This window comes from Apodemus sylvaticus, chromosome 2 (genome assembly GCF_947179515.1).
Source record: "Apodemus sylvaticus chromosome 2, mApoSyl1.1, whole genome shotgun sequence".
Lineage (NCBI taxonomy): Eukaryota > Metazoa > Chordata > Mammalia > Rodentia > Muridae > Apodemus > Apodemus sylvaticus.
In genome coordinates, this window is record NC_067473.1 from 160,108,409 (window position 1) to 160,169,356 (window position 60,948).

Sequence of the window (60,948 nt, forward strand, 5' to 3'; positions counted from 1 at the left end):
AATGGTTTGGCACATGCCCGGTTTATTATAATTGGGTTTATTCTCCTAGCAGTAAGGCTACCCAGTGGGCAAGGTTCCTACTTGTAACTACAATCCAACGTGAACTGTTTCTGTAGCAAATCTCTGGAGGGCTCTATGCTGAAATGTGGGCCTTGCTCTTTGAACTAAAACACAAGGTTGACCTAGACTCCTGATTGGCAGCACACGCAGATCCTGTTTGGTGGGCCAGCTAATGTCCAAGCTGAGCTAAGCCAGCAAAGATGAGAACTGGGGAAGCTGGAGCGGCCCTGCAAAGACTGCAGGGCAGCATAAAACACCTCTGGTCCCCTGGCCATGAAGAAAGCATGCAATCTCAAGAGGACAACGTTCTACTTTGCCTCTGTGGGAGGGAGCACTTCACTGCCTCTGTGGGAGGGAGAATTTCACTGCCTCTGTGGGAGAGAGCACGTCACTGCCTCTGTGGGAGGGAGCACTTCACTACCTCTGCAGGAAGGAGCACTTCACTGCCTCTGTGGGAGAGAGCACTTCACTGCCTCTGTGGGAGGGAGCACTTCACTGCCTCTGTGGGAGGGAGCACTTCACTGCCTCTGTGGGAGGGAGCACTTCACTACCTCTGCAGGAAGGAGCACTTCACTGCCTCTGTGGGAGAGAGCACTTCACTGCCTCTGTGGGAGGGAGCACTTCACTGCCTCTGTGGGAGGGAGCACTTCACTGACTCTGCAGGAAGGAACACTTCACTGTCTCTGTGGGAGGGAACACTTCACTGCTTCTTAGACAAAAAATACTGAGAATTCAGCAAAAACGCACAGAAGTATTGCTTGGGAGATACTCCAGACATACCCAAGAGCTGTGAGAATTGATACAGAAAGAATATGCAGACACTGATTCAACCATTCTGGACTGGAGAATTTGCCATGCTGTCTATAAGAAGTTATATCTATGCCTACATGATAGGCAACCCCTAATGACTTCTCCCAGGGAGTTCAGAGCAAGACTGACCTTACAGTGTATGATCCCATTGACCACACCACACACACAAAAATGGCCACCTTGTTTCCTTCCTCTCCCACTGATGGACAGGTTGGGATAGAATATATGTGGAGATATAAATAGAGACATTTGTGCTTACTCATTGTCATTGTCTTTCCTTTATTCTACACCTAGAAAAGTGCTGGGGTCCTGACTTGACAAACAGGTACTCAGGTGGGACACAGCATGGGACAGAGGACAAAGAAAGGGGCTGATGCCCTCTGGCCTGTAACTCTTTCTTGCTGTTCTGGGGCCAAAAGCTGATGGCTTATGGTAATTGATTCCTGATGCAGCAGGGGAGTTACTTGGGCTCTTTACTCTTTGATTTAGGGGTCTCTTCCTGAGCCAGAAAGAAAGGAAAAGACAGACAGACAGACACATGCACACACACACACACACACTGGATGAAGCAGAAAAGGGCTATACTGACCTTTACTTTTGCTTTCAGCTTTTTTATAGCTTTTTAGACAAAAGTCTTGTAGGTAAGGAAAAAATTACCTCATAGATAAAATGTTACACAAAAGAAGAGTTACAGGATGTCAATAGATAGCTCAAAGCAGTGTCTCATTCTATAAGTTCAATTTATAACTCTCATTATAAGTTCAAGGCAACAGTTTCACATGGCCTCGCTTTATCATAGTGCACACCTGACCTACAGTGAATGTTTTTCCTTGATCACAAATCTGTCCCAAGCCTCTTTCTATTCTTAGTGCAATTTATGAAAGCTCATTGTATTCCTTATTGTGCAGCTTTTGCTTACTATACTATTCTAAGTGGAAGGGGCACATTCTATTCTTGATTCTAATTTTATTACATCTTTCTGGTAAAACAACTAGAACCATCTCCTTAAACTTTCTTCCTAAAATTATTTGAATGAAATAAGGAATTCTATAGTCATTAATTCATCTAAACAGCATTAATTCATAAAAGCTCATCTTCATGTTGATCTGCAGGAAATTTGCCCAATATGGTGCGCTGATGCCCAGGAATCATTAGGCCATGTAATAGTGGCAGGAAAGGCATATCAGCTGCAAGAATCAATCCTAGGATGAAGTCTCTGAGGACCTCACATCTCAGAGGGCACCCATCACAGCCATACAAAGTGGTGGGTCATCTTCAGAGAACTCGCTTGCATGCCATAGGCTTTCCTAGATGATGTCTGTCAGAAAAGCACTTTATTTCTTCAGACAAGTAATTCCAAGATGGTAGAGACAGCAACTGTGGAAATGTAATCATTTGTGGCTATTTTCCAACATAATGTCATGAGCATCTCTAAGGCAATGTGCCGAGAAGCCTCCCCTACCTTCATCATGGCTATGACATTTGAACAGAAGTATTCTACACCTCTGTAGACTAGCCTAGCGTTAGACTGTGATCCATTTCAAACATTGTTCTTGCCCACCAAAGGAGAAGATCCAATCTTCTCTTTTGGCCAGAGGAAGTAAGAACACATAACACAAATTGTTTTTCCAACAAAACTCCACATGCTTTTACTGCATTTTTTAAAACATCACCTAAGGCTGGACAGATGTCATCCAGTGGTAGAGCAATTACATAGTATGTATGAGACCCTGAGCTTAACTATCAGGACCACTGTGCTGGAGAAGTGTGAGACAGGCTTCACTAAGAGCTAAAGGTTCATATTTATTATCCTGATGATAACATTTGATATGCTGTGCCCCAGTCACTCAACCATTAAAAGGCTTAATTATGCTTAGAAGTAAAATGAAATCTAATGATCCCCCACCAACAACAACATTTAAAAATTAGGAGCTTGAAAACATTCTGCTTCCAACCAGCTCCTGATTATATCCCTATTCCAAGAATGTATCTGAGGTTTTTATATTTTGGGTGTTCTTTACTTAGTGCTTTCCCCAGAAAGTTACCATACCTAAATGTGCCGCCTGTCGCCATATTCCAGAGTCACTGAGAGAAAGGCCAAAATTATGGGAGAAACAATGTTGCAGTCATCATAGAACACTCCTAAGCTATTCAACCCTCTTCACTGTGAGGTTGCGAGAACATCAGCTCTGATGCTGGACCTGCCATCTTTCCCACATAAGAGATGGATGTACACACAAGTCAAGGAGCTACTTTGCCCATTCTATATAATCAGCCTGTACTGCAGTCATTAGATGACCACAAAGATTTCTCAATTACAGACACTAGTGAGAAGGACACAAATGGTCATTTTGGGATAGTTTATGCAAAATGAGGACACCATGCATCGTCAACACAGCTGGTCACCACTGTAGTGTCCTCTGAGGCTCGAGTCTGGACCATAGTGCAGATGGTTTCAGTACAGCCACACTGATCCCTTCATTGATACCCGAGGGTCTCTGAGCTCACAAACCAGACTTCCAGCCTCCTCTTCCTCATTCAGGAGTCTCTCCATCAGTTCTTCCCCTGGGCAATATGAAAAACAAAGAGAAAAAGAAAGTTTAGGGTCTCATTATAATTATGACCCAAAGTGTGAGTATTGGATAAGGCTCTGAGCCTTATCCAGAAACTAGACCCTGAAATGTTTTCTTCCAGCAGAGAGGACTTGAGGTCCTCTGGGCGTCATAGAAATGTCTTGATATCTTCAGAACATGGATGAGCCTCTGAAGGATGCTATGTGCAGATACTGTGCACACACCAAGGATCTCCCTCACATGATACAGGAGAGAAACACACTGAAGAAACCTCTGACTCCAGTTCTTTCTCCTCCCTGTTTCGTGGCCATCACAGCCATCCTCACTTGTAACAGCATGGAGACAATAGTCACATGTGGCCATAACTAAAACAAAGGCTGAACGGGAAAAATCACATCCTAAAATGCCTTAACATAGATTCTCCCTGGGCGCTCTCATCTGCTCTCTGACCATCAGATCTCCGGACATGCCTTCTAGTCCTACCCCAGTCCTAGCTTCTTTTACAACTTCAGAAAATATTCTTTTGCCATGATACCATGTTTCTTGACAGTAATCTAAATTACTAGTAATCGAATCTACTGAGTTCGAAAATTTGGAGAACAAAAATTGTTGTCCAGAAAATTTGGGGAAGGCCGGGCGCAGATGCCGTCTCCCATGGCAACCGTTCTTCCTGCCCACTGCCGTCAGCTCTCTGAATCGCAGGATCCTGCTGTTCTCTACCTTGGAACACTCTCCTCTTTCTGCACTGATGAATCACCAGGATAATGAGAAAAAGGAAAATGCAGTGTCCTGTGATGAAACCGAGGACACTGGCCACAAAAAAGATCCCCGGACTGGGATTTGAGTGGACCCCTGAAAAGAACATGTGGTGAGTATGAGAAGGGTGCGGGCTACCTTGCCCTCTGCTGGGTGCTGGTGGGTAACTGCTTCAAGCACAATGGGAGATTGTGAGAGCCAGGCAGGAACTAATTAGCCTCGGCCCTAGGTGACCTCAGTCCATCCCATGCTAGCCCAGAGGTCAATCCAGAGAGTGTTCAGTGTGTTGTTTTCCTTGCTGTGAGAAAACACTATGGCACTTTGGCTTATCGTCCATCTGCACTGACAGGAGAGGCATGGCAGCACAGAGACCGTGAGGCTTTAAGCGCCCCCTCCACCAGTAATTTGCCTCGGTTTACCTCTGACGATAAGCGAGGGATTGCCCGGTATCGTGCCTTTAAAAGGCAACTGTGTACTGTCTTCTTTGACTGAAGAAAGACAGCTCTTTTCATTTCCCAGTGGGAGCTACACGTAACAAAATGTTGATGATTGAGGGTCTCGAATTGAAAAAGCAACTACCCCACTGAGGCCCTTCCGCCAACCAGCCTGCCCTGGGCAGGAGGGGCAACGGGAGCACATGGCGAGCACACACACGGTTCTGCCACTCCACCACCCCCCACCCTCCCCACCCCACCACCACCACCCCATCCCCCGCAGAACCGCCATTGCATCCGGTTTCTCCGTGCTCCTCTTCTCCTCTTTGTATATCTGCTGGAGTCTGTAGTACTCTGTATCCGGTTACCTACTGTTTTTTCCTCTTGCATTTAAATTTATGCGCATTTTTCCATCTTGTCTGCTAATCCATGTCCATGCATCTGTTGTTCTCTGAACTCTGGCTGTTCAGTTCCTTTTATACACTGTGAGTTGAGCTATTTATAATTTCCCATTAAAAATTAAGTTTAGGGTCTGGAAAGACGACCTTGTAGTTGGGAGCACTCGTTGCTCTTGCAAAAAAAGCTGGGTTCACATTCCAGTACCCACATGGTGGCTCACAACCATCTGCAAGTCTAGTTATAGACACACAGGCAAAAGACTCATACATATAACTTTTTAAATAAAATAAATTTTTAAAAGCTTAAATTATAAACTTAAATTACATTGAATACTGTTTTCTTTTGTGGTTATGCCCTAATTTATATTGTAATGCTCAATATTTATTCCCATAGATCACATTTATCAACTTAAATATCATTTACTGTCTTAGCAATCAGCAAAAAGTTTTAAAAGATCTTTCAGTGGATTTTGTTCATCTAGCCAGTCAATAAGTACACATCAAGACCCTATTCATAGCATTCCTAACAGGTTCTCTACATGTGCTTGGTGAAGAGACACAACAGACAAGCAACTCAGCAAGAGAATGAGACAGTCAAGAACAGTCAAGGTCTATCTCCTTAGTAGACCTTACGTGTGTGTGCACATGCATATACACACTTGTGTTTGATGTGGAAATGTTGATAGTGAACCTGAGGAGGAATATGCCCCAGTCAATGTTTGGTACTCCAGCTTGTCAAATAATTCAGACTTTTCTCTCTATCTCTCACAACCTTAGAGAGTCCAATAGAAAGCAGGACCAGCCACAGCTACCACACACCCAGCACTTCCTCACTGTGCTCCTACAGGAATACAACCCAAATGTCTTCTGCCGCCCCCTGACAAGTACCACGAACCCGTATACCAGATACTGTAAGCTCCTAGGGCATTTTCCCTCCCACCATGCTGGTGGCTGCCTCTTCAGAAAAAGAACCTCCAGCCCAAGAAAGGGGGTAGCAAGTGCTCAGGGCATGTGAGGGTTCGATCCAACGTCACCTGGGCACAGCATGCCATGACTTCCGGAACCTGGGAAAGGCTGAGCTGGTGTGTTAGCAGCTGGAGGAGTCCCATCACCTGACACCCAGGGGAGGCCGAGTGTGTGCCAGGAAGGGGAAGCATCTGGCCAGACGATGGGCAAAGCGCCAGCATTGAGTCCTCCCTCCCTGTATGGCTGCCCTGGAGGCAGAGCAACTGCAGTTGTGATAAGGATAGCGCATGGGGTGTCTGAGGAGGGCAATACCAGCAAGACAGAACACTGAAAGAGCATGTTTGTCCCAGAGCATTTTCCAGCTACAATTCTGTCCTGTGCTCTGGTTCCGGACAGTTCATGCTCTGTCCTCCTGGCATCTGAAGATAATCACGCTGACAACAGTAGTTGTGGATCTTCAGGTCAACAAAATACAATGGTGTCATTTCTCTTTCCAGAGCTCTGTCCCTTCTCCTCTCCTCCCTCCCTTTTCTTTTCTTCCCTCTAACTTCAAGGGTAATGGTTTCCCATACCTTATGAAGTCAGTGATCTCCAAGTCATGTGGTAGAGAACATAGCAAGTGTCTAGAAACCCATACTGTGGAATCTATGCATTTCTGAAAAAAAATTATAGTAGGTCTAATAATCCCAAGTGAGAGTAGCCATGAGCCTTTGAAGATGTAGCAACTGCAGGTCTCCAAGGGCTCCCAGCATGCACTTGAAATGCATCGCCATCCCCTTCTGTTCCTTCAATCCTTTCCCTAAAGGTGAAAAAGAGGGGGAGTGGGGGTGGGAAGAACTCTTCGAGGGGGAACTGACAGCCTTTGGGATGTAAATAAATAAAATGATTAATTAATAAAATTTTAAAAAGAAAATTAAAAAGAAATGCATTAGAAGCAGATGGTTCACACAGTTCAGAGGTTGTCTGGGCTGTGACACCCCTAGCTTCAGAGATGGCCATTGTATCTGATATAGTGAACTCACAGCCCTCGAGACTCAGGACATGATCCGGGCTATCAAGCTCACCTGGGCTGATGACACTCTTTAAAGACTCAGGATCATTTCTGCCTCCTCAGGAACAGCTCAGTGTCATCCCTTGACCCTGGCATCTCTATCCTGGAATGTTTTGCACTTAGAGCCTTTATCTTCCTCATCATCATCCTGAAGACTCAGTTCCACAATAGAAAACAGAAACAGAGTGCCAAGGCAGGCTATGGCTGCCAGGAACCTAGAAAGCATTTAGGGAAAACATTGGATCAGTGACATTTAGTGTGTGTGTGTGTGTGTGTGTGTGTGTGTGTGTGTGTGTGTGTGTGTGTAGTATGCATGCATCTGTGCATGTTTTCATGTGGGTCACTGAGTGGATGCATGTGCAAATGCACATGTGCATGTGGAGGCCAGAAGTTGACACGTGTCTACTTTATTTGTTCACATAAGGTTTTTTGCTGCACCCAGAACTTGCCAAATCTAGGTAGTCTAGCTAGCCAGCTTAGCCTGGGTTTACAGTTGCTGGGATCACAAGTGGCAGCCACACTTGCCTGGCTTTTATGTGGGTTCTGCAGACTTGAACACAAGTCCTCACACTTGGGCAGCAAGCACACTTTACCCACTGAGCCGTCCCACCCCACCCCAGTCCCCTGATAGTTTTAGTGGGCACGTTGGAATCTTTATTCTCATATCCAGAAAGCTTCTTCAATCTACTTATTATAGACTTCAATGTATAAAAGTCTTGAAGTCTGCTTTGAGAATGATGGTATAATCTCTGTTTATAACGCTTATAAACTTGGGAGGTGACGGCAGGAAGGTCGAAAATTCAAGGTCATGCTTGACTACAAAGCAAGTTAGAGTGCCAGAAAAGTGAGAGAGATAGTTTTCCGCCTGTAGAAGGCCATACCTGGCAATTTGATTGGTGTAGGTTCCCTCAGAAGGCAGATAGGAGTTGGGTGGCTGAGCGAGCCAAAGGGGATTGTCCTACCCAGAAACACCGTCCTCTGGGGTCCTAAAGAAAAATGGAAAGGGTTGGATTTCCCAGGTAGTCATAATTCTCTGGGTTTTACTTTGGCAGTTTCTCTAAGCACACTGGAAAGAATGAACTACCCTGATGGGGAAAGATCTGGTTCTCTTCCTGAGGCATTAAAATTGAAAAGAAATGAAACATGTCTGATACCTGGCCTCACACTCTTAACAGCGGCATCAAAAGAGAATCCACTTGCATTTAGTTTGCAGATTCCTTTACTTACAATAGTTTGGGAAAATAACTGCATCACCATCAATGGGAGAGCTTTATAGCCTGCTCTATATCTATACCACCCAGTGACCCCCTAGCTCTGCACACCCATCAGACAGACGATGGGAAAGCTGGCTATCTGGCTGGAATAGAAAGCTAGAAACCCAACATACAGGTCCGAATTCATAATTAGAGCAGAGAAAACATAAGGGACACTGGAAACTCACACTCTGTGTACTTTAGCCCATTCTAAAGTGCCAATCAAGAGCATACAAAAAGAAATGGCCTTGAGCTTGTACAAGAGACTATGGCTGCTACATGATAGGTCAAGTCTAGGAGGGAAGAGCAACCAAAGGGACCCGAGCGACGTCAGAGGGAGAGTTAATTTTGGCTTTTTATTGATGACAAGATGATCTGTGAGTTCCTAAAAGTTCAAAACCTCATCAAACAGTATCCCATATTGAACAATTTCTTTCAAAGTTTGTGCAACCTGCTTCTGATCTCCATGGTTCCCAGTGAGATGCTCTAATTCACTTAAGAGAATATTCTTCTTCATCTTCCATTCGTTACATGTTTGGCCCACACCCTTTTTCCTCTCCTTCTGTAACTACCTGGTGACCCTCATTTTGTTACTAAATGTCTAACTCATACAGCCTGAGAAGCGCCCATGATGGCCAGGGTTTCAGAGTCTGAGTCACCTGGTCCAGGTGGACCAGGAGGAGCACTCACACCATGTGAGGCAATGTAAAATATGATGGAGCAGGCAAGGGATGAACACAGGTTGTGAAGCCAAGAGCCAAACGCAGGCTTGTGCCAGCAGCCTGTCCGGTTACAGAGGGACTTTCTCAGACCTGCAATGGTATAAATAATGACACAGAGACTTTTTAATATTCTAAAGCTTATGCCTTTTAGCTAGGGCAGTCTCCTGGCCATCTAGCTAGCTTAACCAGATCAGTGCTGGCACTGTGTCCCTCCCACCACATGGCTAGATCTAACTCTCTGCTCCACTCTGTCTATCCATGCTCACCTCTGTGCCCTCTGGCAAATCTTCCAGGTCCATTTCTTCTTCCAGCATCCCTCTATCTCTTGGAAGTTCTGTCCTCCACTTTCTGCCCAGCTATTGTCCAGGCAATTCTAGATTGCCTCTAGGCTAGTAAGGAAGGATGGGTACAAACTATGAGACTAGAGATGGTCAAGAGAAATAAGAATACCGAGATCCTGCCAGCATCTAGCTCTCTGCCCTACAGAATTAACAATTGAATACACAGAGACACACCTTTACACAATGAACCCCCAACATCCTGCTATGACTTCTATTTCGAAGTTTTCTCTCTATAAGGATCATGGAAACATCCAATAAGAATAAGTTCCCGGCCATCCGAATTTCTTCAGGCGAAAATTCTTTGTTTAGCTCTGTACCCCATTTTTAATAGGGTTATTTGGTTCCTTGAGGTCTAACTTCTTGAGTTCTTTGTATATATTGGATATTAGCCCTCTGTCAGATGTAGGGTTGGTGAAGATCTTTTCCCAATTTGTTGGTTGCTGTTTTGTCCAGGGAAATGCAAATCAAAACAACTCTAAGATTTCACCTCATACCAGTCAGAATGGCTAAGGTTAAAAACTCAGGAGACAGCAGGTGTTGGTGGGGATGTGGGGAAAGAGGAACACTGCTCCACTGCTGGTGGGATTGTAAAATGGTACAACCATTCTGAAAATCAGTCTGGCGGTTCCTCAGAAAACTGGGCATGACACTTCCAGAGGACCCGGCTATACCTCTCCTGGGCATATACCCAGAGGATTCCCCTATGTGCAATAAAGACACATGCTCCATTATGTTCATAGCAGTCCTATTTATAATAGCCAAAAGCTGGAAAGAACCCAGATGTCCCTCAATGGAGGAATGGATACAGAATATGTGGTATATTTACACAATGAAATACTACTCAGCAATTAAAAACAATGAATTCATGAAATTTCTAGGCAAATGGTTGGAACTGGAAAATATCATCCTAAGTGAAGTAACCCAATCACAAAAGAATACACATGGAATGCAATCTCTGATAAGTGGATATTAATTAGCCCAGAAGCCCTGAATACCCAAGACACAATTAGCATAGCAAATGATTCCCATGAAGGAGTAAGGAGAGGGCCCTGATCCTGGAAAGGCTTGATCCAACATTGTAGGGGAGTACCAGGACAGAGAAAAGGGAGAGGGGTGATTGGAGAATGGGTGGAGAGAAGAGGGCTTATGGGACATATGGGGAGGGGGTAACCGGGAAAGGGGAAAGCATTTGGAATGTAAACAAAGAATTTAGAAAATTAAAAAAAATAATAATAATAAGTTCCCAGAGCTTACTAAGCAATGTATACTTAAATCACAAACCAAGCAAGTCAGAGGAGGCTGCAGTGAAACAAATACCCAAATGCTATAGGCAATGGTGCATGTGTGTGCTTGGGACTGTCCTTGTCTGACATAGAGTCTTTCTAACATCGAGATAAAGGACCATTGACTCTCATAGCACAGCCGTGAAGTGCTACTCACACTCTGGAGCTACCTGAGGGACCAGACGAGCCCTTGCTGTGTGACTGCATTTGGGTCCCTCTCACCCTCTGTCCAATCTGTCTCCCTGAGAGAGTATTCTCCTGCTTCCAAGTCTCCACCGGAAGCCTGCTTCCTGAGAAACAGCTGTTTCTGCTGTAGTAAAAAATACCCAGTGACTCTACTACTTGTGACTCAAAATATTGGTTCTCACCCAGTGTTCTGCAGCGTTGTGTGGGTATTAGTTGCTTTCTCACCCCAGTCACCAAACTCCTGACAAAGGAGCAGCTTTAGAGCAGTTTATTGTGGCTCACGGTTTAGAGGAACACAGTCTATCGTGGTGAAGAAGGTGTCACAGAAGAAACAGCTTGGTCTGTAGTGCCAACCAGAAAGCCGAAATTGGAAATGATCTCCCTGACCCAGCCTTCTACCTCTACACTTTGTATTAAGTCTCATGAAATAGTACTGCCCACACTCAGAATGAATCCACACACCTCAATTACAGCTCTCTGAAAACACTCTCACCCTAACTATAAGCTGCAGGAGATACAAGACTCCTGGTACCAACTCTACTGGGAATAAAAAAAAGAAGAACTGGCCATAATTCACTTAGATTATACTATTTATGACGCTTCTAAGATTTGTGTGTTCATGAAAATTTATGAATGACTAAATGTGTGCCTTGTTTCTTGTACTTCCTGTCATTGTGTGTATATTTCTACTCTAGCTATCTGAGGAGGCGGTCTTTCTCGGGCATGAGAGCATTGGCCTGGGAGGGTTCCATCCTGCACTACCATCATGGTGAGACCGACCATTAGTAGGAAGAGGATGCCAGAGTGAGGTGATCTGGCTGGTGGAAACATTGGGGCTAAAGATTGAAGCTCTGTGCATGAGAATTACTCATTGGCAGCTCAAAGATGAAACTGAACTAGGCCTAATAGTGTGCCCTAGAAAATCCTTGTCATATGGGACTACAGATGGTGGTCTCATTTGGAAACAGCATCTGAATACATGTAAAATGTCATAATGGATATGGGTAGACCATCATCCAGTGTATCACAGTCTTACAAAGGGAGGAGATTTAGACACAGACAGAGGAACACTGTATAAAGACAAATTCTGCACAAAGAAGACACTGTGTAAAGATTCAGGCAGGAACAAGGTAATGTTTCCACATTACCAGCCAGAATTTCTGGACTGCACCAGAAACTAGAAGAGTCAGCCAGTATCCTTCTCTAGACATCAAGAGGGAATGTAACCTAATGATACCTCAATTCTGGACTCTCTCTCTCTTTCTCTCTCTCTCTCTCTCTCTCTCTCTCTCTCTCTGTGTGTGTGTGTATGTGTGTGTATGTGTGTGTGTGTGTGTGTCTGTGTGTCTGTGTGTCTGTATGTCTGTGTGTATATGTCTGTGTGTGTATCTGTGTGTGTATCTGTGTGTGTGTGTGTGTGTGTGTGTGTGCGCGCGCGCACATGTAGAAGCCAGAGCAAGATGTCAAAGCTCTACCATCCTCCATCTTCCATCTTCTTGCCTTGAGACAAGAAGTTCTGTCACTTAACTGGGAGCCCACTATTTCAGCCAGGATGTCTGACTAGCACAGAATCTATCTGTCCTTGCCTCCCAGTGCCAGGGTCAGAGGCATGAGCAGCCACGTTAGCTCATTATGTGGGTCCTAGCAATTAGAAACTAGGTCTCCTTCGAGTTTGCAAAGCAAACACTCTTACCAATGAGCCATCTCCTCAGCCCTTTTAGCCTTTTTAACTGTGAGAGAAAACACTTCTCTAGTAGCTTTTCTGTGATTTGTTTTGGCAAACCTAATGTATGAGAGAAGTGCAAAGATGTCCCCTCAAAAATGCTTAAGTGAAGCAAACCTAGTTTGATACTGGGAGAAATGGGAGCCTGACCTGCTGGGCGTGGCTAAATACCTGGGTGTGCAATTCAAGAAAAAGAAGTCTGTCTGGGCTCGTGGATTCAGGGGCTTCCGCTCATGGCCAGCTGACCTCACTGTGTTTAGCATGACAAGGCCTAATGAAGCATGGCGGCAGGGTGGGGCTCAGGAAAGCTGCTTGTCTCATGGTTACCAAGGAAACACAGAGAGAGAAGGGGCCAGGGACCACTTCACCCTTCCGAGGCCTAGTGACCTACTCCCTCCAAGGAGGCTACCAGCCTCTCACAATCTCCCATTGTGCCTGCAGCTGTGACTTCATCGTCCTGAATGTCCACAGGTGTCATTAGTGAAGACAAGATCCTCCTTGTCATTCCCATATTCAAAATATGTCCCTTTCAGCAGTCCATTCAAACCCTGGGCCTGGCATCTTCTTTGTGGCAAGTGTCCTTGGTTTCAGCCTGGGGCCTTGCTTCCTCCTTTTTCTCCTTCTCCTGATGATTCATCAATGCAGAAAGAAACCAAAATGCCAAGGTAGCTCTGGAAAACACCAGGAGCCCGGAATGTCAAAAGTTGTGAGCAGTGGGAGGGGGGCACCACTTGTTTGGGCTACTGAGTCTAGGTCCTGTCTGCACTGCATTTTCTAGATGGTGTCACTTGTTCCCCAAACTGTGTGACTTTGGTTTAGAAATATGGAGGAAACACGGTGGTGTCATTTATGACAGCAGTAAGGTCAGTGGGGTCACAGAGTCAAGAGCTAAAGTAGATGAAGATTGAACTGAAGATAAGACTAAGCCCGGAATCTGGGGGTACCCACGGGCCACTAAAGTTTAGGGGGTTTGGTTATCTGAGCGATTCAGGGGAGTATCTGTGTAAAGATGTGACAGAATATTCTTCACTCTGCCTTTCTCAGTCATGAGCGCGAGCGAAGGTCACCGGTGGTGGCCAGGTGAGAAAGATCAAGGGACAGATGGAGGCCCCGCCCTCCTCAGCATGTCATGACCTGCAATCATCACCTAGGGAGTTCTCATGATTCCTGAGTCCCACTTTGGAACCTTGGCTGTTTCCACGCTCCGGACTGCCAGCTCTTTACGAGCCCCCGGGGGAGGGGGGGATGCTGCGTCTCTGTAAGAGGGAAATATCAAGGGTGATATTCCGCTCTGCTCTTATCACTTCTGTGTGGTTCATGTCCATCTTTAAGAATGCTCCTAGCCGGGCGGTGGTGCCGCACGCCTGTAATCCCAGCACTCTGGGAGGCAGAGGCAGGCGGATTTCTGAGTTCAAGGCCAACCTGGTCTACAGAGTGAGTTCCAGGACAGCCAGGGCTATACAGAGAAACCCTGTCTCAAAAAAAAAAAAATGCTCCTTTTTGGGGCAGGTGGCCAAGCAGTGTGATGGCAAAGTGGAGTGGGAGTCCTCCTGTGCCATGCAGGAAATACTCTGCTCTTGGAAACACATGTGAGAGAAGGCCATAGGTTGTATGAAAGGGAGACCAAGAGAACGAGGCTATGAGAAACTGTGGTCTCAGTCAGAGAGAGGTCTGGCTTTGAAGGGACCGTTCTAAAAGAAATACAATAATAGGTTGTATACTTTAAACTCCAATTTTCTACTCTTACACTTGTGTGACACCTTGTGACCCCTGTCCACAACTGTTTTAACAGTTTCAGGTACATGTTAAGGTTTAGATATTGTGACAGTATTTCTCAAACTTAAAAAAAAAAATGTTGAAAAACTAAAAGATTGGCTCTGCTGAGTATTTTGTTTGGAGGAGATAATGTAATATGATTTTGATTTTGATACATTTAACAAACTAGAATGCTTTCAAGTAGAGGCTCTCGGGTTGTATTTGAAGGGACTATAGAGTTGGCACAGTCCCATAAAGTAGATGATACAGAATTTTCTCAAGGCTTTGGAATGACCCTATCATGAATCCTAGGAACAAGTCTACCCCATCTCCTTGCTTCTCACCTTGGACCCTTGTGGGTCCTCTTAGTGGATGGACGGAAGCCCACTGGCCTAGAGTACATTTACAGACATGAAAGGGGGGTGTGCATTAAAGAAATGAGGAACTGAGCCTACAGTTCTTGCAGAGCTTGATGTCTATGGAGAAGACAATCTGGGTGTGGCCAAGGTTGCTGTCAAGGGAATGGGACTTAGTGGCTGAGGAGCACCCTGCCCCTGGCTGACTGCTCAGCAGTCACTGTACTCAAAATATGAATTGTGTTTGAACAAGAAGCTCTCTTTCTTAATTTTTCCATATTCCAAAAAAAACAGGTAAGTGGGGGAGGGGGTGTCTGTCTCCAGCAGTGGCTTATTAATTATTTATTACTGATTCCTATTCCTGTTACCAGGAAGATAGCGTTCTGACTACCCAGTGGCTCTCCTTCCTGTGAAGTCAAAATTTGAGGAGGTTCATCCCTTCCTGTTTTAAGCACAATGGCCTTCCCATCATCTGTTGTTTCTGGATGATTTGGGAGAAGATATAAAAACATTGGAGTCTGAGGTTCCCAGTTACTACAGTCACGTGGATTATTGAAAAAATATTTGGGCCTAATTCAGGATGAAACAAAAAACAAAATGAGAAACGCAGTTTAAAGACATCGCTGATGTGGATCTGATCAGAGTGTGATGCTCAGAATTACAATTCCTTAGTGCTCTGAGAAGCGTGGTCTCCTGAAGCAGGCTTTGGAGCAGAAGAGCTGCTCTACAGTTCCTAAGATCCAAGGCGGGCCTAGTTACATATTTCACAGGCCCCCAGTCAAAGGGGAAATGTGGGATCCCTCGTCCCTAACTTATTGCCACTCTCAAGGTGGATCTGGAAAGTTCCCTGTAACACGGGGGTCCCTTTAAACATAATTTGTGTTTCTTGTTTAATGTGTGTTTAATGTTATGTGGACACTGGCCTAGTTGCTTCTTTTTTCCTTGCCCACAGTTCTCATGGTTTCCTGAGACTCTCTGGCAACTTGGTCTTATTAAATAGAATGAGGCTCTAAATTTGCTATTTCTGGTTGTTTTTCACACTGCTCAGAACAAGAACAAGAAGAAGAAGAAGAGGAAGAGGAAGAGGAGGAAGAGGAAGAGGAAGAAGAAGAGGAAGAAGAGGAAGAGGAAGAGGAAGACGACGACCTGGGAAGTGAGAAACTCCTGCAGGAGGAAGAGGACCCCTGTATTCAGGTTACTGAGTTCAGAGACTCTAGAGTCTCAGTGGTGGAGGAATCCATATCCCTGTACTGAAACAAGCTATACTACGGCCCTGGCTAGAAGCTGAGAGACTGCCAGACTGGTGCCTAGGATAGGACCGTGACGCATTGTGTTCCCCTTTACATAAGTTCTCCAATAATAAACACTTTTATCCCACTCAGCAGGTCTGTCATTGAAACTCTTCGTGAGCAGCTAGAGGTATGATTTCACAGCACTGATAACACAGCTACCAGGACTCACCTTTATCCTTGCTTCTCTCAGGTGAAATCCTGGTGAGTAGCTTGCACTCAGACAGAGAGAAATGTTGGGTCCAGATGAGTTCAAAGTTAAGTCAGTCAAACACTGCCCAAGATGAGCTGGGCTCTTATATGCAACATCTTTTTTTTTCTATTTATTTATTTATTTTTATTGGATATTTTCTTTATTTACATTTCAATTATTTTTCCCTTTCCAGGTCTCCCCTTTGGGAACCCCCTAGTCCATTTCCCCTTCCCCTACCTCTATGAGGGTGCTCCCCCACCCCCCACCCATTCCCAGCCTCCCGCTCTGGCACTGAACACCACCCTCAGGCCCGAGGGCCTCTCCTCCCACTGATGTGCAACAAGGCCACCCTCTGACGCATATGTGGCCAGCGCCATGGGTCGCTCCATGTGTGCTCTTTGGTTGGTGGTCCAGTCCCCCAGAGCTCCAGTGGGTCTGGCCTGTTGTTGACAGTATTGCTCCCTCCATGGGGCTGCAAACCCCCTCAGCTCCTTCAGTTCCCTTGCCTCTGCCTTTTGTCAGTCTCTGGCAGAGCCTCTCAGGAGACAGCCATATCAGGTTTCCATCAGCAAGCACTTCCTGGGCGTCCACAATAACGTCAAGGTTTGTGGATACTTTTATTGGATACTTTCCAATAACTTGTTTTGGTCCGGTGGAAATAGATGAAGATGTGATAGAACCTCATGGGTAAAAACCAAATTTATCCAAAAAGTTGGAAAAACTTCTGAGAGACATAGTAGAAAGGAAGATGGAGAAAGCGTATGCATGTATGGTGCAGAGATGTGACCTCAAGACCTCGGCTTTAAGCTGCCAGCTCCTTGCTGGCGACCTCTACCCCCAACCCCTGCACTCTCTATACTGTTTGTAACCGCTTTGGGGCGTGTCCAAAGTAGGGATTGGCTGGCGTTCTCAGGAACCATTTTTCCGCCTCCCAACACACTATCACCCTCCATCTTCACTCCGCTCCGTTCCGTCTAACACTAGACAGTTCACTGCTTCCTCCTTCTCCAAAGTATTAAAGTATTAAGCATTGCAGCTATCCTATGCTGTCTGCGCTTCCTGCTGTTGGCGTTAAGAGGGAAGTGAGGCGGGATACAGCCTGGGGAAGGATTAAGTAATAGCAAACCTTATGACCCCACTGACCCCACCCTTCCTCCTCCAGAGAAGTTCTTTCATCTCACCCTGTGCCCACCACTTGGAGCACAGTCTCCGTAGAACAGCCTTTCCTCATCTTTTTGCCTTTTACACGGTTTGGAAGAATGATTTTCCTGTCAGGGATACACAGAGGTGACTGAAATAAGCCAGTGAAGCCCCTCCTCCCACAGGGGCAAAGTAGAAATTTGTCCTACTCCCCATCTTATGATGCTTTTGCCCATGGGTGAAACGTCAGATACATATGTTACGCCTTCTCCCGTCACTGGCTAGCCAATATTTCTCCTTGGGCCTCAAAGCTGAGATATCTCATTCTCAAGCTGACCCCAGTAAAAACCAGGTCTGTGCCTTCTCCCTGCTGAGAAAGAGCCTGGACTTGGCTCCAGAATACACGGCGGAGCTTTCAGCAGAATGACGGGCTGAGTTGTCATATGTAAACAGAAGGGTTTGCAGTTCTGAACAGGAACCTGTCCACGGCCAGTTTACTAATAGCATATAATCCAAACTCTAGTAATTAGGCATTGCCTGGCCTGCTACAACTGGGGTTGCAAATTGGTACAACCACTCTGGAAATCAGTCTGGCGGTTCCTCCGAAAACTGGGCACCTCACTTCCAGAAGATCCTGCTATACCACTCCTGGGCATATACCCAGAGGATTCTCCACCATGTAATAAGGACACATGCTCTACTATGTTCATAGCAGCCCTATTTATAATTGCCAGATGCTGGAAAGAACCCAGGTATCCCTCAACAGAAGAGTGGATGCAAAAAATGTGGTATATCTACACAATGGAGTACTATTCCGCCATTAGAAACAATGAATTCATGAAATTCTTAGGCAAATGGATGGAGCTAGAGAACATCATACTAAGTGAGGTAACCCAGACTCAAAAGGTGAATCATGGTATGCACTCACTAATAAGTGGTTATTAACCTAGAAAACTGGAATACCCAAAACATAATCCACACATCAAATGAGATACAAGAAGAAAGCAGGAGTGGTCCCTGGTTCTGGAAAGACTCAGTGAAACAGTATTTGGCAAAACCAGAACGGGGAACTGGGAAGGGGTGGGAGGGAGGACAGGGGAAGAGAAGGGGGCTTACGGGACTTTCGGGGAGTGGGGGGGGGGGGCTAGAAAAGGGGAAATCATTTGAAATGTAAATAAATTATATCAAATAAAAAAAAAAAAGAAAAGAAAACAAAAAATCTATTCTGGATTAAAAAAAAAAAAAATTAAAAATAAATAAATAAATAAATAAACGTTTTAACATGAAAAAAAAAAAAAACAGTAGTACCAGGGCTACGTGCCACAGAAGCAGCTACTTTTCCTGAACGCAAAGGCAACTGCTGTCATCTCTTTGGGTGTAGCCAGCGTTTCCTTCCTCTCACAAACCACAGCAGTTAAGGCAAAAACGACTGTACCACGGAGCAGGAAAGCATGCTGCGTCGTTGCTGGTGTCTGATAAACACGTTGGAGGGGAGGCCTTGTGATCTCCACTTGTCGGGGAGGGTGTGCTGTGTAATCTTAGATTTCTGTCAAAAAATTTAGTAACCACAGAATTTCCTAAACTAGTGGGCTCCCCACCGGCCTGTGAAAGGGCACTGGAGGTAGGACATTTCAACTGTGTGTTTTAATAATGATATTTTGTGTAACTAACCTGGCAATGACTGCAACTGGTCATGGGGGCGTACACCTTTGATCCTAGTGCAGGGAGGCAGAGGCAGGGAGATCTCTATGAGTTCCAAACCAACCTGGTCTACAGAGTAAGTTTCAGGCCAGCCAACCCTACATAATGAGACCCTGTCTCAAAAAAGAAAGAAAAAAAGGCTTCCGTGTATTATAGTCTAAACATGCCTTTCTGGCTGGGCTAGTTTGCCTTCGAAGCATGGTTCCCTATTCCCACCAAAACAGTAAACTCTCAAGAGCCAAAATCAACTGTGAAGAAATAGGCGCCTCCAGGAAACTGACTGCAGCCCTGGGATCCCATTCCTGAAGGTGACTGGAGCCTCAGTGGACCGCAGTGGATGGCGGGAAGTAGGGCAGGGACTGGTGAAGGGCTTTGTCCTGGCAAGAGGCTGCAGAGAGAGAGAAAGAGAGAGAGAGAGAGAGAGAGAGAGAGAGAGAGCAAAGGGGTGGGCGGGGCCAAGCTCTTCATCTCCTCAGTTCCTTCCACCATGGACTGTCCCTACAACATGGGTGCCTGCTCTGTTCCTACCTGTGGCGAGGAAGAGCAAACGCTACTCAAGGGTTGGTCACAGTGAGCATTTTAAAAGTTGGGTGGATATCATTGAAGAACAGGTGGTTTGGAATATCAGTTTCCTGGGAAGATGAAGGGAAAGAATCAAAAATAAATAAATAAAAATAAAAACCACACACACATCACAGAAGAGCTGAAGAGCATCCAGGAACTTAGCGCGCCAGGATAGCTTAGCTGACTTCCTTTTTCTGTTATCTGGGACTCCAGCCCTCAGAGTGGTTCTGCTCACATTCAAAGTGGGTTAAACCTCTCTAGAGACACCTTCACAGACACACCCAGAATTATGTCTCCTAAGGGAGTTCAAATCCAGCCAGACTGACAACAAAGTTCATCTAGCTTCAGAGCGATCAAGCTTTTTATTTAAAAAAAAAAAAAAACTGCTTCCTTTTCCCTACAACTTTCTAGTCTCTAGCTTTCTGTGCTATTACTTCTGTCTCTGTGGTAAGTGGCTCTTAAATTCCTACTCACCTGAAGTAACACTGTTGATCTGATTTTTTTTCAAGGTTTTGTTTTTTGTTTTTGTTTCCCTCTACCCCAGACAGGGTTTCTCTGTGTAGCCCTGGCTGTCCTGAAACTCACTCTGTAGACTAGGCTGGCCTCGAACTCAGAAATCCACCTGCCTCTGCCTCCTAAGTGCTGCGACACCACTGCCCGGCTTTTTTCAAGGTTCTTAATGTACCCGTGAGTAATCAAAATCTCAGTCCTGTTTGCATTGTGTTCCATAGGATTTGATTGTTGTTCCTAATTTAACATCTAATTTATTAGGCTCCATTGTTTCTGAGTGTGCTATTTGATTTCTATAACTCAAACCTGCGGTTCTGATTCCTAGCAGTATCTCACCGTAGTTGAAAACACAGTTTCCCCACTTACACATGGGTGCTGCGTGCAAAGACCATCGCAGATGCCTAAAACTATGGACGACATCTTTTCCAAGCTGCCGGGCTCTGTGGTTGACCCCCACAGCTGTATCGTGCTTCAGAAGACTGTTTGGCACCAGCGTTGGTTCCGGGCTTCAGGATGATGTCTTGCACCCGGTCTAGGGGTAGGGAAATGGGCCTTTGTTTGTATCTGGGAAGCAGGAGTCAGGCTTGTCTGCTTCCACTCCCATCTCAGAAGCAATGAACATTTGCCTGTGCCCAGAGGTGAAAGGTCACTGTTCCACAGCTGGTGACTTGGGAGATGGACAAGCTCCAAATGCACACATTCACAAGACATTCGAGTAACCCTAACCCACGCAAGAGAAGCCCACACAAAAACCAGCCCCGATGAGGACATTCTAATGAAAGCCTACAGATCCAGGGTGACTTGTCAGGTTGGAAGAGCTGAGGTCTTCACACCCAGGGACTTCACACCCAGGAGACTTTACACCCAGGGGACTTCACACCAACTCAGAATCTCATCTTCATTGGCATCTTCTGGGTGCTTATCGGAGACACTGAGGGGAGCCTCCCTACACACTACTGCCTCAACGTGGAAGTATAAGAAGAAAAGGCTGGGAGATAGAGGGATAACGTTCACAAAATGCCTGTAGTGTTATTTCATACAATGGAAAACTACCAGAAATGAAAAGAATAACTACTGATACGTACAAGAATCTAGTCAAGCCTCAAGATCATTTTGTTTAACCAAATGAAGGTCTCCTCTGGGGGCTGCATATGTTGTATATGCTTCCATTTACATCACGTTCTCAAGACAGCAATGCTGTGGGGCAGGGGATGAGTTTTCAGGTGCAGGTGCTGGAGCAGGTTGGAGCAGATCAGAAGAATGGGGGTGAATACAGCGTACACAATACAGAAGCATGGTGCTTATTTCTAAGTCTAGGTTCAGATTGTTGGCTAGAAGAATCTAAATGGAAGATCAAACAAGCCCACAGTGGTGTGTGTGTGCATGTGTGTGCAAGCATACACGGATAAAGGCTGTTCAAAAGAAAGTGAGCATGGTGTTAGGTCAGTGGCTTAGTTAACAGTGACATGCCAGTGCTAACTCCCTAACCTGGGTGGTGTCACAGCTATATCCAAAGAAGCTCTACAGGAGGGACAGCATATGGTGATTAACCTCTCTTTGTATCATTTTTCCCACTATCCCATGAGCCTATAATTAAAAGGTCTCTTACAAAAGTCACAGACTGTCAGACCTGATAACCCGAGAGTAATTTCCATCAATAAGACTGATGCTCTAAAGACACATATAGATTAGCTGACACTATCCTTCCCCCGTGAAACCCATCTTCCCTAAAGCCAGGGAATGAATTCAGAAAGACCATGCGTAGGCAGCATAGGAACTTAGGCCAGAGCATCGCCTGATATCAGACACTAAAGGGATAGGAAAAATCAAACCACTCCCATTTACAGATGATATGTCCTACATGAGAAACCCTAAAATGATTCACCAGAAAATTTCTAGAAATGACCAACAAAACTAACTCGGGAAAAAAAAAATCAGCAGCCTCTCTAGATATCAACAGCCAACTGAGAAAGATAACATCGAGCATACTCCATTAATAATCCCAAAAAATAGAAATTAACCATGCACTTTGCCCAGATGTATACCTGGGCCTCTGCTCTTAACCAGACCTTCATACCAGAAGACTCTTTGAGAGGAAGCAGGAGGGCTGGAATAGTCTCCTAGTGGGTCTTTAGGCCCTTTGGCGCCATCTGCTGTTGATCTAGTACTGTTGTCTTTTTTCTCTTATCGCAACATACCTGTTTTCTACTCTCCAGGCGAATAATTCTCAAAGAAAGTGAGATTACTCTCATTTATACTAAAACGTGTTTCAAATTTGCTAATTAAGATGATGAGAGAGAAGTGGACAATGAAGATAATTATGATTGTTGTTGACGACGATGATGATGACAACGAAGATTGATTAGTGATGGTGATGAGGAGGAGATCACCACAGACAGATGTGCCACTCCGGCTCCCAGGCCAGAGGGTGCTAGTGCTCATTTCCCTTTGAGTTCTGGAGGTCATCTGACACCAGGCTTACTTCTGACACACTTCAAACAACTTAGGACTATGACTTTACAAAAGTTTGTGTACATCAAAAAGTACACAGGTGTGGTGCAGTCTTGTGGTCTCAGCACTCAGGGGAGTTCAGGGAGGAGGCTTATGAGTTTAAAAACTAGTCTGGGGTGCCTAGTGAGCCTCAAACAGTGCAAGTGTGTCATAGGAATAATGCTGGTAGTTTATGCAGCCTGCTAGACATTTCCAGGTGTTGGCAGCAAAAAAGTTTCAGCCATCTATTATGGGATCCGATGCCCTCTTGTGGTGTATCTGAAGACAGCGATCTGAAGACAGCGACAGTGTAGTCACATTCATAAAATAAATAAATCTTCAAAAGAAGTGTGGGGGGAGGGTAACCTGTGTGGTCAAACTTTAGAAAGACGTAATTACTCTTCCTCTTGAAGTGACTTTATTTTCCTAAATTTAAAAAAGAAAATTATTATTATTTGGCAATCTTATACATGTATAATTTGGGAAATCTTACCAATCCCAGTTCCTTGCAGCAAGCTCCTCTCCTGTTTTCATGTCCTTTGCTGCTCGTTTAGAGTTTGGGGACCCAGTGAGCTCAGTTAGGGTTTCTCTCCTGGACAGCAGTTATTTCCTGGCACATGGGCATTGACCAGGGGCTCCACCACTAAAAAAATGTTTCTCCCCCCTTCCTCCCCCTCCTCCTCCTCCTCCTCTCCCTCTCCCCTTCCCCTCCCCCTTCTTCTCCTCCTTCCCATCCCCCAGCAAGCATTGACTTCTAATAGCTCTGAGTGGAATATTATCAGCCTCTCCACACTTGATTTTTTTTTATCAAGTTAAAAAAGAAATGTCAACTTTAAAAATTTGCAAAACTTTCTGGCTATTCAGGAAGGACTGGGAATTCTTCTTCCCAGTTTGGGCATTCAGTCCTCATATGTCCTGGCACACTTCACCTAGAATATAGGTCAGTGTGGAGTGAGTGCTGGAGCAATCCTAGCTGCTTAGGTGTGGTATCCTGAGACTGTACAGGAGTTGTGGGATTTTCCTCTGACTTCATTTTTACTTTTCCTCTTTTTTTTCTTTAAAAATGCAAGGCTCCGTATAATGTCTAGTGTCCATGATGATTTTTAAACTAAGAATTATAAACATTACCAGAATACAAACTGTTTTGTGTGAAAATTCTTCGAAACTTTCAAAACTACGTGTCACGAGGCTAGAGGACAATACACAGGCCACTCAGAGGAAATGTATCACATCCCTGCAACCATTCCTGCATGCTACAGTACCAGCCTGCTAGGCGAGATGTGTGCACTGGTACAATTGTGGCACGGACATACCCATAATCATTAAGGTTGTTTTTTGAAGCCTATTCCACAGGAAGGAATTCAGGCTTGGTGTTGTTAACCTGGTCAAGGCCCATAAGTCTAGAGGTCTTAGGACCTACAAAGATCAACTATAGTTGTTTTGCCTGATAATCTATGTTCATGCCCACAGATCAGTGCTGCCCTCTGCCCTTGGCCAGAGAAGCTTCCCTCTACAGAGGTCAGCAGGTAGAGCAGTGACTCATAGCTGATCAAAGTGCTAAAAAATAAGTAGCTACTCAGGTGTTCAGCCCTAAATGGAACCATCTGTATCAGTCTTAGGGTTTGGGTTAGGGTTTGGACGAGCACTTAAAACACTGTCTTGGGGACGTGACCTTACTGTTTCCCACATGAACTCACTGTGGCTATGGTCACCTGCACAAGAGCAAGTTGACCAGATCACTCTGACTCCTGACAGGCAGCGCTAATAGGTTAATCATAGGCCATTAACAAAGGAGGGAGAGGACATGAAAGGGGCAGAGAAGAATATTAGGGGTCCCTGGGGTAGTAGGAGGGAGCAGTGAGGATTCCAGGAAGCAGTGGGAGGGGAGAGTTGGGGTGTATATGACCAAGAGGTATTGTTTACATGAATGAACATATCAGAATAGATATTCTATTTTTAAAGCTGTATGTGAGATAAGATTTATTTCACCTTCCAACCTTAAAAAAAAAAAGAAAGAAAAAGAAAGAAAACCTACAAGTTAGATCCAACAAAAGTCTAAATTGCTTCACAGGAAAAAAAAAAACCAGTGAGCATAAAACTACGTGACTGGAAACTCAAACAAACCCCAACCAAGAAAGAGATTCTGCTAAGTCCTCCAATTTTAAATAATGACCTCCCAGGGGAAAACAATTCTGCCATCACAGCAAATTGATGGCTAACAGTGAGCGGATATATGTTCATGAGGAAAAACCTACAGTGCTTTTAGAAAATGAGAGAAGTTTATTTCCATGCTGGAAAGCAAGCACTTTTCCTCTGTTAGACAGTAAAACTCCTGTCCTGAGTTCACTTCCCTGGGGAAGCAGTGAACTAATCACTGAAAATTCCTCAACTTCCATGTATGCCCCATGGCATGCATACAGCTGCAGTCTCTCTCTCTCTCTCTCTCTCTCTCTCTCTCTCTCTCTCTCTCTCTCTCTGTGCATGTATGTGTGTGTGTGTGTGTGAGAGAGAGAGAGAGAGAGAGAGAGAGAGAGAAATAATAACAAATAGAATAATTCTAAATTTATTTATATAATGGTGATGTAAGTTATTTTGCTTACATGTATGCATGTATATCACATGCATGCCTGGTGCCTGTGGAGATCAGAAGAGGACATCAGATCCTGTAGAACTGGAATTAGAGGTGGCTGGGATAAGAACTAGACCAGGGTCTTCTTGCAGGAACAGTGAGCACTTTTTTATTCTTTTGGTTTTTAGACAACGCCTCACTGTGCTGTTCGGAACTCGCTGTGTAGACCACGCTTGCCTTGAACTCACATAAAAGCCCCCCTAGTGCTGGGATTAGAGGCATACAATCCCACACCAGCCTGGTAAGCACTCAACCACTGAACCATCTCTCCAGCCCCTAGAATAAATATTTAAGTAATAACATAAAATTTTTACTTTGATCAATAAAAAAATGATAGCAGTAAGACTGGGCGGTCCAGAGACTGAGTCTTAAGAAGCTTCGCTGCCCCTGATCTTTCCCATTTTGCAGGCTAAGATCACGATGCTGAGGAGAACAAGACAACCCCACCAGCAGCCAGCCATCTTGCTGTCGCTCTGGCAGCCACACAGTTCTCACCAGAATCATGAGAAAAGGTGTGAATCCACCATTGTTAGAGTAGATGTCGATACAACGCTGTTTTAAACCACAAAGTATTGGGATATGTTGTGCAGCAAGAAAAAATATATATATATGTTCTCAGGGAAATTTAAATTTCAGACCCGACTCTGAGTGTCCTAGTCCTTCAAGAACAAAGCTCCTAGTTTGGAATACGAAGATACTGTCTTAAGTGTCACCACTCCAATTTGCCCAAATAGACCAGCTATTTGGTCTTGGTTCCCAAGAACTCACAACACTAAATTGTAATATGATTCTTTCCTGCTAAGAAAAGAGAGTTTCAAGTGAGACACTGAGTTACTTTGAAGCATAAATTCTTTGGTTTACACAGCATCTGGGAACTCCAAGGAGCCCAGTGGACTCGGGACCCAACACTTCCCAACCCCCCCCCCCTCAAATTCCACTCCCCTTCCAGACTGTACCTTCTCCCAGGGCAGATCACCAGCTTGTCTGCTCCTCTGAAGACCCCACAGTCTGAAGGCCTCACAGGAGGTCTGCTACAGCCAGAGCCACAGGCCTCCCAGGAGACCTGCAGCAACCCAGGGACACAGGAGGCAAGACACCCAGACCAGCTAACACCAGAGATAATCAGATGGTGAAATGCAAATGCAAGACCACAAGCAACAGAAGCCAATATGCTTTAGCATCATCAGAACTCAGTTCTTCCACCACAGCAAGCCCTGAATATACCAGCATACCTGAAAATCAGGAACCTGACCTAAAATCCTATCTCATAAAGATAATAGAGTCCTTTAAGGGGAAGATAAATAATTCACTGAAAGAAACACAGGAAAACATAGGGAAACAGGTAGAAGCCCTTAAAGAAAAAACAAATCCCTTAAAGAAATACAGGAAAATACAATCAAACAGGTGAAGCAATTGGGGAAAAAAAGGTCTAAGACCTAAAGATGGAAGTAGACAATAAAGAAAACACAAAATGGAGGCAACCGTGGAAATGGGAAACCTAGGAAAGAGGTCAGGAACTACAGATGTAAGCATCACCAACACAATATAAGAGATGGAAGAGAGACTCTCGGGTGTAGAAGCTCCTTAGAAGTTATTGACACACTGTCAAAGAAAATTCAAAACATAAAAAACTCCTAACCCAAAACATCCAGGAAATTTAGGACATAATGAAAAGACCAAATCTAAGAATAATAGGAATAGAGGAGAATGAAGATTCTCAGCTCAAAGGACACAAAAATGTCTTCAACAAAGTCATAGAAGAAAACTTCCCCAACCTGAGAGAGAGAGAGAGAGAGAGAGAGAGAGAGCCATAAATGTACACGAAGCCGATAGAACACCAAATAGATTGGACCAGAAAAGAAAATCCTCTCGTCACATAATAATCAAAACACCAAATGCACAGAACAGAGAACGGATATTGAAAGCTGCAAGAGAAAAAAAGTCAAGTAACATAGAAAGGTAGACCTATCAGAATTACACCAGACTTCTCAACAGAGATGCTAAAAGCCAGCAGAGCCTGGACAGAGGTTACTCAGACACTAATTGAACACAGATGCCAGCCCAGGCTACAATATCTGGCAAAACTCTCAATCAACATAGACGGAGAAACCAAAATACTCCAGAACAAAGCAAACTTCAAACAACATCTCTCTACCAATCTAGTTCTACAGAGAATTCTAGAAGGAAAACCACAACACAAGAAGGGTACCTACACCAAAGGAAAAATAAAAGAGAAAGATCAATCATCTCACAACAAAGCAAAAAGGAGAGAATCACATGCATATAATGCCACCTACGATAACAAACATAACAGGAACGAACAATCATCTGTCTATAATATTTTTCAATATCAACAGAGTCAATCCCAATAAAAAGGCATAAGCTAACAGACTGGATACACAAAGAAGATCCAGCATTATGTTGCATTCAAGAAACACACCTCAATAACAAAGACGAAGTAAAAGGCCAGAAAAAAGTCTTCCAAACAAATAGTTCCAAGAAACGAGCTGAAGTTGTCATCCTAGTGTCCAATGAAATAGACTCTCAACCAAAAGTTACCAAGCAAGATGGGGAAGGACACTTCATATTCATCAAAGGAAAAATCCACCAAGAGCAAGTCTCAATTCTGAACATCTATGCCCCAAATGCAAGGGTACCCACATTCATGAAAGAAACTTTACTAAAGCTCAAAATACACACTGAAGCCAACATAATAATATTGGGAGATTTCAACACCCCACTCTCACTAATGGACAGGTCATTGAAACAGAAACTAAATAGAGATGCAGAGAACTAACAGAGGTTATGAACCAAATGGATTAAATGGATATCTACAAAACATTTCACCCTAAAACAAAAGAATATACCTCATGAACCTCATGGTACCTTCCCCAAAACTGACCACATAATGGGTCACAAAACAAGCCTCAAGAGATGCAAGAAGACTGAAATAATCCCATGCATCCTACCAGATCACCACGGCCTACAGCTGGACTTCAATATCAATTTGCCTGTAAAATTGTGATGTTCTTGTTTTTAATAGCTGAGTTGTATTCAAATTTGAAAATGAAACATGTTTTCTGTATCCAAATTTCAGTTGAGGGACATCTGGACAATTTCAAGTTTCTAGATGTTATAAATAAAGCAGAAATGAACATAATGGAGCAAATGCTCTGGTGGGTATATGCCTGAGCAGTAACCCTAAGTGAAATTCTTCCTCCTGCTAAGTCATAAATTATTGGAAGAAGTAGGCAAATTATTTCCTAGGTCCAGGAAGGTGACTCAGTGCCATCCTTACTTCAGAAGATGAACACATCTCTTGGTACATGGTGTGCAGTTACTGATCTAGTAAACACCTTTTGCCACTATATCTCCATTAACATCATCAGAAGCAATTTGATTTATTTGGCATTGACAATAGTATACCTTTATATTTTTGCCTTGAGAATATATTATATTTGTCTGTAACCCTCTCCCCAAAGATACCTTGAGCCCTGTCCAATGTTAGGCTGTGGGCCTCTGCATCTGTTATAATCTGGCTCTGGGTTCAGACTCTCAGAGGACAATGTTGCTAAGCTTCTGTCTGCAAGTATAATACAGTATCTTCAGTAAAGTCAGGGTTTGTTGCTTGCCCATGAAATGGGTCTCATGTTGGGCAGGGTATCTTTAGGGCATTCCCCCAGCCTCTGCTCTATCATTAGCCTAATTTTCTTGTAGACAGGACAGATTTTGTGTGGAAATTATTTGGGTCCAGGTGAGGTCCTTAACTCTCCATGGGGGGTCCTGCCTGGCTGCAGGATGTGGCCCTCTTCAGGGTTCATATCTCATTTCCATGCATTTCAGCTAAGATTACCCACATAGACTCCTTGGTACCCTTGAATTTGTCATCTCTGGCACGTGAAGACTGAACAACTCTCTACTCAGCGATAACTTGTTCAGGGAAGATAGAAAGAAAGAAATTAAAGACTTCCTGGAATTCAATGAAAATGATGACACAACATACCCAAACTTATGGGAACAATGAAAGCAGTCTTAAGAGGAAAGTTCATAGCACTACGTGCCCAGGTAAAGAAATTGGAGAGATCTTACACTAGCAACTTAACAGTGCACCTGAGAACTCTAGAACTAAAAGAAGTAAACACATCCAAGGTGAGTAGAAGGCAGGAAATCAACCAAATAGAAACAAAGAACAATACAAAGAATCAACAAAACCAAAAGCTGGTTCTTTGAAATAATCAACAAGATAGATAAACCTTAGCCAAACTAACTAAAGGGCCCAGAGACACTATCCAAATTAACAAAATCAGAAATGAAAAGGGAGAGATAACAACAGAAACTGAGAAAATTTTTAAAAATCCTCAGATCTTACTACAAAAGCCTATACGCAATACAACTGGAAACTCTAAATGAAATGGATGATTTTCTAGACAGATACCACGTGCCAAAGTTAAATCAAGAAATCGAGAGCAAGTAAACTATCTAAACAGACCCATATCCCCTAAAAAAAAACAGAAAAAGTCATTAAAAACCTTCAAAAAAAGCCCAGGGCCAGATGGCTTTAGTGCAGACTTCTACCAGACCATCAAAGAAGAGCTAATACCAATACTCCTCAAACTATTCCATTAAATAGAAACAGAAGGAACAGTACCTAATTCATTCTATAATGTCACAATTACTCTGATTCCTAAACCAAACAAGGACCCAACAAAGAAAGAGAACTTCAGACCAATTTCCTTTTTGATATCCATGCAGAAATACTCAGTAAAATTCTCACAAACTGAATCCAAGAATACATCAAAACAATCATTCATCATGATTAAGTAAGGTTCATCCCAGAGACGCAAGGTTGGTTCAATATACAAAAATCCATTAATATAATCCACTAAATAAACAAACTCAAAGAAAAAACACATAATCATCTCATTAGATGCTGAAAAAGCATTTGACAAAATACAACACCCCTTCATGTTAAAAGTATTGGAGAGCTCAGAAATTCAAGGCCCATACTTAAACATAATAACAGCAATATACAGCAAACCAACAGCCAATACCAAATTAAATGGAGAGATACTTAAACCAACCCCACTAAAATCAGGGACAAGACAAGGATGCCCCCTGTCCCCATATCTATTCAATATAGTACTCAAAGTTCTAGCTAGAGCAATAAGACAACAAAAGGAGATCAAAGGGATACAAATTGGCAAAGAAGAAGTCAATATACCACTATCTGCAAATGATATGATAGTATATATAGGTGACCCCAAAAATTCCACCAGAGAACTCCTAAAGCTGATAAACCACTTCAGCAAAGTGGCTGGATATAAAATTATCTCTAACAAACCAATAGTCTTCCTCTGCTTAAGGGATAAATGGGCTGACAAAGAAATTAGGGAAATGACACCCTTCACAATAGTCACAAATAATGTAAAATATCTTGGTGTGACTCTAACCAAGCAAGTGAAAGATCTATATGATAAGAACTTCAAGTCTCTGAAGAAGAAATTTAAGGTTAAGATGAAAAGATCTCCCATGCTCAGGGATTGGCAGGATTAACATAGTAAAAACAGTCATCTTACCAAAAGCAATCTACAGAATCAATGCAATCTCCATCAAATTCCAACTCATTTATTCATAGAGATAAAAAGAGCAATTATCAAATTCACCTAGAGTAACAAAAAACCCAGGATAGTGGAAACTGTCGGAGAATGACAAACCTGACCTCAAGCTGTATTACAGAGCAATGGGAAGAAGAGCTGCATGGTACTGGTACAGAGACAGACAGGTTGCTCAGTGGATGGAGCTGCAGACCCAGAAATAAACCCACACATTTGCAGGCACTTGATCTTTGACAAAGAAGCCAAAAAAATATATATATACAATGGAGAAAGGAAAGCATCTTCAATGGGTGGTGCTGCTCTAGCTAGCTGGCTGTATGTACAGAAATGCATATATATGTCGCCTTGCACAAGGCTCGAGTCCAAGTGGATCTCAACATAAAACCAGATGCACTGAGTCTAATAGAAGAGAAGGTGGGAAAGAGCCTCGAAGTCATTGGCGTGGGAGGAAATTTCCTAAGCAGAAATCCAATGGCTCATGCTCTAAGATCAAGAATTGATAAATGGGACCTCATGAAACTGAAAAACTTCTGTATGGCAAAGGGCATAGTCAACAGGACAAATCAGCAACCTACAGATTGGGAAAAAAAATTTCACTAACCCCCACATCCAACAGAGGACTAATATCCAGGGTATATGAAGAACTCAAGAAACTAGCCACCAAAAGGCCAATCAACCCAATAAAAAACTGGGGTATACAGCTGAACAGAGAATTAACAGATTCTCGAATGGCTGAGAAGCACTTGAGGAAATGTTCAAAGTCCTTAGTGATCAGGGAAATGTAGACCAAAGTGACCCTAGGATTCTACCTTATACTCATCAGAATGGCTGGGATCAAAACCTCAGGTGACAGCACATGTTGGCAAGGATGTGGAGAAAGTGAAATGCTCTTCTCTTGCCGGTGGGATTGTAAACTGATTGACACTGGAAGTCAGTATGGAGGTTCCTCAGAAAACTGGAGGTGGATCTACCTGAAAACCCAGCCGTGCCACTCTTGAGCATGTACTCAGAAAATGTTCCACCATGCCACAGGAGCACATGCTCCACTATGCTCATAGCAGCCTCATCTGTGATAGCCAGAAGCTAGAAACAACCCAGATGTCCCACAGTGCAAGAATGGATACAGAAAATGTGGTTCATTTACACAATGAATGCTATTCACCTATTAAGAACAAGGACATCATGAGTTTTGCAGGCAAATGGATGAAACTAGACTATATCACCCTGAGTGAGGTAACTCAGACCCAAAACGTATGCATGGTATGTATTCACTAATAAGTGGATATCAGCCCAAAAAGTACAAAATACCCAGGATATAATCCACAGAACTCAAGAAGGTTGACAGAACAAAGGGCCCAAGTGAGGATCCTTGAATCCCACTTAGGAGGGAGAAGAAAGCTATCATGGGGGAAGAGGGGGAGACCTGAGTGGGAGAGGGGAGGGGGAGGGAAAGGGGTGAATACTGTCAAGTATTGGGGAGTAACAAGACTGAGGCCCTGAGTACCAGCAGAAGAAATAGAGACAGGCAGCCTGGGGTGGGGGGAGGGGGCGTGGAGAGGACCCTCTAGAATGTGCCAGAGACCTGGGAGCTGGAAGACTCTCAGGACTCAAAGGGAGGGGCCTTGGATTGTGTGGCCTACAGTGGAGAGAGGGAACTTGTGGAGTCCACCTCCAGTGAAAAGACAGGACATCGAGTGGAGGGGTGACAGCACAGTCAAGGGTTGTTCCTGTCTGGAAGAACTGCAGGGACAAAGATGGGGGAGGGGAGCCTGAGGGAAGGTAGGCCCAGTAACAGGCCCAAGTTGGGATCTGGCTGTGGGGGGCGGGGGGCCTCCAGGGCCTGATACTATTACTGACACTGTGGTGTGCTTGCAGACAGGGACCTGGCATGGATGCCCTCTGAGAGGCCCGAGGAGCAGCTGAAAGATTCAGGTGTGGATGCTTACACCCAGCTAGTGGGTAGAGGCCGAGGACCCCTGTGGCTGAAGATGCTAGGGGAGGCTGAGGAGGTGGGTGGCCATGGGAGCAGTCAGGATCTCTCAGGCACTGGGCCACCTACCAGGCAGCATACGCCAGCTGATAGAAGGCCCTGACACATATACAGCAGGGACTGCCTGGTCTGGCCCCAGTGAGAGAAGGCACACCTAACCCCTGAGAGACTTGAGGCTCCAGAAAGTGGGGAGGTCTGGTAGGGTGGGGTGGGGGTGGAGACATCCTCTTGGAGACAGGTGAGGATGGGGGAAGGAAGGTGTACCAGGAGGGGGATAAGGACTGGACTGTAAAGAAAGATTAAAGAATAATAAAAATTCTTTTGTTTAAATCAAATACTGCACTGACAAGAAATACACACTTAGACGTGAGTATATCTATGTCAATATTGTCATAAAAAGTAAACATCTTTGAGGTAAGGAGATCGCTCGGTGTGTAAACATACTTGCAGCACACATCTGCTAACCTGAGCCCAGATCCCCAGAGCCCCCAGAGACTCAATGTGAAAGTGGCAGTAATCCCAGCATGCCCTGGGAACCCACAAAAAGTGTGATTCAGTGTGAAAGTGGCAATAATACTCGCAGATACTGGAGTCCCCAGAGGGATGGAAACACCTCCAAAGCTCACATGGCCAGCAACAGAAACCTGTGTCAAACAAGATAGAATGCCATAGCCAACACCCAAGGTGCTCTCTCTCTCTCTCTCTCTCTCTCACACACACACACACACACACACACACACACACACACACTTTCACACTTTTAAAATTAAGCATTCTTATATATTAATGAAACATATATATTAATGAACCTTATCTGCTTTAAAGGTTTTTAGACAAGAATAAGGGAAATCTTGATTTGGTGTCTTTCATGATCTCAGGGTCTCTGCAGTATACAAGAAGATAATAAATACAAACACAATAAGCTAATGGTTATTAGTCATGAAAAGTCTGAAGAGAGCCGGGCAGTGGTGGCACACGCCTGTAATCCCAGCACTTGGGAGGCAGAGGCAGGCAGATTTCTGAGTTCGAGGCCAGCCTGGTCTACAGAGTGAGTTCCAGGACAGCCAGGGCTACACAGAGAAACCCTGTCTCGAAAAAATAAATAAATAAATAAATAAATAAAATAAAATAAAATAAAGTCTGAAGAGAAATGATAAATACAAAAGGCTCTAGATCTAAATCCCTAAATAAAAGTTTTTATATCTACCATTTTATATGTAAAATTTTCCAAGAAATAGTCAATTTTAACATGTTTGTCTATTTATTTCTTGAATTTTACCAGAAATATTTTCCATGTAAATCTTCAATGTTATCTGAAAATGTTTATAATTCCATCTTCAATCAACTTAGAATTATCTTTATGCCTATCATTTTTTCTATATAATTTCCATGATAATCTTTAACATGTTTTTCCTACACCCTAGAAAAAATAGGAAAGTAATCTTCCAACAAACCCAAAAGAAGATAACCACACAAACATAAATATAAAATCAAAAATAACTGAAGCAACAATCACTATTCCTTAATATCTCTTAACAACAATGGACTCAACTCCCCAATAAAAAGACATAGACTAACAGAAATATTTCTCATGTAAATCTTCAATTTTATCAGAAAATGTGTGTAATTCCCCTTTTAATTAATTTAGTGATGTTTTTATGTCTACCATTTTATCTGCATTATTTTTCATGATAATCTTCAATTTTAATGTCTTTCTATATATTTCCTCTATTTTATCAGAAATGTTTTCAATGTAAATATTGATTTTATCACAAATGTTTCTAATTCCACCTTCAATTAATTTAGAGGTTTTTATATCTACCATTTTACATGCAAAATTTTCCATGAAATAATCAATTTTAACATGTTTTTCTATATATTTCTTCAATTTTGTCAGAAATATTTTCCATGTAAATCTTCAAGCTTATCAGAAAATGTTTATAATTCCACTTTCAATCAACTTAGGAATACTTTTATGCCTACAATTATTATATCTATATAAAATTTTCCATGATAATCTTCAATTCTAAGATGTTTTTCTACATTTTCCTACAATTTTATCAGAAATATTTTCCATGTAAATCTTCAATTCTATCATAAAATGTTTCTATTTCATATTTCAATGAATTTAGCAATGTTTTACATGTCTACCATTTTACTCTTTAATTTTCCATGAAAATTGTCAGTCTTAACATGTTTTTCTATATATCTCTTCTATTTTATCTGAAATATTTTCCATGTAAATCTTTAATTTTATCATAAAGTGTTTGTACTTTCCTTTTCAATAAAAAAAAGATAATAAAGATTATATGTATGTATGTATGTATGTATGTATGTATGTATGTATGTAAAAAAAAAAGAAGAAAGTGTATATCTTAGGGCTGCACCATTGGTCCACCAGTTAAGAGCATGTGTTGCTCTTCCAGAGGATCAATTCCCAGCATCCACAGGATTGCTCACAACTGTCTGTAAGAATATAGTTTAAGGGGAGTCCAACAATCTCTTCTGGTCTCTGATGGTACCAGACATTTACATGGTATACAAACATACATGTAGGCAGGACATGTATACTATAATAACAACAACAACAATAACAATAATAATTTTAAATCATTATTTGGAAATGTCAAAAAATTAATAAAATATATTTTAAACACGGGTTAAAAAAAGTGCTATTACAGGCCAGCAAACACAAGCTCCAGTGTTTGACTTTGTACTGGAGTTCAAATGAGAGTGATGGATATAAGATTTGAAGGACAGCCAAGGGGTGGTGGTGGCACACACCTTTAATCCCAGCACTTGGGAGGCAAAGGCAGGCAGATTTCTGAGTTCAAGGCTAACCTGGTCTACAAAGTGAGTTCCAGTACAGCCAGGGCTACACGGAGAAACCCTGTCTTGAAAAAAAACAAAATCCAAAAAAAAAAAAAAAAATTGAAGGACAAAATGTAAGTGCTTTTGTTGTGCACACATAAATATAAAAATACAACCTGTTCGTTCTGTTTAGGATTGCATGTACATGATTTCAGGGCGGACTACTTCGGTACTGTATAACCAATTAGGGCCTCATGCCTGGGAAAGACAAATTCTTTCTGCAGTCATTAGTTGCCTGTAGTTCTTCGTCTAGGAGTGGGAGCTTCTAGAGATTTCCCTTTCCCATGTTAGCACATGCATTGGCCTTAACCATTGTTTGGGTCTTATTTAGGAAGACATATTGTTGTGCTATCACTAAGAGACACCACTTTACAGCAGACTTCACATCTTCTTCCTCCTTGTTTCCTGAGCCTTAGATGCCAGGGTTGTGTTTTAGATTTATCCATTGGGGCTAGCACTCGTGATCAGTTGTTCTCTATATTGACCAGTTTTATATAAATGTCTCTATCTGCTGTAAAGAGAAGAGTGAGAGCTACACTTATCTATAAGGATGAGTATTTGGAGTGTTGATGGGAATCATTCTAGTTTGGTAAAGGTGGTCAGAGGTACTCCTCTAAACTCCTTGACCTCACTAGCCCTGGGTAGATAGTTGGGTAAATTTCCAGTAGTAGGCATGATTTCCATTCTGTTAAGCAGACCTTTAGTCCAATTAGACAGCTGCTGGTTATCACCCAGACATAAGTGCCACTACTGCCCCTTTAAAGCTAATTTGCCGTATCGATCACTGTTGTGGTTCAAAGGTGTTATGGGTAGGTAGGACTATCCATTGCTTCCCTTCCTTGGTGGCTTATATAGCCCTTCCTGTACTACAGAAACTACTCCTTACAGAAGAGGCAGAGGTCAGATCCAGCTTGAATCATCCAAGTCCTGTGTCTGAAGTTCAACCTCTAGGAGGTAACCAATAGTCTCCATTGTTTGGGAACTCTCTCGAACTTTCCAGACCAACAACCCCAAAACAGGTTGTTCATGTCTGGTGCTGGGCTTTTGAGATATTTATCCTCAGATACATAGGTGACAAAGATCATCTCCTATTCTGTAGCCTTTCTCTTCAGATGGTTCTCTCCTTTGCTAGGCAGAAGTTGTATTAATTACATCTAATTCCATTTGTTAACACTTAGAATTACTTCCTGTGCTATATGCATCATTTGAAGAAAGCTCTTGCCTGTGCTTACATTTTGAAGTGTTTTATATGTTTTCCTACTGCAGCTTCAAAGTTTCAGATCTCCCTTTGATCCATTTTTAATTCATTGTTGTGCAGAGTGAAAGATACAGATCTGGTCTTGGAGTTTCCTGGAATTCCTTGGAAATTCAGTTTTCCTAGGATCACTTTCTGAGAAGGCTTTTTTCAATGTATGCTTTTGACACCTTTGTCAAAAACTGAGTTGGCCATGGCTATGATTCCTTCACTCACTCCCAACATTTCCATTTTAAAGGTCTTTTGCGTCTCTGGCGAGAATTACCCTTTGGCTTTGTTTTCTAAGTACTGTGAACGAGTCTTTACATTTCTTTCACTCTTTCAGTTGCTGAAAGGGTTTATCAGATGTTTTCTGGAGTGGTCTTAAGGGTCTTTTAAGTACAGGATCATGTCATATACAAATAGGGATAATTTGGGATTTTCCTTTCCTATTTGTGTCTTTTGTTTTGTCACCCAGCTAAGTAAGATTCAAGCACTATACTGAATAAGAACAGAAGTAGACATGTTTATCTCCTTCCTGAATTTATAGGAAACACTTTCAGATTTTCCCATTTCATATATTGGCTATGATACACCCTTTGCTGAAGTAACTCCTTCTATTCCTATTGTCTCCCAGGCTTTGTTCCTGAAGGGATGTTAAACTTTGTCAGAGGCCTTGTCTGCCTCTACTGAGAAAGCTTTGTGATTTCCGTCATTGGCTATGATACATCCTTTGCTGAAGTAACTCCTTCTATTCCTATTGTCTCCCAGGCTTTGTTCCTGAAGGGATGTTAAACTTTGTCAGAGGCCTTGTCTGCCTCTACTGAGAAAGCTTTGTGATTTCCGTCCGAGTTGCTTGGCTTGCATACATCAGAGGCCGCCTCCTGCTCTAGATTGCTTTACAGCCTGGAGAGGGAAACCAAGGCAGGCACTGTAAGCAGAAGCCACAGAAAGAGTGCCTTGGAGATCTGAGTCCTCCCTCAGGCAACCCACCAATCAGCAGGCAGGCAAACAGGTAAGTGACCTGGAGGTAAGTGATTCTAGTGCAGGTCCACTGGCCACAGCCATATAGACTCCACATGCACACTGCATTGACACTCACATAGGCTAGGCTATGCTATTGGCACGCTCCGCCCCAGAACCATGTGGACCTGTACAACCAGGCAGGGGACAGCCTAGGTGAAGAGCAGAAGTAAATCCATAGCACTGAAGAAGAAAAAGATTCAAGATTATACAGCATACACAACTCCCTTTGTAATAGTAACAGGAATGTCTTAAAAAGAGGGAGAGAGGGAGGAGGGAGGCAAAAGGTGAATGTCAAAACAGAAACTGCAGCAGGTGCTGGCACCCGATGATCCTGGACAGAGGGCTAGGTAACCCCATGCCAGGAAGAAGCTACAAGACAGAGAAGGGGAAACTTGAACATCAGTCTGTCACTAACCAGCCTCCCTCTACCCCTCCCATATTTAGCAGTGGAACCTACTCACATCAGTCCAGTTTATTCTTCATACAAATATTTTACAGTTTTATTTTTTAAATCATTTACACATATGCATACAAAGAAAAATAAATTTCAGGATGGAATTTTGGGACCATGGCAGTTTAAAAAAAAATTCTGATCATTAGCTACTGAAGACAAGGTAAAAGGCTTAGCAGTCATTTATGGGGCTCTGCGTGTCTCCCCACACAGAAACAGTGGAGACGTCTCCGGCTGCTCCCTCAGCATCCCTTCCTCCTCACCTTGTGGAGGTGACAGGGGAAGGGGTTTCAATGATATCCCCTATAAATGCTTCAAGAAGGCTTATGGTAACACTGAACCCTCCCTTTGTGGGAATTTGGCAAGAATGCAACTTCTGAACCAGTTTGCTACAAGGTTTGTTTAGTTCCTCCTTCCAAGTCTCCCAAGAAGAAGAGAGGACAGCAGTACTGACCACACAACTACTGTCCCACCTCTGGGCTCACTCCACAAATGAACCTCCCTCCCTCATAGACCATGCCACCCGCAGTGACAAGCCCCGGCCCTGAGGACAGTACGGTAACCACATGAGCATTGGCTGCTTCAGTGTCCGCCCACAGAAGATCCAAGCTCATGGCCAGGAGTGACGGAGCTGCGAGCACTTGTCCCAAGTCCGGCTCTGTGAAGCCGCATCACCACTTCAGTGAGCAGGCAACTCCTAACATCCATCCCAGCCAGCATCACACAGATGCTCAGGGGAACCTCTTATACACAACTGCCCAAGGAAGCTGGACTGTTACCAATTCCCAGGAAGAGTAGGGCTAGGAGAGACTTAAAACTGTGGCAGGCCCTATCAGAAATGGCAGCTGATGACAACAATTCCCCTATGTCATTGGGTCCTACCCAAAAAGCAGCACCAAGAAAGGGCATGATGAACAGAAAGAGATCTGTAGCTGGATACACAGCCCTTGAATTACCAAGGGTCAGAGACAGCTCATCCCTACAATTAAGTAGGACCTAAGACACAGCTATGCACCCCTACTCTGAGGCAGCTCCTGAGAGGTCGTACCGCTTGTGGTCATCAGCCCGCCCCGGTGGTAGGCCCATTTGAGGAGAGGGAGTCACACCCAGAGCGCGGACCCCTCCAAGCAGACACTCACAGGGCAGCCCATCCCACTGTCACTGGGGCAGGCCAAACATAGCTAGGAGGGCAGGCAGATCCCGAGCATCGGCCGCCCCATAGGCATCACTCTGGCCTAACATGGATAACGCCAACCGCAGGGTACTCCAGATGTTCTCAGACATGGCGCCCCCCTCGCCCCGAGGGCCCCGGCTCTTCCTCTGCATGTTCAAGGCCTCCAGAAAGTGTTCCACAGCCTCACTGTAGGGAAGAGGGATGAGAGTGTGTGAGCAGAACAACAGTGGGCGGGGTGGAACAACAGTGGGCGGAGCGGAAGGGCCGGGGAGAGGCGATCAGAACATCAGAAACCAAGGCCAAAAAGACAAGGTTCACCTGCTTACGGCAGGCAGGACCCATACTCACCGGTGAGCCCCAAGGTTGATGCAGCTGATGCCTAGATTATAGCGGGACCGGATGTACCCGGGCTGTAGTTCAAGGGCTCTGCGGTATGCAGCCACCGCTTCTTCACTCTGGTTCCCATTGGCCAGGGTGGCCCCAAGCTTGTTCCACAGCAAATAGTCCTAGACAGGAAACATGAGCCAGGCTGGGACCGACTTCTGCCCATTCCTCCACCTGCTTCGCTTCGCTACCGTTCGGTTAATGTAGCTACTAGCCTGCCCCCTTCCCCTCGGCAGCTCCCCATGTGGTCACCGGGGTAGCCCAGGCAGACTCCCGTATTCACATGCTCCTGCTCTCCCCAGCACCCCTGTCTTGTCCCAGTCTTCCCGAGGCTTCATGGCATGCACACTGGAATGCAATCTCCCACATGCAAAGGACTCTTCAGCCTTCTTTCCCCAAGGCTCACATTGGGACGAACACTGAGGGCGGCCGTGAAGCAGTCCACAGCCTTGTCGTACTCCCCACTCAGGTTAAAGAGGACTCCCAGGCCACACTGCACATCAGGGTCAATGGATGTAGGGTCCAGACGCACAGCTGCCAGGAAGAGTTCTTTTACTTCAAGAAACAGGGAGCTAAGTAAGGAGAAGAAAAAGTGCAGAGGTAGGTAAATGCGTCTATCCACATTCCTAGCCTCCAATCTCTTAAGTCAACCACAGTCCCAGGACTCACTGGTGTTTCAGTCATCTCCTTTACCCACATCCAGTTTACAGCCTGCTTTGCTGACCACAGCACTGCATGGTAGAGTGCTGACCCTGAGGAGCCCATCACACTCTTGGATCTCAGCATGCCCTACTTGCCAAATCAAGGTCATGTTCTTACCAGGACTCACATTACAGGCCTCACCCCGGAATGCCCCACACTCACTCAGACAAGAGAGATCCCAAGACGCGCTTGCTGGGACCCAGTCCTGCCCCAGTAGCCCCTTCTTCACCAGAAGCCACCAGATGGGCGTAGGCCGGTGAGTAGCGCAGCCAGTCCCGCAGCGTCTCACAGGCCTGTCGCTGCAGGGACTCATTGGTGAAGCTGACAGCCAGCGCCATCAGCGCTGTCCGGTTTTCTGGCTTTAGCTCCAGACACCTGATGGGACAAAGGAGCAGACTGAGAATCTATAAATGACACCGGGGCCCTCAGCGCCAGGAGCGCATGGCTGAGCTTTGAAGCAGACATGGAGGCCTTACTTGTGCCCTCTCAGCATAACACAGAGAAGAATCCTCTGGGCTTTGAGTTAATATTAAAGACTCAAATCTGAGATGGGCAAAGTTTCAGCAGCCAAAGACCAACCAGGATCCTACAGATAAAACCCAAGCTGATGACGGACCAGCATCGAGCCTCTCGCACTCACTCCTCTGAGCCACGATGACTTGGAAGAACCTCACAGGTCCATCTGTGTGCTAGTGGCCAGAGAGGACAACGACCTGGTTGTTAGGCTAAAGGCTGCCTGCAAAGGCCTCCATCTGCCTGCCTCACCGCGGCACACTCACCTCCGCAGGGCACTGATAGCCAAGAGCTCTTGCTCGTTCTCAGCCTGGGTGGTGCCCAGGTACTGCCAAGCCTGCAGGGAAGTTGGCAATTCCATCATTGAGTCTGCATCCGCTCCTCCACCGCCTTCCCCACTCACCACCCACCCTGGAGGAGAGCACAACCCATCCACAGGCTCTGGGCCCTCCCACAAATGGGGAAGAAGGCATCAGAACAAGGCCCCACTCACCTCCATGTGCTTAGGGTCCTGCTGCACAGCAGCCTCAAAAAGCAATACCGCATTGGGCAGGTCTCCCTCCTCAAGTCGACGCAGCCCCTCTTCAAAAGGCTGAGGGTGGTCACGCAAGGGATTCTCCTCCTCAAACTGGTAACCCTGGAAGGAAGAAAAGTGAGGGTGGAACTCAAAGGAGGGAATCCCGACAGCCAGGGCAGCAGGGTTGGGAGAACAGCATCCAGGCAGGTGGAGGAGGTGCAGGCGGCCTTCCACACAGGCAAAGCGGATTCTCCACACTATACAGGTCATCTGTGACAAGGCAAAGTGTGAACCCAGCTGCCATCCAGCAGAGTTAGGTGAGTGGCAGAGGCTCATCCTCACAGCCTGCACCACCATGTCCGCAACTTCTCCCCTGGACAGTGCATGCCTCTCCACAGCCTCAGAACAGTGAACGCCCTCCTTAGCATCCTAACCCCTAGCGTAGCTCCTGGCCTCTAACAGTGTGGTGACGCATAAGGAAGTGAGCCCTGAGGCAGAGGCCCTGTCTTAGGCAGGGCTTCCCCACCTCGGGCTACATGAACCCAATGGTAACTCAGAAATGCTTACCTTGCCCCAATTACCAAGTTCCTTTGTTTCTTTTGGCTTTTAGGCAGGATCTTGCTATGTAGCCCAGACTGGCCTCAGACTCACACCTGTCCTCCTCCCTCAGCTTCCCTAGAGCTGACATTACAGACATAAGCCACCATATTGGTTTCCTTTTAAGTAAAACCTAACCCCCAAATCTGAAGGCAGACACAGCTCTCCTAGCTGGGGGACTCTCAGCTGAAAAATTATAATGTCACATAAAAAGCTTTGCCAACTGGCATTTGACATGAAGTAGGGTGATAACAAGATAAGGCAAAAGTCACAGGTGAGTCCTCATGGCCTTGGACAAATAAAAGATTCCTTCTGGGGAAGTAAAGAGTTACCATCACAGAAAAGAATAAAAACTGTATGCGGGACATCAGGCAGTTTGGTGAAAATGGCAAACCTAGCCCAGACACGGAGAACTTAGCTTTAAACTGCACAGAAGAAAGACAAGATGTCCTGTTTGGTTACTACTGTGAAACAAGGGAAAATCAGAAGTGCTGTTTTAAACCACATGACATCAGAGGCAAAAAGTTAAGGAGGTCAATGGGGGTTCAAAGCATGAGACACAGGATTGGAAATGCATGAGGGAAGTGTGTCACAAGTAGAGTCAAGAAATATTAAAAATTCAGAAAGCAGCTGGACAGTGGTGGTGCCACACCTTTGATCCCAGCGATTGGAAGGCAGAGGCAGGCAGATCTCTGAGTTCAAGGCCAGCCCGGTCTACAGAGTGAGTTCCAGGACAGCCAGGGCTACAAAAAGAAACCCTGTCTCTAAAAACACAAAAACAAATCAAAAAAATTAGAAGGCAGAAAATGAAGCTACTACAGAGGAAAGTTTGCTTTCTCGTGAATGACCAAGCAATAAATGCCACACCTTGCAGGTCCTACCTATTACAACTACTCAGTTCCAACGTGGGAGAATGGGGCAGTGGGTGTGGCTATGTCACCGCCCTATTTTATTCATGGACACTGAAATTTAGATTTTTAAATTTTAGGTGTTACAAGCTATATTACTCTTTTGATTTCTTTCAGCCACTTAAAGATGCTAAAACCATTATCAGCCACTGAGCCATTTATAAACAAGTTGGCAAATTCATTTATTCACAGGCCACTCCTGCCCTAGATAATCGGAATTCAAGAAAATAAATGTTTTTACACTCAACCCTAAGCACTATCCATCATCAATGCATCCTTTGAGCCACTCTGTGGGAAACAGAGAAGGTTATCACATATAACGTCATTTCTAACAGATGTAATGTATGCCTCAAAGCTACAGAGAACCGTATGAAAGGAGCTTCCAGCAGTGCTCACTCACAGTGGCTGCAGCTGTTTCCTTAAGGCACACTGTTGTATGTAGCAGTCATCACCAGACAATGGGACAAACGACTGTCACCGTCCTTTGAACACATTTCCTCTAGACGCTGATACCTGTGTCTTTACGGTCTCATCAACTGCTGCTCAGTGAGGAATTAAATATTTTTCCACTATGCGAAGATAAAATATTTGCACAGGTGGAAAAGTACTACTCTAAAGGAACTGTTCACTGGCTACACAGGGCAGAGGGAGCTGAGCATCGCTTCACAGCCTCAAAGCTCTCCCCAGCCAGTCGTCTTGTCTGGTCCACTGCCTTGAGCTATTTCAAAATCTTATAGATTACACTGTAGAAAGAGCACTACAAACTCTCTTCCATCACAGAAACACTTTTGATAATGGTTTACAGTGTCTTTTTTAAGCCACAGGTATATATATATATTCTCTGAAAAACATAAAGGTTAACAAAAAAAAAATTAACTGAAAAAAAAAAAAGGACTAGAGGGAAGAGGAGATGGTCAGTGGACAAAGCACTTGCCAGGCAAGCATGAGGCCCACAGGCTAGATCCCCAACACCCAAAATAAAACCCAGGCAGGCATGGCAGTTGGGAAGGGGACCCCAGGGCAGGCCGGTAAGCTGGACTGCTCCATGTGTCGTGAGTTCTGGGTTCAGGAGAGACTCTGGCCCAAAAAGGAAAGTGGAAAGAGCCTACAGCAGGAGACCCATGTCAACCTCCGGCCTCAGCGCACACGCACACACGCACACACAAATGCAAAAACAAACAGCACAAAGGCCCATGACTTTATTCAATAATTAACTCATAAAATTCCATACACTTCGGTACAACTTAGCTTAGGGCCAGACAGAGCTTAACCCTTCACTACTAGTGAATATGAAGTAGAGCACTTCTGAGAAGCATTAATGCAAGTTTTTCTCAGCCTGATGTACAATACTTCAAGGTATTAATGACATCCACAGGGTTTGTGGATCTAATAATTTAGTTAGTTTTTGTTTGAAACACAATCCCACTAACCCAACTTAGCCTGTTACAATTCTCCTGCCTCCCAAGTGATTGTGTTACAGGTGCGCCATCATGACCAGCTTCCTCCTCATACTTCTAAGTTTTTAATTTAAAGGTGTATTTGACCCAACATGTCATAAATATGAGAATAATATATGCTAAATCAAGCGTCTAACATAAAAAGTTATTCTGCATAGCATATCATAAATATGGAAATAATAAACACTATCAAAATACTGCTCATATGAAAATAGTATTTATGTTTCCATTTATCAAATGTATAGACATGCCAGTTATAAATTAACAGTTTATGTAGAATAACAAAAGTGCTATTCTATAAGAGGAACTTATACTGGGGCGAAATACAAGGCAAGGTCCCAAGAAGTTAGAGGCCCCTCAATGTACCACATCAGACTGCAAGAACATTCTCAGACAAAGCCCAGATCTGGTGGACTCAACAGTCACATTTTCTCTTGTACTAGGTTTTTCTTGAGGCTCTCGAGCCCTGACCTCTTTATAGTCCCCTGAACTTCATTCTCCTGTCTCCACATCACTCCCTGTTTCTACGTCCACCTCCACCACCCAGCTTCACTCTCAGGATCTGGTCCTTGCCCCACACATCTGAACAAGAAGAATGTTGTTCGGACCCTAGTCTGTCTTCCTGAATACCAAGCTTCCCTCCCTCTCATGCTTCAACTCAGAAGCTCAGTAGCCACACCTGCATCATCCTGAAGTGACTCCTCTGCAGATTTCCTCATGACACTGCTGAGGAGACACAGCATCTAAGTCACAGGCACACAGCACATATAGAATCCAACCACCTTCACCACAGACCACGAGGAAGGTTTCCTATTGCTTAAGTTACTTCATGTAATTCTTTAAAATCCTAAGTTGGGACAAGAGCCTGATTCCTACAAGAAGAGATCAAAACTTGTGTGAGCTGGGGTGCAGCTCAGTGGGATAGTCAGTCCTTCGCACACGCCAGCACTGGTTTGACCCCAAGATTAAGCAAGGGGTTTGAACTCAGGAGCCAAAAACAGAAAAAGACACATTGAGGACAGAGGACAATCGGTGAGCTCCCTCTGTCCAGCACGAGTCAGCGACAGATAAGCTGTCCCAGTGTAACCTCCAATGAGAAGCGACAATTCCGCTCTTAGTGCAGTCTTGTGGAAGCCTCCCTCGTGCGCATTACATCACTTTATCATTTGACAAAGGTATTGTTACTGAGTTTTTAATCTCAAGAACATACTTCACCAGTTACTGGACAGCAGGTATCAACCACACTTCTTTACATTTTAAGAGTATCAAAAACAGTGCTAGTTTCAGCATAGAAACTCTCCAAACTCTCCAGGGCCTCCTACCTTGTCATAGGATGAGGATGTGAGGTCATCATAGTCGGAAAGCCAGGGGTGCGCCTCAGCATCCCGTTTCGCCATCTCCTCCAACTCTGCCTGCAACTTGTCCCAGAAATCGACATCGGACTGCAAGGAAGGGAAAGCAGATGAAAGAAAGGAGTCACTTCATCACCACCCCACCCTGCCCCACCCCGCCCTTGCTCTACAGGGAGATAATCATTAGAACATTGCAAACTTCAGAGTGTTTAGCAATCTTCAGAGAAGCTTTTAAAAAATGCAAATCCCCAGATCCTACCCCAGATTCTGAGGCAGCAATCTGGAAGAATGTCCAACAGTTTGCATATTTAGAAAAGCAGTCATCCCACCCCTATGCAGTTCCGAGGGATAGATGATCCAGCACACTATGAGGCCATGCTCGGCACCTTGGGCACTAATAAAGCCATACTCCCCTCTGCAGGACTCGGTCCTGGAACACCCACCATGCCGGCTCCTATGCAGAACACAGTCCTGGAGCACCCACCATGCCGGCTCCTCTCACCTCTATAGCTGACTTGGCTCGTTCAAATTCCACCTGAAGGGCAGCCATTTTGTTTCCTGGTCTTGTGAACTGATCAACCCAGGCCTCTGACGTACCCTGTGACAAATGATGATAAGTGCCACCTCCACCACCTTCCTTCTCATTAACACAGACTGACTGAAACCCCGCTCAACACCACAGCCTAGGTGCTCTCAGACTCCTGCCCACCCACTCAGGGTCTAGGTGCTACAAGGCAGGCTGTCAATGAAATCCCTTCCCACTGAACACTGATCCGGCCTCTGGCAGCAGTCCGGAGTGGGCTGGGGAATGGCGATATCCTACCTGCTGCTGTATAAACTCTGCTGCCCACTGTTCTGCCTGAGCTCGGCCCGACCCTGCAGCGGACTCCAGGGACACCTGCCCCTCGCCAATCTGCCGCACGAATTTCAGGAACTGGGGCACAGAGACACACATAGGTACCTTGGGACAGGACTTCCAGGTGTGTACTCTCACCTATGCCCAAGGAGACCCTGCGCTCTCCCCTCCCTATGAACATCTCTAGCTGCATCAAGATAATGCTAAAGGCCCTGAAAAGAAATGCAGCGAAGAGGCTTTCTACCTCTACAGAGTTGAGAAGACACAGAAAAGACAAAGAGTTAGTAGATAAAGAAATAGGGAAAACAGAGAGAAGATGCAGTCGGATCCAGTCTACAGTCTCCACTCTCCAGAGGAAGACAGTTCTGGAATCACATCCCACTCTTTACAGCACAGTAGCGCGAGGGAAGGAGAGCTTCTGCCCTCAATCCCAGTTCTGCTGGGATTGAGTGCAGCAGCAGGAGGTGACTCACCTCAGAGTTAGCCAATTTGGGGTCGTCCACCTTGGATACAAAGTCACTGGCTGTGTGCTGTAGGTCCTCCTCAGGACGATACTCATCGTACCTGTGGAAAGGAAGAAAGGCCAAGTCACCCACACGTTGCCCGTGCTCGTCCCCAATCCTGTCCACGGCAAACATAGTCCCCACAGGGTGGAGCAATAATGCTACCCACTACCTTGAGGAGCTAAAGAGCTCCAAGTTACATTAAAGAAAAATGTCTTTGTGACAACAGGACAGTCTTTTTACTTTTCCTTCCTTAAGCACAGCTCTGCAGGAAGGGAAAAGGAAATCTCTCAAGGAAACAGGGTCCCTTCCCTCTGGGGCAATCTCGGGGAATGGTTAAGATTCCTACTCACAGGTGAAATGCCAATAGCAATAGTAGAAATGTCAACAACTGAAGTGGAGCAGAGACAAGGATGTGGATGGGGGAGGCAGGGAAGTGCCCACAACTGTACTCTTTCCATGGCAACCCATGGAAGACACTGCACTCACCATCGATCGGCGGTAGAGGTTCCTTCCGGTTCTCCCAGCCACAGCTTCTCCTCAGACTGCTCCAGATACTCCTCAGCCCAGCGGGCAGGGGACACAGACAGTGGGTCTGCAAAGAGCAGTTGTGACACTCATCAGAGCCTCAGTGTAAGGTCAGAGGAAGTACAGACCCAGTGACCCGCTTAACCAAACCAAAGCACACAGAGCCCTGTAGAGTCCCTGCAAGTCCCTCCGTGAAAGAGAATTTAATAAATCCCAATATCCTCTTCAGTGGCTGAGCCATTCCCAAAGAGGCCAGGACGGAAGTTTATGGAGAGCTGAGAACAGGAGGCCTACTACCAAGGAGGCTCAGGTAGAACTTTCACCCCAAGGCCAAAACAGAAGGTTTCAAAGTTGAAGGCTTAAAAAAAGAGCCTATCTTTAAAAGAGCACTGGCTGTTCTTCCAGAGGACCGGGGTTAACTGACTGTAATTTTTAGTTCCAGGAGAACCAAGGTCCTCTTCAGACCTTAAAGGCACCAAGCACACAAGTCGTGCACAGACGCACATAGAGGGGGAAAAAATACACATAAAGTAAGTTTTATTTTTAATCTTTATTAGGATATATTTGTTGTACAAAGAAAGAGTCTTCAACACATCATTTCCACACATCCATATAATGAGTTTTGAACTTATTAATTCCCTCTTCCTTCTTTAGTGGGAAATGGGGGTTGAGACGTCTCACTGTGGAGTCCTGGCTGTCCTGGGACTCACTCTATAAACCAGACTGGCCTCAAGTTCACAGAGATCCTCCTGCTTCTAGCTGGAATAAGAGGCCTAAGCCACCTAACCTGTTTGCCTACCTTCCCTCTTATTCCTTCCTTACCCCTTCCCCTCCTTCATCCTTCTAGATCCTTTTTTTCTTAGGTCTACAATCCTCAGTTAAAAGCCTAGAACTACGCATGAAGTATAAAGTGTGTGCCAAACCTGGGCACAGAGTTCACATTCCCACCCAGGCAAAGTGGGGGATGCCTGCATCCTCCTCACGAGTACCCTCAGGCCCCTGCACACAGAGATAAACACTATGCTGGCTTTCAACACTGCGTTGTTGGCATCTGGGGTTTCTTAGGGCAGGGTCTCAGAACATTGCCCAAGCTGGCCTTCAACTCAGAGTCTTCTTTCATAGCTTCCCAAGCACTGAGCCACTGAGCAGGAGACACAGCTCCTGACTCCTCATCGCTTTGATTCATTTTAAGGGTGATGTTTTTCAGTCACATTCTAAACATATCTTCAAAACCACAGTGATAAAGGGCACAGGACCAAACTCCAGACAAGGGCACTGAACTGTTTCTCAATCTCTAGGACTTTGTCCACCAAGCAGTGAGCAGCTTAGTGTGGCCAAAGTAGCAGAGAAGGCATGAGCGCAGGTCTCTTCTATTCTGTCCCCATCGCTACATCCCAGAGGTCAACACAGTCATACAATCCCCAAGTGGAAGGTCCGACTGACACTGCCCTAACACTGAGAATACACTGCTATCCCCTTATTATTAATGTACACTCTGCTGTACCCAAGACTTGACCTGAATAATCAGCAATCTCAAAATCTGAGAAAATAATGTCAAAACCTGAAAAGAAAAAAAAAAAAAAACCCAAGAACCAAGGGTCTCAGAGCACACACAGATTATGAATAAATAATATAGAGTCAACATAATAAAAAAGTATAGTTGGCAATTGTTTGGGTTTACAAATCCTGTTTTAATTTCAGGGACACTCAACTATGGGCTCTGACCTCTAGGTCCTGTAGGTAACATTTTTCTCCTCTTATTCCAACCAGAGTGTGGCTTACGTGTGAAGATTGAAAAGCAAATATTTAATATCAAAACTGATTTCAATAACATCTCCTGGCTCCTTAGTCCTATCCCCTCCCCCTTTCCTCCTTACTCTCTGTTAAAGAATAGCCAGTCCTTCCTATTTCCCCTCCTTCCTCCTTCACTCGGGCATAATGAACCCGAGGCTACAGAGACACAAACAATGTCTATAAAATGTTCTCATCAACAACAGAAAAACAATAGGGAAAAAAGTTTCTTCACTTTACCACATATAATATACCATTTCCACATATACCTACACACCATTACCATATACACACCATTACCATATATACACCATTTCCACATATACCTACACACCATTACCATATACACACCATTACTATATATACACCATTACCACATATACACCATTACAACACACACACCATTACCACACACACACACCGTTACCATATAAACACCATTGCCATATATGCACCATTACCACATATACACATTACCACATATACACCATTACCACACACACACCATTACCATATACAAACCATTACCATATACACACCATTACCCCACACACACACCATTACCCCACACACACACCATTACCACACACACACCATTCCCATATACACACCATTACCTTATATACACCATTACCATATATACACCATTACCACACACACACACCATTACCACACACACACCATTACCACACACACACCATTACCACACACACACACCATTACCACACACATACACCATTAACCCACACACACACCATTACCACACACATACACCATTACCACACACATACACCATTAACCCACACACACACCATTACCACACACATACACCATTACCACACACATACACCATTACCACACACATACACCATTAACCCACACACACACCATTACCACATACATACACCATTACCACACACATACACCATTAACCCCCACACACACCATTACCACACACATACACCATTAACCCACACACACCATTACCACACACATACACCATTACCACACACATACACCATTACCACACACATACACCATTAACCCACACACACACCATTACCACACACATACACCATTACCACACACATACACCATTAACCCACACACACATCATTACCACACACATACATCATTACCACACACATACACCATTACCACACACATACACCACTAACCCACACACACACCATTACCACACACATACACCATTACCACACACATACACCATTAACCCACACACACACCATTACCACACACATACACCATTACCACACACATACATCATTACCACACACATACACCATTACCACACACATACACCATTAACCCACACACACACCATTAACCCACACACACACCATTACCACACACATACACCATTACCACACACATACACCATTACCACACACATACACCATTAACCCACACACACACACCATTACCACACACATACACCATTACCACGCACACACACCATTACTACACACACACCATTACCACACACACACACCATTACCACACACACACACACCATTACCTTATATACACCATTACCAAATATACACCATTACCATATATACACCATTACCAAATATACACCATTACCACATACATGCCACACATCAGGGGACACACAGGTGAGAAACGTCATCCTCAAATTGCTATAATTCAGGGCTTGGAATGAGCATTAGTGTTAAATCTCTGCCTCACAATGACAAGCACATTAAAACAATAACAGCAAAAACAACCTGACGCAGCCTGGCTCAGGTTGCCAAGAACCTAGAGTTTTTGGCTCTGGGGACCTGCTCAGCAAGGGAACTGACAGAAGAGCCCAGTGAGCCAGACCCACTTAGACGTGCCTGAAAGTGAAGCAGTAAAGGCCAGAGATGAGGAGGCTGTCTTAGGTCTCACACACACACAAGCAGAGCTAGAGCCAAGACCTAGACAGCCCACTCATGTTTACATGATGTAACACCACTTCATACTGTGTGCTGGGTGAGCACAGCTACCACAAGCTGAAATGTCGATCACTCAGAACTCCCTCCCCTAAGCAGTCAGAGTTCTGTGGGACAGAAGGAGGGTCTAGCGTGAGCCTAGCATCACCCACATTCAAACCCCAAGTCCACCCATCATTCACTGCATATTTCAGAGTAATTTTCTTCTTCTTTAACTTGTAATTTTCCACTTCTTTACCTATAAAAAGGACCACAGCAGACAGATCATAGAGTTTCTGCAAAAATTAGACATAGCAACAAAAGGGAATAGCCGTGCCCCCATCTGCAGAGGACAGGCCTTCCAGGACATCACAGGAGCCTGGCACGCTCCGTATCCACCCATCCACACCTCTTCTTCCTCTGTTCACAGAAGCGCCAGCACTGACCACCTTCTGCTGTGCTTCCTCCAGCTTTTCCTGCAACACTACAAGTTTGTGTTTCATAGCTGCTTATGAGCCTCACACACTTGATTGTCAACTTGCCTATATTTGGAATCAACTAAAACTCAAGCAGCTGTTAAGAGATCTTTTTTTTTTTTTAATGAAACCATTTGAAGTGGGAAGATCCACCTTTAGTCTGGACCTTTTGAGACAGGAAGATCCACCTTTAGTCTGGGCCATGCCTTCTGCTGGCAGGCTTTTGCAGACAAGCTTGCTCTTCGCCTGCCTGCTCTCTATATCACTGTCAAGTCCATTCCTTCACAGGCATCAGAGCCTACTTCTTCAGGACTCGGCCACCTGCTGAATACCAGCGGAGATTTGGAGCCGCATGAAGTAAACAACTACTGGGTTCGTGGATCTCCTGCTGGTAGACAGCCAGTGTTGGAGTAGCTGGACCACAGCCAGTAAGCCACTCTAAGAAATCCTCCCCCCTCCCTGTCTTCCCCCCTCCCTCCCTCTCTGACATACTCTCTCTCACACACAGACACACATTCTGTCTCTTGTCACCTGAGTCTACCTAAATTCAGGACACCTGAGGGCTGAGTTTCACCTCATGACTTGGGTAAACACAAGATGCAGACTGGCCAGAAAACATGACAGATGATGCTAGCAGAAGTATGACAGACCAAAGAGGGGGATGGGTCTTGTATGGTGATGGACTAGTTCTTGGGATGGTGCTTTTTTTTTTTTTTTTTTTTTTTTTTTGGTTTTTGGAGACAAGGTTTCTCTGTGTAGCCCTGGCTGTCCTGGAACTCACTCTGTAGACCAGTCTGGCCTCAAAATCAGAAATCTGCCTGCCTCTGCCTCCCGAGTACTGGGATTAAAGATGTACACCACCACGGCCCAGCTGAGATAGTGCTGTCTACACATCAAATGAAGTTGCATAAAACTCTTCACACACAGATAATGGCACGTAAAACTGGAGAAAACCACCAGGCAGTGGTGGCACAAGCCTTTAATCCCAGCAAAGGCAGGCGGATTTCTGAGTTCGAGGCCAGCCTGGTCTACAGAGTGAGTGCTAGGACAGCCAGGGCTACACAGAGAAACCTGTCTCGAAAAAACAAAAAAATAGATAAAACTGGAGAAAACCAGTGAGCTCTGTAGACTGTGCCAAAGTGAATCTCCTCATCACCACTGGAGAATCTGGGAGGCAGTACACAGAACTTTACTGTATATTTTCATTTATTTGTTTCACACTTACCAGTAAGACTATAAATGTTTCCATATAAAAAACAACTAAAATAAAAAGATGACCTTCAAGACTCCTTTTGAACAATTCTAGAATATTAAATGTGGGAATTTAAAAAAATAAAACAATAAGAATCTACAAAGCACGCCCATAATCCCAGCACTTGGGATACAGAAGCAGGACTGTGAGTTCAAAGCCAGTCCAGGCTACATAGTAAGACCTTTTCCAAAAAAAAAAAAAAAGAAAGAAAAGAAAGGAGTAAGGATTCATGCCAGTAATTATTCAGCAAAAACAACCACAAATTCAAGTCTCCCATATAAAGAGAGTTGGAGGCACACCAGGGTCACAGTGAGATTTCACAAACAATAAAACTTAATTAATTAGTTAATAAGACCTTAAAAGGTATATTTTGTCTCAAATCTACTTAGCCATTAAAAAAGTTACCTTGTTACCTTGTATCACTGACATATCAGCCACAACACTAAGAGAAAGCCATTTCGAAAACATGAATTCTGGGGTGCAGAGATGGTCCCATGGTTAGTGGCACTGGCTTATTTAAGGGTTCTTCAGGTGCCCTGGGTTCATTTCCAAGACCCCATTTGGCAGCTAACAACAGTCTCAACCTTGACACCCTTTTCTTCTGCAAGTAATGCATTCATATGACACACAGACAAACATGCAGGCAAAAGACCAACATGCATAAAATAAATCCTTTAAATAAATAAAACACAAATTCCTGGAAAACCTATTTCTTTTAGTTCTTTTTCCCAAATCTCAATGCATTCTTTTAATCAGTGCCAAAGGCCTACTACAACAGAACAATTTTACAGAGCCCAGTCTCACACACCTCAGCCCCAGCACCCATATTCGGGCCTCTGTGAAGCAGGCACAGTTGCAAAAGAACGTGCGCTTCAAAGACAACCGGACAGGTGAGGCAGGCTCAGCATGTTTTTCTAGGATATAGTTATTCATTTGTGAGTTAGAGATGATTTAACCAGAAGGAAACAATTATAATAAAATCTGGCTCTCACAATGCGCCTAGCTGAGTAAATGACTTGGGTTTTTGTCTATTAGCTTTAAATTATGAAAAATGACTAAAGCCCACTCATTCCAACAGAAGTCTCTCTGTACTAAGATATATCACATAAGCTTAAGACTTGTCTGGAAATTTGAAAGGTTCTTATCCAACAGAGGGTCTTTGGAAAGCTCAGATTTGGGCATAATTCCACTGGGAGGACTTGAGAGTTTAGAACAATAGTTTGAAAAGCACACAGGTATAAGCAGGCATGAATTTTGGATATCATGTCTCCTACTGACACTCTCTGTAGAAAGCTTATAGCCTTGTACACGAAAGCGCTTAGCACTAACAGCAAACCCTAGAACACTGTCCACCCATCTTACTTAAGGAAGGGTATCTGTGTGAAATCACCGATAACAGCTTATACCAAGCTGTTGGGTGCTAGGAGCTCCTCCTTCCAGAGAATAAGGAATGCTGAGAGGAGAAACCAATGAAGTCCATTATCTCAAAACCTGACCCTGGGACAGCCTCCCCTAGAACTTTTGTAACTGTCTCCTCCACTGTGTCTCTTCTCATACTTGGATTTCTCGCCGTGGAAAAGGGCAAACAATGCTGCTCTGTGTGAGCGATCAGGAAGAAGATGGCTGGCTTGGTCCTTCCCTTTTGCCCTAATCAGATAGGCTCAGGGGGAGAAAAGTCAATCCACAGGGAGGCAGTAGCAAAGACACACGCTGGCCTGAGACTCTTAGCCTGTGACACGGGCCTGGCAGGACAGAACAACCGCTCGATCCAGAGTCAAATCCCAGGGACTCCTAGGAAGAAACCTCACACGTTGTCAAACTGTACATTGTGCTCGCATCTAAGGATCAGCACTGCCCTCAAGCCCGGCCAGAGAAGCGTCTGCGCAGTGGTCAGCACCTGGTCAGAGTGCTGAGACTAAGTGACCACGGAGCACTCAGCACTAAATGGGGCGTAGTCTATTTCAACCCCTTTGCCAAGGGGACGTCTCAGAATAGGCAGGAACCAGAGGCTGGAGTGGGGTGCTGAGATTCACTGTTAACATGTATAAAAATGCCTAAGAAAAATTAAGATGGTTACAAAAAAAAAAAAACAACAACAACAACAAAAAAAAAAAGACACAAACAAAAACGGGCTGAGATGGCTCAGCAGTTAAGAGCACTGACTGCTCTTCCAAAGGTCCTGAGTTCAAATCCCGGCAACCAGATGGTGGCTCACAACCATCTGAAATGGGATCTGATGCCCTCTTCTGGTGTGTCTGAAGACAGCTACAGTACACTCATAAATAAAATAAATATCTTTTTAAAAACTTAAAAACAAAAACTAAGTCACTCATTTATCTTAAGCAAGTCATCATAAACTCAGTATTCTTATCTATAAAATGGTCCTAAAAACAATAGCAAGAACTCGGGATCTCACAAAGAGAAATAAACAACACATTCAATGCACTTACCACAGTAAGCACAGAGAAGCTGATACTATTTCTATAGTCACAGATGATCTGTACCCTCAAGGACTATTTAGACATTCCTTAATATCCACAGAGAAATTAGTTCCACCAGGCAGTGGTGGCGCACGCTTTTAATCCCAGTGCTTGGGAGGCAGAGGCAGGCAGATTTCTGAGTTCAAGGCCAGCCTTGTTCACAGAGTGAGTTCCAGGACAGCCAGGGCTACACTGAGAAACCCTGTCTCAAAAAACCAAAAAAAAAAAAAAACATTAGTTCATAAAACTCATGCAGATACAAAGTTCTGAAGACTGAAGTCTCTTAACATGAAATGATATATTTGCATATAACCCACAAACATCCTCCCATTATTTTGGTATCTCTAGATGACTTATTATACCCTATATAATGTAAATGTTATATATATAGTCATTATAGCAATTAGGAAATAATGAATACACACACATGCACACAGGGCCAGGCACAGTGGTTATACCTGTAGTCCCAGCACTCAGGCAGGAAGATCTCAGTTACACAGGGATTTGGAGGACAGCCTGGACTACAAAGACCCTGTCTAAAAACTCAAAAAGCATGCATGCTTTGAGTGCAGCAATAAATTTTCCACTTTCTATCCACGGTTTATTCAATCTACAGATGAGACACGCACACAGGCACAGGTGGCCTAGCCAGACCTCAGGGTTCCGAACTCCACAATCAATTTTCCCAGACCCCAATTCTATTCAAGATGGCTGAATGCAGCGTTCTAGGTGCTGTGATGAATATTTCTCTCTTCCTGGGCTATCCATCCAATCTCTAGCTCCTCTCCACTAGACTTGATAAAGAGGCAGATCTAAGCTCTCGTTCATTCTCAGGGATTCATTCTCTCTCTCCCTCCTCTCTCTCTCTCTCTGTCCCCCTCCTCTCTTTTTTTCTCTTTATTATGTTTTGATCACCTACAATTGCTACAAGAAGTCACGTCTAACATCCCACAGAAATGAATCAAGAAACTAGAACAGTCATTAGCAGCCAAAATCACCTTACATCTCAGGAAGAATCAGGACATCAACACAGAACGTTTAAATGCTACAGATTTCCCCACCAGCCTCACCTGTAACTTCAGCGATGAATTCTTGGGACCAGTCAGTCTCGTTATAATCCTGAGCTACATCCACAGCATCTCCAGCTGCAAGAAACTCCTGGGCCCAGTTCTCAGACAGGGCCAAGTCGGCCACACCAGGGGCTTAAAAGAGATAAGCAAAGACTAAGACAAAAGGAAACAGGTTCCCACCATTCCTTCACACGCACTCCTGGACGACACCTCCTTTGTCTCCTCAGTCCCCTAGTACCAACAAAATCAAAGGATGGAAGCCCCCCTGGCCTCTGCCCTTCTCACCAGGCCCTGAACCCACCTCTTTGAGGAGCCTGGCGTAAGTTCGACTGTTCAATCTCCTGCATCTCAGCGAGGAGGTCGTCCATCTTGAAGGTCTGAGGGGCTCGGGATACAAGAGTTGCATTCTGGTCCTGCAGGAATTCTGCCACCAACTATTACAGAGAGATAGTCAGATGAACGATTAGGATCAAAGTGCCTCAGCCAGGCCCCTCTGACGTCGGACAGAAAAAGGAAAACTGGAGATAGAGAAAAAAAATTCTCTCCGTAAATTTGGAAACCAGAAAAATACCCCAAAAAGTAGACGAAAACATTGGCATACAATCTCATTTGGTAAAGAGAGTTGAAAGACTGAAATATGTATGCGTGGACTGTTTAAAGGTTAAAAAAAAATCACTAGGAACCCAAAAAAAGGACAGAAAAGAATCTTGTTCTATTTACCTCATCTTCAGTCCCTGCTCCCAAAGGCTTGGAGACCTAAGACAGGAAGTAAAGAGGCAATATTCAGAGTGAGGAAGGCCGCAGGCTACAACCCAACTCTAACTCTGCTGCTTAGGTGGCCTGAGGCAGGTCAAGAGGCTTCACAACGCCTCAGCTTCTTTGTCTATAAAATAGCAGTCCTCGTCTGTGTGAAGACACACAATGCTCACTCCAGTGTTACTGAATGGTGACTGCTATTACACTAACAACGGAGAAAGCAGGCGTCAGGGGAAAATGGGCTCTTCTGTTCTAGAACACTCACGGTCTCCGCAGCTGGGGCTCCTGGAGGCCAGGGGCCAGGCCTCAGTCCCTCCTGCCGAAGGGCCTTGTCCTGGGTGAAGTGGGTGGCCAGCTTCATGAGTGGGTTGGCACCCCCACATTCGCTCTCCACCAGCTCCCGCATCGCCATGGTGACGACCAGCTCCCTGATGGACAGAAGATTAGAACCGTGGTCCCAGAGTCGGACTTTCCCAAAGCACGCCTCAGGCCCTATCTAGAGCAGGTGGGCCCACGACGGCTCCACAAGGGCCAGGCCTCCAGGGCCACCCCCGAGCTGTGTCCGGAATCCAAGAGGAGGCTGTGTCCTCCTGCCTTCCCACTCCAAGCCAAGGCTTTCGGCTTGGGCTCCCCCTCCAGCTGTCAGGACTGCATCTCAGACACCACCCGCTAACAGCAGCTCTGCCAATGGGCCCCTGGGGAGCATGGGTAACGCATCATAAACACGGCTAGACCCGCACTCCAACCGGACAAGGGAGAGCGGGAATGCCTTCGATCGTACACCGGGATCCACACCCCCGGTCAGGCTGGCTGGCGCTGCGGGTACTGATCCGGGATCGTGTCACCTGAGCCTCCTCCCGTGCCGCGCCGGTCCCCGCCCTGCGCCCTGCGCCCCGCGCCCCCAGTCCCGTCGCCCCAGCGCCGACCCCGCCCCACGAGACCACCGCAGCGGCGGAGACTTACGGGCCCCGACCCCGCGCCCCCTAGGCTCCAATGCTCGCCGCCGCGGGCCGCACCGTCCGACCAGCCGAGGCACCCGGGGTGGGCTGGGGGAGGGGAGGGGGCGGGAGCAAGGGGGCGGGACTCAGCCTTAAAGGGGCCTGGACGGCGGCGCTGCGGCCCAGCTCAACGGAAACGGGTGAAGGGGCGGGGCCCGAAGCCTGCGCAGCGTGATGGGCGGAGCCTAGAGCCTTAAAGGGGAAGTCCTGGACGCCTGGTTTGGGCAGCTCGCCGTCAGCCCCTGGAACGCCAGGCTTTATTTAGTGGAAAATTCAGAGGCATGGAGCTAGGAGAGGCTTCTCGAGCTTTGGAGGAAAACCAAGGTTGCAGGATCCACGGTTCAGTTCTCTTGCCTGGGTCTCCTCCTCTTCTAAATCGCCCAAACAGAGCCCGGGAGATTTCGGAGGTCAAATCTTTGACCTGCCTCGGACTCCTAGGCCTGACCTCCTTCCAACACACTCCCTCAGGACAGCGTCACAGCCTCCAAGGAGACAGGGGCCTGCCTCTACCGTCTCTGCGTAATGAAGAAAATAGCGCCGGATGATGACAAATTCGAGTGACTAAAATAGGGTCCAACGCATTTTGAGACCTCGAGCCGGTAATGAATGGAGAGAGTACAGTGAGTCACTCCTCTCTCCCTCTTTCCTACTGGTCAAGGTCGTGATGGCCTGATTCCCCGGCAGCGTGGCAAGGAATACCTTTTATCGGGGTGTATGAACCTAAGCCTCAGGCCCCACCATCTGCCAAACAACTAGCTCGGGTGCCAAACCTCAAGGTCACTGGAAAACAAACCTCGATATCTTACCTAGATCCAAGACCAACGGACTCCTTGGCGTCCTGGGAAGGGGAGGGGTTCAGAGTACTGGTAGGTGGGCTAGAAGGAAACTGGTTCTAGAAAGGTAGTTCCCTGCCCAGGATGCAGAGACGAAGCCGGTAGTCTGTAGGTGGCGCCCTGCAGCAGGCTTGGTTCTTTGCTGCACTAATGATTTCAAAGGTAGCCAGCCTTCCTCCTGGAACCCAAGGCTGTGTAAATTCATCCCTGGGAAGACAGAAATTGCCCTTATAACTGCAATGGATGAACAAAATATTGTGCAATGTTTCGTTCTTTAGTACACTGTCAATCTTTCAGAGGTCCTAACGAACACACCCCCATTCTCCTTGACCACGAATTCCAGCCCCCGTCCACTGTTTCCAGGCTGCCATTGTAAAGAAAAAAACCTAGCAACGAATAAACTAAACCACATCAAGGAGGAAAGGATGCCGTCTTGGAAGATGAATGCTTTAAACGGGAGAATCTCTGGAGAAAGCAGTGTCTAAGGAAAGCATATGATGGTTTGAATTTCTGGCCGTCACGGGAAAAGGAGAGAGCATCTCCCAGAAACACTCAAAGCCCATCACGCGCATAGCCTCCTACTCTGCTAGGTTAGGAACTAATCCGCAGAAATTAACTATGCCGAGATCTTGGGAGAATAACTGTGATAATAGCCGATGCTTATGAAATGCATGCTAACCCCAGGTGTCGCATTAAGCGCTTGGTGAGCATTAGCACTTTTAATCATCATAATCCTCATAACACTCCTATGAGAAAGATATTGCTAACCTCCTTTTACAAATAAGACTTGCACAAACATCAAATATCTAGGAAATCAGAATCAGTGCAAGCAGTTGGTGACATGACTCAATGGTAGAGGTGTTTATACACAGGCCTAAAGGCCTAAATTTAATCCCTTGGGCCCACAAATTAGCAGAAAAATTATTTCCCCTGAGAGTTGTGAAGACGTGCATGTACACACATACACACCACACACATACACTGCATACTGCGCATGAATTTAAACATGCAAGCATAATTCTGGACACCTACAGTCCTGCCTCCCAGACACAGAGAAGAAGACTTCCTTGTAGACCCTAAAGACCTTTGATATAAACCAGGCAGTGGTGGCGCACGCCTTTAATCCCAGAACTTGGGAGGCAGAGGCAGAGGCAGGTGGATTTCTGAGTTTGAGGCTAGCCTGGTCTACAGAGTGAGTTCCAGGACAGCCAGGGCTACACAGAGAAACCCTGTCTTGAAGAACAAAACAAAAAAAGAGCTTTGATATAACCCAAAGACTTCTTCACAGTACCTGGTCCACAGTCCCAGGCATGCTGGGAAAAAGCTAAATAAGTTCTGTGGGTGCCTAATATCTATAACTAGCTCATTAAAGTTCTAAATATGAAACCGTATCTTCTTCACCTGAGTTCAAAGTTAAAATCATATTTTATCCATAAAATAAAAAAATTATAAATTAAAAGTAAACATTCCTTAATATTTAGCCAACTCAAGGAG

General features: G+C 44.9%; 1 protein-coding gene across 3 annotated transcripts; it reads right to left on the reverse strand.

Annotated features, from left to right (window-relative positions):
• Positions 1–38,376: 38,376 nt before the first annotated feature.
• Pex5 (peroxisomal biogenesis factor 5) lies at positions 38,377–59,520 on the reverse strand. Of its 3 annotated transcripts, none has more exons than XM_052174808.1 (16): positions 59,428–59,520; positions 57,889–58,051; positions 57,588–57,623; positions 57,169–57,301; positions 56,868–56,999; positions 47,823–47,928; positions 47,304–47,394; positions 46,798–46,908; positions 46,477–46,572; positions 45,945–46,064; positions 41,637–41,780; positions 41,410–41,480; positions 40,793–41,005; positions 40,335–40,500; positions 39,893–40,050; positions 38,377–39,730 (listed from the first exon to the last, which is right to left on the reverse strand). In XM_052174808.1, the coding sequence occupies exons 2-16, from the start codon at positions 58,033–58,035 to the stop codon at positions 39,529–39,531; spliced, it is 1,926 nt and encodes a 641-aa protein (XP_052030768.1). In that variant the 5' UTR covers positions 58,036–58,051; positions 59,428–59,520; the 3' UTR covers positions 38,377–39,528. The 3 variants fall into 3 exon arrangements, with proteins under 3 accessions (XP_052030768.1, XP_052030767.1, XP_052030769.1); XM_052174807.1 differs by lacking the exon at positions 59,428–59,520 and adding an exon at positions 58,587–58,734; XM_052174809.1 differs by lacking the exons at positions 46,798–46,908; positions 59,428–59,520 and adding an exon at positions 58,587–58,733.
• Positions 59,521–60,948: the final 1,428 nt, after the last annotated feature.

What these genes read in the sequence shown, in the direction of transcription:
- Pex5 (XM_052174808.1), bottom strand. Translation starts at nt 58,035, where the DNA reads ATGGCGATGCGGGAGCTGGTGGAGAGCGAATGTGGGGGTGCCAACCCA. An exon ending in CCAAATTGGCTAACTCTGAG is followed by an intron (nt 46,909 to 47,303) that starts GTGAGTCACCTC and finishes TCTGTGCCCCAG; the next exon opens with TTCCTGAAATTCGTGCGGCA. An exon ending in AGGACCCTAAGCACATGGAG is followed by an intron (nt 41,481 to 41,636) that starts GTGAGTGGGGCC and finishes ACTTCCCTGCAG; the next exon opens with GCTTGGCAGTACCTGGGCAC.